Source organism: Eurosta solidaginis, chromosome 4, assembly GCF_040869045.1.
Source record: "Eurosta solidaginis isolate ZX-2024a chromosome 4, ASM4086904v1, whole genome shotgun sequence".
NCBI classification, from domain to species: domain Eukaryota; kingdom Metazoa; phylum Arthropoda; class Insecta; order Diptera; family Tephritidae; genus Eurosta; species Eurosta solidaginis.
The window spans coordinates 70,779,337-70,851,425 of NC_090322.1; the positions used below are offsets into that span (position 1 = coordinate 70,779,337).

Here is a 72,089-nt window from a genome sequence, read left to right on the forward strand (position 1 = left end):
ACATTGTGCAAAAAGCTTCTGGAGGTGTGGTGTCCTTTTTGAATTTGCATAGTGAAAGGCCACATGACGATTTATTGATTTCCCATGCTGGGGCTTGTGATTGGTAGTTATCCGATGTGTTGTATAGTTCCAGGCTATTGCCGACTTCGAGTACTTTATGCATTGAAGATGGATATATTTGTCGACCTCTGGCAATGTTGATATTTTTCATGTCACAATCCACGATCGAGTTGGTTGGAAAGAGAAGTTTAGGAACAAGTCTCGCATGGGCTTGGTATATTCTATCTTCAATGGTTGGTAAGCCTGCCTCTGCTAAAATGTTTATAATGGGTGTTGTATGAAAAGCATAAACGCTTGCACGCGCGGCTTGGTGATAAACTGGTCTAATGATGTTGATTGCAGATTTAGTTGAGTTCCAGAAGAGAAAGAGCCCATAGTCGATTTCACTTAAGATTAACGTTTTAGTTATATACATTGGGGTATTAATATGTACAAGGCATTTCTTACTTGCAAGGTAAGTAACAACATTAATTCTGGCAGCTAATGCTTTTTTTAGATGAGTGAAGTGAAGTGGCATATCCATTTTACATTTTCGATCACTATATTAATTAATGCTAAAGTATGGTTATCGAAATCGCAGAAATGTTTCCTACATATGTGGAAGTTTTTAGTTTTTTCTAAGGAAATGCTGGCTCCGGAGTAGTCACCCCATCCAGGATTTCCTTTATTAAATTTTTAGAGATAAGATTTGTTACTTCGTTTTCGTTTCTTTTGCAAGGAAATCCTGGCTGCGGAGTAGTCACCCAGTCCAGGATTTCCTTTATTAAATTTTTAGAGATAAGATTTGTTACTTCGTTTTCGTTTCTTTTGCATAATATGTAGACATCGTCTTCATAAAGGCAATGATCTACAAAACTGTTAGCTTTTATAATGTTAATTATATCATTAAATTCAATGCTAAACATGATTACGGATAGTGGAGAACACTAAGGAATACCATTTTCTAGCGGATATACATCCGAGAATACATTATTAATTTTTATACGAAACTTGCGATTGGTTAGAAACGATTTAACGAAGTAGAATATTTTGGGGCCTACACCCCACGAGTGAAGGCGGTTTAGAATAACGTGCGGCCCAACTCAGTCAAAAGCTTTTTCGAAGTCTAGCGTGAGAGTCGAGACATGGTTACGTGCTGAGAGAGCTTTCGTGCCATAATGGTCAATGTGAAGGAGAGCGTCGGTGCACCCTCTGTGGGTTCTAAATGCTACTTGGTTGGGGTTAATAAGCTGTTGGGTCTCAGTAAACCATGCAATTCGATTTGCAACTATGCGTTCCATGATTTTAGACAGGCATGAAAGAAGCGATATAGGGCGGTATCCATCTGTGGAAAGAGAGTTCTTATTCGGCTTAGGTATGCGTATAACGGTAGCAATTTCCAGCTTTGAGGGATTATGCCAGTGTCAAATACGGAGTTATAAAGGTGTATCAATCGGGATGTTCCCGTTGCCGGCATTTCGCGGATCATTTTATAGGATATTCGGTTGAAACCGGGTGTTTTGGCTTTTGCTTTGCTGATGGAAGATAGAAGTTCTATCATTGTGATTGGTTTTTCTATGAGAGCTGCTTTTGGATTGGTTTCACTACGGGGGAAAGTCTGGCTCAAGGTATGAATTTTGTCTTCCCTATATCGGTGAGAAAAGTTCGCGTCGGACGAGAGATTGGACCACGCGGAAGCAAAATAGCTATCTGGGAAGCAGCCCTCTATCTTGCTAACCTGCAGGTGACCAATTCTATTTCAATTTTCTCTGACAGCCAAGCTGCCATAAAATCCCTGCAATGCAAGCATAATATGGGTTCCTGGCAACTGTGACATCTCAGGAAACTGCGCCGCGGATGAGCTAGCTAGGGAAGGCACCAACCTGCAAACAATAACCTCCGCGGGTTGGGCCAGCCCTCCTCTAAACACTTGCAAACACTGCCTGCGATCTCTTTTCACGGAGCAGGCAAACGCCAGATGGGCCAAGGAACCTACTTGTAGTATATCCAAGCAAATCTGGCCTAAGCTGGATGAAAAGAGATCGCAATCGGTGATATTATTAAACCGTATCTCTATAAGCCCACTAGTGGGCCTTCTTACAGGTTACTCTCTCATGGGCACTCACGGTGCCTATATGGGCCTGCAGACAAATGACTTCTGCCACAGCTGTAGGGACGAGGAGGAGATAGAAAGCGTATAGCACTATCCCACTGTCCCGCACTGTCTAAAACCAGGTACCAATGCCTCCACAGACACTCCTTTGGGTGCCTTGCGGAGCTTGAATCTATAAACCCAAACGACATTTTGCGTTTCATTAGGCAAACGCGCTGGTTTAGCTTCACTGGGGTCTAAACTTTCTTCTTCTTCGAAAGTAGGGTAACAGGAAATAGGGGCCCCCCACGTGGTAGTACAACCGGCCACAACGGCCTACGGGTCAGAAGTTATGTTGTTATTAATTTTAATTGCAATTACTTGTGTACGCGGGTTTCTATGGCATAGTCTATTGATTGTATTCCAGATATCGGATACAGAAGGATTGGGGAGATAGATTTAGTAAATTTTTCGAAACATGCCTTTTTTGTGTTTTCATTTCTTTCCGAAATCTGGCATTGAGTTTTTTGAAGTTTATAAGATTTAAAGGGGTTGGATTATTTTTATATCTATGCCAAGCTTGCATTTTATCCCTTCGAAGGATCGTCAGATCCTTGTTCCACCATGGTATGTGGGTTCTTCGGGAGGGTGATGCTTGAGGGATGCAGTGGTTTGCGGCCACGTGTATTGCTGTAGCAATGCTAGACGCCTCATGATTTGGAGAGTTGGATTCGGCTATAGCGCTAAGTTCAAGGTCAACAGCCTTTTTGAAGTTCTCCCAGTCAGCGAAATCAAGTAGAAATTTGGGTGGTGGTTTTGCGTGTCGGGTAGTGTTTGGATACAATGAGAGGTTTTGGATTAGCGGCAAGTGGTCGCTGTTGTGGAGGTCGTCTAGTGCTTTCCACTGTATAAGTGGGAACAAAGGAGGGGAGCAGAGGGATATGTCTACGTAGGAAAGGGAAGAGTGAGTGGAAAAGTGGGTCGGACTGCCATCATTCAAAAGACACATGTCGGATAGTCTTATAGCATTTTCTATAATCCGGCCTCGGTGATTGTCGGAGGAAGCGCCCCATAGGCTATTCCAACCGTTATAGTCACCAAGTACTATAAGTGGTGTATTAACTGCTCCGAAAATATCGGTTAGGTCCCTGCTGCTGAATGTTTGACAAGGAGGTATATAGATAGATGCCACGGAGAACTTGATACTCAAATCTACCTCGATCCACTTGAAGTTGGGAGTTGACGTCTATTTTCCTATGTGGGATATAGTTCTTTATTGCTAAACCCGCGCCTTGTTTGGCCGTGGTATTTGACGAAGAATTTACAAAGTAGGTGGAATAGCTGTTTAGAAAGACTGAATTAGAGTTGTGGGGCAATGTATTTCTTGAATTGCGATAAGGCTTAGGTTATACCGTTTGATAAGAATCTGGATTTCAGAGAATTTGTTATAGAAACCTTTCATATTCCACTGGAGAATATTCAGGTCCATGAGAAAGAAAAGGAAGAGTGCTCTGTCTTTTGTAAACGTGAACTTTACAGAAGCGAGGGACTTAAGAGAGATTTGGTTAAAAGTCGTCGATGGAATAATCCATCGAAGAGATTTTGTTATTGCTGTTGTTGTTTTCGACATAGTAGTCAATTTTTTTTTAGTAGATTTTGGGTAAAAACTGATATTGGTGACATTAGTGTTGTAATATTTTATCCAGATGTTGGATTTAGATGGGTGGTTGGTATGTTAGTTTGTAGTAATGAATATTTTTCTAAAGAAGTAGTGGAATTTATTTTATTGAGGATGCTCGAAGTGGGTTTCGATAGAGGTATAGTTTGATTTATTGAGGTTACTTGAAGTTGGATTTTCGGTAGTGGTGTAATTTGTTATATTGAGGTTGCTTGAGTTTGGTTTTTCGGTTAGGTTATTGGAGTCAAGTCCAATAGTATAAGTGTTTTGCGTTGATGCATTAGCATCAGTAGATTTTTCATTTTCGGTATTAGATTTATCAATAGTGTTTCATGATGAATATTTGTAGATGTGCTATTGTTTGTGGCACAGGTGTAGGAGTTTAGGCGTTGTGAGAGGGGTAATCTATTTTTGTATTTTTGCCGTGCATGCCCATACTGCATTTTTCGGCAGTTTTACTCTTAAGAATTTCCTTTTGGACAATTTTTGTCCGAAGATGCGTGCTCTTCTTTACAATTAGCACATTGAGTTCTGACGCATTTTTCAGGGTTATGAAGTGGGATATTGCAAATGTCGCATATTGGCACTTTTTGGCACCTTTTTTGGGTATGTCCTAAAATTTGGCAGCGCCTACAACGCATTGGACTTGGAATGTTGGGTTGAACCTTGGTTTTATACCATGCTACTTCTACGGATTCAGGGAGTCGGTACAGGTCGAATGTTAAAACCATTTGCCCAGTGAAAATAGTTTGCCTTTAACCTTTTTTTTTAAATTTGTATACACCCGTAACTTTTTGAGCTTTCATTTCACGTACTATTTCTTCTTCTTCAACGTGCTTAATGTAGGGAGCACATATTACACCTTTTACCGAATTCAAGGTGTCATGTAATTTTACAACAGTTGGACAAAAGTTGGGGAAATATTTAACTTTTAGAAACCTGTCTGCTACTAGTACGGTGCGCGCCAAGACAAGTATATTACCGTCCCGAAGTTGGGTAACTGAATCTGTTTCGGTTGATATAGCTTCAATTGATTTTTTAATGGCAAAAAGACTTAGCTGGGATAATGGTTTATTATTGTCTGCGAATGAAATTAGAAGGAATTTTGGGTTATAGGTTGGAGGGCATTTTGGGTGGAGTGCTGGGAAAGTCTCTTGTTAGGATTAGCTTTCTGTCTTTTTCTGGTTGGGTTGTCTAGATGATCACTTAACGAAGAAAGGCGATCCGGAGGTCCCGGAGCCATTTTTTTGCTAATATTTATTCAAAATATAAACTTAAATTAACACGTGGGCTTAATCAAAAAAAAAAAAAAAAAAAACGAAGAAAGGTAAGAATGAAGGAAAACGAAATGGAGTGATTAACGGAACGTTAACACAATAACAATTGTAAATCACAAAACTAGTCACTGAGAGAAAAACGACGTGTGAACGCTTTGAATGATAGTCGGCGACTGTATAATATTATAATATCACCAAATAATTTTATCGAAAGGTGGCGCAACGCCATTCGAAGTGCGTTTGGGGCACACGCTAACACTTTTAATTTCATAAATAAAATAAAAAACGAACATGAAATAACAGAAACAAAACTGCAGCAATTTTCAGCTGGAGGCGAGCTATATAGCGAAAACTCAAGATAAAATATAAAGACTCCGTTATTTTAATATTTAAATTCATTTGAAAAAGATAAACGCGATAAGATTTAATTAATTACATGCTTGCTATTGCACACAATTAAGAATTTTAGATTTTACTACTTTTTCTTTATACATAATTCCTTCCAAATAAATGAACGTTTCTGAATTTTGAGAAAAATGTCATGTTTTTTCTATCGTCTGATTACTTTCTGAATTTTGACTTCTGAATTTTGCCTTCTGAAATTTGACTTCTGAATTTTCACATCTGAAATTTGACATCTGAAATTTGACTTCTGCAATTTGACTTCTGAAATTTGACTTCTGAGTTTTGACCTCTGAATTTTGTCTTTCTGAAAAAACGGTTCTGACTAATGTTTTCTGAAAAAATGTGTTTCTGAATTTATGGGGGACACCCCGACATCTAGATGCTTTATCAGCTGATTTAAATTTGATCAGGAACCAATTTTAAACGAATGCAAAATAGTTGCTATTCAATTGAACATCTCGCCAAAGTTTCCAGGCATTCGAAAGAGAAACCCCAAAAGACGTTTTGAAGATAATGGAGATGATTACGGATGATCCAGGGTCTGATTTTAAAAACAATAAATTCTTGGTGATCGTCGATTCGGTAATCACTGGCATTACTGAACGATTTGCAGCTATGAGAAATTTGAACGAGACGTTTTCCTTTTTATGGCAATTTGAAGACATGGATCCACGGTTTGGGCGAGTGCAGCACGATTTGTCGAAAAATACAAGTCGGACGTTTTACGAAGCAAATTTTGATAAAGGCCTGTCACCATTGGAATTTCTAAATTCCATCTATGTTCAAAATCTGTATACAATTTTCCCCAACATTTGTGTTACTTTAGGTATCTTTTGCACTATACCTGTCAGTAGCTAGTGCAGAACGTTCTTTCAGCGTCCTTGCGAAAATCAAAAACTTTCATAGATCGTGTTCATCTCAAGAGCGAATTTCAGAACTTGCCACGCTTTGTGTTGAATTAGCAAGACAGTTAAATTTTGATATTATTATACAAAAATTTGCAGCGAAAAAAGCAAGAAAAGCCACTCTTTGATATCCGAACCTTCTATATTGAATAATTCAAATTTATAATCATCATTATATTTATCAGAAATGTACTAAAATGTTACCAGAAAAGATTATTTTATTTATTTATTTATTTCAATAAGTCATTAAGAGCTAATTATTTGAAAAATAATACATGCTACTTAGAAAGCAGATTTTAAAATATTTAACAGTTTCGCTTTTGGAGCAGAAAAGTCTAGAGTTACAACAGTACTGATATATTTAAAATCACGGAGAGCACGAGCAATAGGAGCATTACTGGAATAGTGGGTTTTAAAATTGTCACAATAAAATGGATAAAAACTACGAAGATACCTCCGAGGAATTAAATCCAATCCTATCGAATAAATATGTACAGTCAACGGACCCATTAATAATATCATACGTAAATGACAAGCAGTGTATTGATCTGCGATTTTCTAAAGACTTAAGGCTTAAAAGCAGAAGTCGCGCAGAGTAGGCGGGTGTAGGATCTGAGAAGGGCATATTTGAGAAAATTTTTTTGTATTTCAATTCTGGTAATGGCAGTTCGACGACTTGGTCTCCAATTAAAAACGCCATATTCCAGAAGAGACCTAACAAAAGACGTGTAAAGTAGCTTAAACGTGTAGGGATCAGAAAATTTGGCAGCATTGCGCCTCACAAAGCCAAGCATAGAATATGATTTAGACGTTATGAAATTTATGTGCTTACTAAAAGAAAACGTATTGTCAAAGACAACACCAAGGTCCTTAAACTCATTAACACGTTGAAGCTCACAATTAGAAATACTATAATTTGTAGTTAGAACATTAATTGACTTCGAGTAGGTCATTTGAAAGCATTTGGAAGGATTCAAAGAGATACGAGAGTTCAGGCACCATTGGTGCAACTTATTAATATCATTCTGCAACATTAAGACATCATCTGGCGTCTTAATGGCAGAAAATAGCTTTAAGTCATCGGCGTATAGCAAAAACTTTGCGAATGAAAAGCAACTACTTACATCATTAATAAATGAGATAAATAAAAGTGGACCTAATATACTCCCTTGGGAAACCCCAGAAGTGGCTACAAACGGACTAGACGAATGTCCATCTATGGCAACAACACACTGTCTGTTACTTAAATAGGACTTTATCCATAAAAGAAATGAAGAGAGGAAACCAAGGCAACCTAATTTTTTAATTAAAGCACTATGATGGATTCTGTCAAAAGCTTTTGAAAAGTCGGTATAAATGCAATCAACCTGAAAACCTGCAGAAAAATATTCAACACAATATTCACTAAAACCAACAAGATTAGAAACTGTTGATCTCCCAGCGACAAAGCCATGCTGGAAGGGAGATTAAGGACTTAACCGCAAAACTCAACTTGGCATTAACAGCATGTTCAGAAATTTTGCAATGGTAGAAAGCTTTGATTTAGGTCTGTAATTACGCACATCATTTTTGTTACCACTTTTAAAGACATTTATTAAAAATTATTCGTAAAGGAAAAACTAGAGTCGGACAGTTTTTTAACAGGACTGAAGAAAACCCATCAACGTCTGTTTGAGACGAAGATTTCAGTTTGAGAATAGCATTACCAATATCATCAGAAGAGAGAGAGAGGACACCAAAGTGTAGAGCAGTGTTAAGATTCGTAGAGGCATCAAACGATCGATAACTATCGTCGGCAGCAAAATTTGAAAAAACTCCGCAAATAAGTTGGCTGTATCACATGGTGTTCGCGCTGAGTGGCCATCAAGGAAGACTCCAGATGGTATACTGGAGCAACCTTTTTTGGTCTTGATATAGCTCCAAAATGTTTTCGGATTCAATTTAATATTAGACTCGATTGTATGAATATAGTTAGTATACAGAAGCTTATCCAAATTTTTAAATTTCTTCAAATATTGCTTGTATTTTGAAAAGAACAAATGGTTCTTCGTATGTTCAAACTTACGCAAATATTCATTTCTCAGATTTTTCAATTTTTTCAACTCTTTCGTATACCACGGAAGTTTGTAAGGCCTCCTTCTTCTCATAGGAATTTTATGCAGACAATGATTTAATATAATAGATTTGAAAGTTAGGAAACTGTTAGAAGTATCAAGTCCCTCAAGTACCGCTTCCCAGTCTATTTCAGATAAAAAACCATTAAAACTGGGAAAATCAAACGAATTAAAATTAAAAGTAAATCTGCTTTCGGAAGTATCCTGTGCATAACTATAAAAACTAAAATTATAGGTGATGCCTGCCCTTGAGAGTGATTGGATTTGTACATTCACTGATTTCACAATTAATATTGTCACTAATAAATATGAGATCGAGTTATCTATTTAAAGAGTTAACACATTTGGACATGATTTGCAATAAATTAAGACTAAGTAAATTATCAATGAAATATAATTCGTGATTTGCAGAGAGATTATTAGGTGTAAGACCAAAATTACAAACATTAGTTGACCAGTCAATATTTCAGAAGTTGAAGTCACCAAGCACGCATAGATGATTATCACTTAGGTTATTAATAACTAGCGAAACTATGTTGTCAGCGTGTGCCTTGTATAGTTCAAATGAACTGCTTGGTGGCACGTATGATGCAAGGAGATATAGAGAGCCTTGTGAATCAGAACCATTAATGCAGACACAAATTTGATCGAGCAGAACGTCGCCATTACTAAGCGGAAAGAAATAGGAGGATAACTGACGCTTGACGGCAATTAAGACCCCACCGCAACGAAGGCAACCTGTAGCGTTAGCATCTCGATCTTTGCGGAATACATTATAAAGATTACAGTCGAAGAACTCAATGTCGAAAAAACTTGCATTGAGCCATGTCTCGATGAAAACAAATCATAATCCAATTGGGAACTAAAGGTGTGAACAAGATCGGATTTGGTCCTCATCCCAGAAAGGTTTTGGAAATATACCTTTATCTCTCTATAATCATTAATTGGAGGCAGAGCACTCACCACATTGTTCAGTGATTGCTAATCGTCGCTTGATACTGGGTCCGAGCTTTTTGAGTTAGCTTTGCGAACGTTTTTGAAAGGTTTAACTTTCACATTTGCTGGCCATAGCAAGGGATCTAGAATTGTGTCCAGGAGCGTAGCTGACACGCCAAGCTTAAAATTTACTCTGGAGAGTTTTGTAAAATCTGTATCTTTTTAACCAGAGGGAAGCAGGCAAGTTCATTGCCATCGACTTTCGTACTTTTAGCCACATAGGGGACTATTTTATCAGCAGTTACATTAGATTTGAACGACGATAGATGGATCCATTTTCTTGAGGAAACTACGTCAAGTTCAGTATTAGTGCTGACTCCGATCACTAGACGACGCAAGTTGGTTTGAACTTGGGGAGTTTTCTTTTGATAGGCTCGGCATTCCGTGTTATTAGAATCGCTGGTTTTATCATTGCATACCACGTCAACGTTTGTACCAGAAAACAGAGATTTAGTGCGTTTTTTGTTCTAACGCGTTTTTCTCTGTACCTGGGTCCACTGTGAGGGAGATTCATTATTATTTGCAGTAGCAGAACAGTGAGAGAGATGTGTTGGGCATGTTTGAGCTAAAGAAGTAACAGTCTGCTTAGTGGCACATAGTTGAGTTTCACTCGCATTGTTATCATTAGAAATTGGGCAAGAATCAGTGATAACAATAACAATTGGACTCTTGTTGTTGACATTAACATCGGCAGAAGTAATAGCAGCAGCAGAGATCGCAGTATCATTGCAGGTGGGGTCGACAATTGCACAGGCAAGAGATACATGAGCTGTACTCGACGATGTTGTCACTGACGTTTTAGCTGCAGTAGCGGCGCAAGCAGAACGAATATCTGTAGAACATGTGCATTTGTTTGTATTTAAATCTGATGCCAGCGAAGCAATAGCCGAGAACACCTCATCGAACCGAAGTTTGTTGTGCAGAGAGCGAATTTCATTTAATATTTCCAGTTGGTCGATAAGAAATTTGTTATAATTTTTGAGAGAATTGATCTCAATTAAATCCAAATCTAAAGCGCTTGTTTGCTGAGATGAGTGGGGATTGCCAACATTAGAAAGCATAGGTTGACCTTGGAAATTATTTGCTTTGTCAGGAATGCATATTGTTGTAGCATAACTGAGATTAATAGACTCATTGAAATCTATGATAGGTCGCGGTGAGCGAAGAGAGTTACGACGCAAGGCAATACACTAAGTACATATGAATTGTTTACCCGTTTCCATCAAGCATTCTAGATCAGCTGGGAGAATTTTGACGCACTCCATATGAAAAAGTTCAACGCACTTTGCGCACTGCACTTTTGGTTGCGTTCGCTTAGCTCTACAGCCACATATGCACGGCATTTTAAAAGTAAAGAAGAAAAGTGATAAAGAACTAAAATATGCAGATTCACTTATGCAAAAGTTTTTATACGAAAGTCAATAAATTTTATAATTTTTAACTATTAAAATATTTATTCAATTATAGTTTTTAAAGTCACTATCACACATTTTGCTGAGACATCGCGAAATAAAGCACAAATATTAAAATTTTTATTTGTTTACATTGATTTCAATAGCCGATGAGATAAATGAAATTTACTGAGTGAGCAGTGTAAACACGTCTGCCATGTTCCGAGAGTATCTGGGTAAAAAAAACAATATGTGGCTGTTAAAAGAGAATTGTATTTCTCGTTACAATAAAACAGTATAAATAGTAAATATTCTGTGTTAATTTTATTTTCAGTTCTTAGTCCAAAATCATTTAGTTGATGTGGCAAAATTTTTTTTTTATGTAATCCATCAATAGTGATTCATGAATGACACATCATTAATTCAAATTAATCAAATGTATTAGCGGATTTTTTATAGGGGGCCCGTAAATTGTTTAGTCCCGGGCTCGGATTTTATCTCTACGGCCCTGGGCTGTTTATCATCCCTCTTAATAGTTTTACCATGAATAAAACACAAAGCATCTCCCTACGGCTCTGTAGTGAAGGCAGCTGTACAAGTTTTAACCGGCTGCAGTAGGGCGGTAGATTCCTTGATGGATCCCAGGGCAAATGATTTAAAGCAAAAAGCAAAAATTGCTTCTGGACCGATTCCAATTTTTCGCTGTGAGTCTGATAACGCGGGTTCCAGATAATGGAAGCATATTCCAATATAGGGTCTTACTGACGATTAAAAAAGAGTTTTAGTGACATAGGGGTCATTGAATGCCTTTGACCACCTTTTTCCGAAAGCCAAAGTCCCTCTAGCCCTATTCACACACGATTCGATATGTAACTTGAAGTCCAGTTTAGGGTCCATTATAACGCCAAGATCAGTAAAGTCTATCAAGTACTGATGTGATTTAAAATATTTCCTCGTAAAACACATAAACTTGCACTTCGGTAAGTTTAGGGACATGACGTTCACATCACACACTCAACTAGGTTATTCAGATTGGAGAAGTGCCCTATCTTCAGGTGGGCTTTGCTTTATTCCTTCCAAGTACGAAGAAACCCAAGAGAGAAGCAGTGATGGAAAACCCAATAGATCGAGTTTTGGCAGGAGTAAGGAATGGGAAACTTTATCAAACGCTTTACTGATATCAGTGTAAATGATATTAATTTCGCAGTTCGTCGTGAAGTTATTGGATACAAGGGTTGTGAACTGCAGCAAGTTAGACCCTTGCAAAAGCCATGTTCTGAAAGGTCCACTGCTGAAGATACTGAACAAGCGAGTTGCTTTGTGACAATTGATTCAAATAGTTTTGGAATAGCACAAAGTTTCCCACTTTTATAAAGTGGTATTATAAATGATTGCTTCCACTTCTTAGGGAATATCCATCCAAAGAGGCATTAAATAAGCAGGTAAGAAGTTGACAAAGAAATTGAGTGCAAGTTCTTAGCACAACAGATGGTATTTCATCAGGTCCACTGGAGTAGGAAATTTTCAGACTTTCTAGATGAATATATGGGATTACTACTGAGGCAACATATATTGATAATCCACCAGAGGGGAGTCAGGGATAGTCGAATAATTAGATTTAAAAAAGTCAGCAAACATATTAGCAATCTCGGAGTCATTACTAGAAATCTGATCGTTATACTTCATTACAGAAGGAAACCCTTTAATTTTTCTTTTGGAGTTGACGACGGAATAAAATGATTTAAGATTGGAAGAGATCCGATGTTTGGTCTTCATCATATAATTCTTATAGCATCTTATCTGTAGATATCTTGAAGAAGGGTGTTTTTTTTGTTTTTTAGATAATTAAGTTCCCTAGAGCTCCAAGCATTAGCTGGAAGTGCTGAAGAGGTTTTGGAAAAAGGCACACATTTGAGAAATCTTGCATGTAAAACATTGGTGAAATGGATGGAGCTCGCTTCAATATCACCGTCGTACTCAGGCCAAGTTATATTAGAGACTTCATCGATTAGTAAAGACCAATTGGCCTTCCTAAATAGAAACCGGCAAGAATCGCATTCGGATAAGAAGTATTCCGCACCAGTAAACTGAGGCAATCAAGGTATATTGAAAGTGCTGGATGATAAACATCCTCAGGCAATACCACTGGATGACATCGAGTTACAGAACAGTTCGATGTGTCGTCTGAAAATATCAAATCAAGATATTTGCCAAATTTATTATGAATTCTATTAAGTTGATAAAGACCAACGTCTGCAAAGTCATTTAAAAACTCGTAGAATAAACCATTAGTAGAAGTGGGAACTAGCATTCCGTCAATAAAATTCCACGACACACAAAGCAGTCGCCAGCCACTAAGACAGAATCAACAGACCTTGACATAGCAAATATAAACTTTAATAGGGAAGAGTGTTTTAGATATATAGAAATATCTGGCTGAGGCGGAATATAAGACGCTACAAATGATTTATAAGTAGATAAGAGTTTTACTCGCACGCAGAGGATTTCAACATCAGCAGAATCTTCGAAATACACTTCCTCAGCAGAGAACCTGGTATGTACGGCGATTATTACGCCTCCACCAACTCTGCTTTGTCGGTCCTTTTTAAATGTCTCATATGAGTCTGCTAATATCTCAGAGTTAAACACAGTTGGTTTCAACTATGTCTCAGTAAAAACCAAAACGTCATAACAGAAGTCATGACTTCGGAGAAAAAGATCCACTAGTTTAGTATTTAGACCCCTAACATTTTGATAATAGACTTTGAGGTCATTATGAAAGGTATCAGACAAATCTACGACTCCGCGGAAATTTCTACGTCTTTTGGAAAAAAACGGAAGGGTTTAATGTATACATTAGTGGGCCAAAGAGAAGCATTGAAAAGTTTGCAGTATTCATTTTCAATCACTCGAACTTTAAAAGAGACTCTCACTAAATAGTTGATGTCGGCATCTCTCTTTACTAATTTAAAACAAGCGATATTAGAATCAGCAATGCCAAAGTTATCAGAGATGTATTTAACAATACTCTCCTCAGTAACAGACGGCTTAAGCGAGGACAAATGAATCCATTTATACCGCACAAATACATCTAATTCGGCATTTTCATTGCTACCACTAAAAACAACACGCGATTTTTGTGTTATTTCTTTTGCTGCACTCTTTCGTTGTCTGCCAGAAACATCAACAGAGGGCTCATCTGCATTATTAACTGCGCTAGCTGCAGCATCATGCTATATGGTGCAGAAGCATGGACCATGACAACAGTAGATGAAGCGGCTCTGGGAGTGTTCGAGAGAAAAGTTCTTCGAAAGATTTATGGACCTATACGCGTCGATGGCGAGTATCGAAGAGGATTTAACGATGAGCTGTGCGAGCTATACGCAGACATCAGCATAGTCCAGCGAATTAAAACGCAGCGGCTGCGCTGACTAGGCCATGTTATGCGAATGAGAGATGACGCTCCGGCCAAAAAAGTGTTTCTATCGGAACCCGCCTATGGAAGCAGAAGAAGAGGGCGGCTCCCACTCCGTTGGAAGGACCAGGTGGAAAACGATTTAAAATCATTTGGTGTGACCAACTGGCGCCGGTTGGCAGAGAGAAGGAGCGGCTGGCGCTTTGTTGGACGGCCATAACCGTTTAAACGGTTAAGCGCCATTTAAGTAAGGAAATAAGCTGCAGCATCAGCATACAATATATTGCCAGCAGAGCGCGACCCTGCATTAGTATTTGCCACATCGTTGACAACTTTTTGAGCATTAGACTTGTTAGCATTATCAGTGGGCATATTTGAATTTGTTTTATGATTGTTAGCATCTGCTTTTGTGGATTTAGATGAGGGTGAAGTAGATTTAGTTTTAGATGTAGAAGTAGTTCCAGATGTAGATGTAGTTGTAGACGAATGTGAAACTTTAGAAGATGAGGTGTTTTTAGATGTAGACACAGGCGAAGAAGTTTTCTTTGTAGTAGAACTAGTAGAGAGATTTTTTGATGTGTGCGTCTGAGTAATAGCAACAGGTTAAATGTAAGAGTAGTAGTAGGTACAGTTGACGAAGCATTAACTGTCAAATTAGCGAGAGGGGAATTTGAGAACTCCATGCCAAGCGGGGTAGCGGGAAATTTCATAAGATTCCTTTGCATTAAGTCGTTGTTGTTGGATGCAGTGGGGAGAAATAGCGCACTATTTCTGGCACTCAGACAACCATATGTCTCAGCAACACCTAAGTTGTTTTTGGATGGCTTCATATCATCGAATTTTTTGTCACAGCATTTGCAATTAGGTCAAAACCTTGTTATTGAGCTACGAGAACAGCGTTCAAAATATTAGCTAGCTTGTCCGGCATATTAACACAATTTTCACACAAGTAAAGCAAATGCGCGTTAGACTTGGTTAGCTTTACTTCGTAGTCAGAGATGCCCTCACTAAAAGCTCTGTGGAAAATCCTCTTACAGAACCCATTACACGGCACTAGACTATTGTCACCAGTTTTGGAAAATTGTTTGTTACACTTTCTACAAAATTCATCCATTTTGGCAATTTAAAACGAAAGAAAAGAAAATATAAGAATATGTGAAAATATGAGAGCGGTTAACAACACGTCCGTACGGGGCGAGAGACAAATGCAAGAATACCTGAAATCATACCGCATTTCCCGGCGGAAGCCGCAAACTCAGCAAGAGAACGTGACCTGGCGGACATCTCGGCCCTAGGGATCCCAATATTAGGCGTCTCAACTTGGGCATTATGCGGCTGGTAAATGAACACAAACATGCAAATGGGAGGACCATTTAAAGAACTGCAACATCTCTGCGAGTGTTGGTAAATTGTGGTGAACCTTCAAATCCCTGTCCAATCCAATTAAATATAAAGTATTCATAGTGTTCGACGACAAAACTTTATCTGAATCGAAGAAATGCGCAAGCCCCTTTTGCCGACAATTTATAATGCATTCTTCTGTAGACAAAGCTAGACGTCGTGCAAACAGATGGGCACATAAGCACAAACACGACTTGCCCCCCCATTACCATCACCCCCACAGAGGCTGAAGTAGCCATTCACAAGGCCAAGCCCTCCAAGTCAATAGGACCAGACGGAATAGCCATGCCTATGCTAAAACACCTTGGCGATGAGGGTATAAAATACATAACGCACGTTTTCAACCTGTCGCTGAAGTCCTTGGTCATTCCTGAACAATGGAAAATGGCAAGGATAATTCCACTCCTAAAGCCTGGCAAACCAGCTAATGAAGGCGAGTTATATCGACCGATATCACTCCTTTCGCTAGTAGCGAAAACATTGGAACCCGTTTTGTTCCTTATTTCACGGCAAAACTTCGCTTAGCCACGCACCAATATGGCTTCCGCAAAATACAAAGCACCACCACCGCGCTAAATGCCATAAACACTCAGATTAATCACGGACTAAATCAGGAAAACCCCCATCATTGAACGGTGCTCGTGGCACTTGTCCTGTCAAACGCTTTTTACATAGTCAACTACGGTACGCTACTCCACGACTCAGACCCTCCTCCTTGTCTAAAAAGTGGGACCGCAAATTATCTGAGTGGTCGGCAAGCGTCGGTTCAATTTATGAACGATATCTCAAAACCTAGAAAAATCAAACAGGGGTACCACAGGGTGGTGTCCTATCCCCGCTTCTGTTTAATTTCTACATATCAAAACTACCTTCCCCACCAGAATGAGTTTCAGTCATTTCCTATGCCGACGACTGCACGATTATGGCAACAGGAGCTGGCCCTTCAAATGATGAATTAGTTTCTAAAATAAAGTTAACTCCCCGATCTTTTTAGTTTCTTCACCTCGCTCAACCTGGCATTATCACCGAAAAAATCCATGGCCACTCTGTTACGACGTGGAAGGAACAGATGTCGCAAATGTTGGACATTCACGTCGATTGTGTCACCCTGCCGACTGTCAGTCACCCAAATATATTGGGGGCAACGTTCGATAATACTCTGACCTTCAAAGCACATGCCACCGAAATTGTATATAAAGTACAAAGCCGCAACAAAATCCTTGAGTCGCTTGCCGGAGCACCTGGGGAAAAGATAAAGAAACGTTGCTAACCACGTACAAAGGAATTGGCCGGCCGCTCGTGAGCTACGCGCCACCAGTTTGGTCGCCTGGTCTTAAACAACATACTAGAAAATTCTACAGGCCTGTCAAAATGCTGTTATCAGAAATGCGACCGGATGTCTCCTTATGACCCCGAACACTACCTACATAGTGCGGCGAAAGAGCTCAACATTAAAGAGCACAACGAAATGCTGAACAGGCAATTTTAAATTGTCACAAACCAAGACATCCTAGCAAACAACTGCTTGATCTAACGCCGCCTACACGGGGGTAAAGAGAGCATCTCCATAAGCACTATGGCGAGATCCGGCACCTACCCACATAGCCGTTTGATCCAGACAAGCATAAGCAGGCCCTAAACCAAATCCACACAGAAAAGGTAAACGCTTTTGCCAGGACGCGCCCAGTAAATCCTGTTATGGATATGCAATATCCTACCCTTAAAGGAAAAGAAAGCACAATACCAAGGGAAACACGAGTCATCCTGGCCCAACTTCGTTCTGGATACTGTAAAAGGTTAAACTCTTACTTGTTCAAAATCAACCCCGACATACATAATGTATGTCCTGCATGCGATGTGTCCAGACATGACACCAACCATATTTTCAATTGTAATGTGGAACATACGCCTCTAACACCAGGGGCGGACGCCCTGTTGAAATAGCCAGTTTCCCTGGACTCCTGTTAGAAGACTTTGATGACAATTTGTGTGTTAACACAACAATAACGACAAGAAGGAAGAGAGACCCCTATTTCTATTTACAATGAAGAAACGAGGCAGAACGGCATGGATGTGAGGAGCTTCACATACTGGCTGAAAGGAATAATGCCAGAAATAAGTTGTGGAGTGAACACTTCTCCTCATTGCTAGCTAGCGGGGGAGAAGACGAACCAGATACCCCAATCGCGGATGATGGAAACCGCGTTTCGGCGCCCGAATATAACGGAGTGAGAGTGCCAATATCCCGGCTAAAAGATAACAAGACACCAGATAATGACGGATTACTCACCGAGCTGTTCAAACACGGAGGCGGAGTGTTGGTAAAGATCAGCATCAACTCCTATGCAAAACATGGTCGGATGAGCGCATGCCTCCAAATTGGAACTGAAGTGTACTCTGCCCAATCCACAAGAAACGCGATACGGCAAATGGCGCCAATCACCGCGGAGTCATTCTACTTAATATCGCGTATAAGGACGATATCGCGTGCAAGGACGTCATCGTCACTGCGTTAACTCTATAATAAATTCGTCAACCGAGACTTTTTCAAGGTTAATTTCCAGTTAGTAATTACTTTAGAAATGACCTCTGGTGATAGGATTTGTCCATCTCTGCTACCACTATGATTATGGTTAACGTTTGGTAAATTGGGGTTCCTAATATCGCCCAAATTGGGTGCTTGCTGATCACTCGCGCGTCTTATACCGTTTGGTTTTGAAAAATCTGGTATATTCGGTGCAAGTTTCTATTTGCTCTACTACTACGTTCGTTCTGTTGACCAGCTATGGTAAGATCTCATGTGATTGAGATACAATTTGGCTTACTATGTCTGTAATTTCAGGCATCATATTTACTCGCTGTTGCTGCGTTGTAACTTCAACCATTTGTTGAATTCTTAGTATATCAAAATTTAACGAGAGAAAACAACAAACGGTGACGGTCGCATAAATTTTTGCTCCACGTTTGTAATAAAAAATATAATAGTAAAAACCGCTTGCAAGACGGAGAAGAGTTGGTGCAACCCTAACAGAAAGAGCTGGGGGCTGTGTACAACAAGGCAGATCAAAAGAAGGTAGGAGTGCGGAGGAATTCAATAGCTGGTGATTTGCACAAGCACAGGCCTAGCTGCTGCTCTCACAGCAACCACTGCGCAGCTAGTATCGGCATATACCTACATACACTGACGCCTACAGACAAGCTGAGCACGGGTGAGAACACCAAAAATTGTCAAATCACCTTCTTCTTGCTACGCTTTCGCTGATAATTTCCCTCTCTATTTTGTGTTTTTTGCTTTTTCTCTATAATTAACACAGCGCAAAATATTAGCGCCGGTAAATATTTATTTATTGATATTAGCGAATGATAGAAGAAGCAAAGGGAAAGGCACACAAAGAAAGGGCGGAAGACAATAGATAAAGTAATTACGTAGCTGTGCTGCCACCACGGTAGAATATGTTTTTATATTTATTAACGCACAAAACTGCTATGTAAAGTTATAAGTATCAGTTTTACTATTCTAGTTAGTTTAGTAATATAACATTGTTGCATATCTTTGCCATATATTGAGAAGATATTGTAACGAATTTACTGCAAATCCTCTTATTTGCAACCTTATGCTAAGTTCGAATCACTAAACTGTTGAATAAATGACTCCAATATTTAATAATGCAAAATGGCCTTTATTCAAGTACTTTCAAAATAACACTTCTATTGGTCGACAGATAGCGTGCTTAATCGAAACTCTCGCGCCTCTACTGTTGGTGCGTTTATACTCTATTATTTCCTCGTTGCATCTTCTAGGCGCTTCCAGAATTTACTTAGTTACTGCCATATAATTATAACTACAGATGCACGTGTATAGCTTCTCATATGCGCGTGTATTTGTGAGCGAAACTTCCACAATTACAATTGCATACTTTTGGGAGCATCTCAGATAAGATATCTGCATGTGTTTGTGCATCTCTTCTCCGCTGCGTGTACGTACATATGTGTAGACATAATGATTGATTCGTTTATGTAGATACATAATGATTGATTTATGGATGTACATACAAGTAACTCTTAGCATCGGCTTAGAGATGACAGTACCCCTTGGTGTTGCTAATATTCGTAACACTGCCCTCCACCTAAGTCTGATCGTCCCGATCAGACAAATCTCTCGATCTAAACGCGGCCAGCCTTTCCAAATGAACCACTTTCATTTTGGTTCGTGGTTTGCCAATGGTTTGTATGCGGTACACTACATCGTTGATCTGTTTTACAACTTTGTATGGGCCTTCCCGATTTCTTTACATTTCTCTCTGCATCGGCATCTATCCCAAACTTCAAATCAGCTGGCAGTCGAAGGTCATTGCCAAAAATTACCTTTGCGGGAGTTTGGCCCGTTGTCTCATGTACTGCCGATCGGTAAGCCAACAAGAATAATGATATATCCAATGTTCTATTGAATCGTTCTACCATGCCATCGGACTGAGGATGCAATGCAGTTGTCCGTGTTTTTCGAATTCCCAATGATTACACATTTCCCGGAACACAGCTGATTCGAAATTCCTGCCTTGGTCAGAATGTAACTCCATTGGTACACAATACCTTGCAACCCAATTGTTTATAAACACTTCTGCTACTGTTTCCGCTTCTTAATTTTGCCTCTGGCCGTTTGCTGAAATAATCCATAACCACCAATACATATTTGTTTCCGCAGTTACTAGTAGGAAATGGACCTGCGACATCCATAGCGATCCTTTCAAATGGCGCACCTGAGTTTTATTGCTTCATCTGGCCATGACTTCGTGTTTTGGGCCCTTTCGCTCTGCTGAAAACCTCGCAGTTCGCAATCCACTCAGTGACCGACTGACGGAAACCAACCCAATAGAATCTCTGTTTAATCTTCTCGAGCGTCTTCGTGATTCCAAGATGACCTCCGCTTGGACCATTATGCAGCTCGATGAGCACGTCAGGAATTCTCTTTCTGGAAACAACTATCAGTTTCTTCTTGCATCGACCATCCTCACTCTCCCATACTCGATGCAAGCAACCGGATATCAATTATAAACTGTTCCACTGTGCCCAATATGACTTCGCAATGGGACTCTCTGCTGGCATCTCTTCTCTGTTTGGTCTTTCGTTTCGTTCGAGCCCTTGCATAACATGTGACAGATCTGTATCTTCTAGCTGACACTTTATTAACTGTTTCTTGTCCCATTCATCTGTACATTTTATAGTTATTAGACGGACATCTATAATGTCTTCTTTAGCTTTGGCCTTTAAACAGTGCTTGCATTCCAAACAACATGGTCGTCGTGACATTGCATCAGCATTTCCATGGGTACTACCTTTTCGATGCTCAAATGCTGGAAAAGTCATAGCTTTGTAGTCGCTCGATCCACCGTGCCAATTGTCCTTCCGGATTACGGAACTGCAGAAGCCATTTCAACGCTGCGTGATCTGTCCTGACGCGGAATCGCTGCCCGTAGAGGTATTTGTGGAAATGTTTAATGCACTCTACCAATGCCAACAGCTCTCTCCGTTTAACGCAATAGTTCCTCTCTGGTTTTAATTGAACGGCTGTTATATGCAACTACCTTCCCCTGTCCATCGACCAGTTGTGATAAAACGCCTCCAATAGCATATCCGCTCGCATCTGTATCTAGAACAAACGTTGCTCCTGGAATCGGATATGCCAACATTGGGGCAGTGCACAAACGCTCTTTCAATGTTTGGAAAGCTACTTCTTGCTCCTTCTTCCATCCAAAAGCTTTATTTTTTCTTGTTAGCTCGTGGAGACTATGGGATACGCTGGAAAAATTTGGTACAAATCGCCGGTAATATGTGCACAGCCCAAGGAAACTTCTCAATTCATGCAGATTCTGTGGTCTTGGCCAATCCTTCACTGCTTCTATCTTTTCGTTCGCCCTCTGTCGTTACTTTATTACCCAAGTAACTAACTTGCTTCTTGAACAGAGAACACTATTTGGGACTAAGTTTCAGACCAGCACCAGCTATTCTTTGGAAAACCTCCTCCAAGTTCTTCAGATGTTCTTCGAAGTTCTTTCCCAATACGATGATGTCGTCTAGGTACACTTTGCATGTTTTCCAATGTAGTCCTGTCAGTACCTCATCCATGAGTCTTTCAAAAGTAGCTGGTGCATTACATAGTCCAAAAGGCATCACTGTAAATTGCCAAAGACCATCACCGACACTGAAGGCTGTTTTTTCTTTGTCTTTCGCCTTCACCTCCACTTGCCAGTATCCACTTTTCAAGTCCAGTGTTGAAAACCATTTCGTACCAGAGAGCGAGTCCAGAATCTCGTCACTTCTTGGCAATGCGTAACTGTACTTTTTCGTAACGTCGTTCAACTTGCAGTAGTCCACACAAAACCTCATTTTCCCATCCTTCTTCTGCACAAGTACCACAGGTGAGCTCCATGGACTAGCTGATGGTTCGATGACGCCGCTCCGCTCATTTCTTGTACGATTTGACTCACAATATCCCGTTTTGCTAGTGGAACACTACGTGGAGCTTAACGGATCGGCCTCGCATCCCCAGTGTCAATTTAATGTTTCACAACGTTGGTGCGGCCGGGTTTGGAGCCATCCTGGTCAAATATGTTCGCGTACTTTAGGAGCAGTTTTTTTGCCTTACTCTGATAGGCTTCCTCTAGCCCCTGCATCCATGCCGTGATGTCATTTGAAAGATCAGTATTACTAGATGAAACATGTTCCTGGAGCTGTTCACAGTTAATAACTACTTCAGCCACTTGGCATCTTCCCAAAATAGCTCCTTTGGTCAGTTTGAGTGGTGACTTGAACTCATTGAGTACCCTTACCGGAATACGTCCATCTTGTTTTGTCATAGCCAGGGATTTTCCTACAAGTATATTCAGTGCTGATGTGTTTGCTGCTTCTACAACCCACAATTTGTTTGTCCCACAATCTCCATCAACCTTTGCCCAGATGACTGCTTTGGATTTTGGTGGTATTTGCTGACTCTCTTCCACCAGTACTCGATTACTGCTGTAGCCTCTTTCGTAGCCGAAATTAAATGGCACATCCATGTTCTTATATCGCATCGTCTTGCTTTGCATATCGATCTTGATGCCTTGGTCGATTAAGAAGTCCACTCCTATTATGATTTCATCAACAATCTCTGCCACTATAAAATTGTGTAGTACCGTGACGTTCCCAATTGCTACTTCACATGCTACTTCTCCAATTACCTGGGTTTCCTCTCCCGTGGCTGTACGTAATCTTGCTCCAAGCAATGGTCTTATCTCCTTGTTGACTAAAACTGATCGAATGATGGAATGGGATGCACCCGTATCTACAGCCAGTAAACGTTCCTTTCCATCCATATGCCCTCCGACAGTAAGATTGCTTGACCTTCTTCCAATTTGCGAGATAGAGATTATGGGACATTCAACTGAGGGAGCCAGCTGTTGCCCCTTGCGGCTGAATCTCTTTAGTTTAACGATTGAGTGGACCTGGAGATTTGCTCATCTCCTTCAGCTCTGGGTTTACGACCACACACATTGTTGGAACTGTTAGGGTTGGTGTTGCAATACCGCGCAATGTGCCCTGGCTTTCCACACTTAAAACATTTGACTGTATCATTATCCTTCTTCTGCGTACCCTTCAATGCTTCCAAAATTGTGTCTACCCACTCTGGACTTTCTACTTCTACACGATGAGCCTTGTATGCTGGTTTACTCAATAGGGAGGCAGTTTCCTGAGTCAATGCATGTGATACCGTTTCAGCAAATGTTGGCTTAGGGTTTGCGTATGTGGCTCGTTTCGTTTCGACGTCCCGTATGCCATTTATAAAACTCTGGATTTTTACCCTCTCGGCATTTCGTATGCGTCCGCATTTGCCAAATGAGCCAACCTTTCAACATCCGAAGCAAATTCTTGCAAAGTCTCATTAGCTTTTTGGTAACGGTTTTGCAACTCTATTTGGTGTATCTGCTTCCTTTGTTTGCTTCCGTATCGCCTCTCTAGAGTACTCATCAATGTTTCGTAGTTGTTCCGCTCCCCCTCGGGAATAGTCTGTCAATGCCATGAATAGTGCAGCAACTTTATCTGCAGCACTCCAGTTGTTCACTGTTGCGGTCTTCTCAAATTGGAGCTTAAAAACCTGGAAAGGAACAGAACCGTCAAAGGATAGTGTTTTTACCTTTTGATTACTCGTGAAACTGCTGGGCGATTTAGTTGCAACTCCTGTATACGATCATTCAAAGCATCCATCTCGGCATCCATTTTATCTTGTCGTTCACTAAAAGCCTCCAGCTGCGGTGAGACTTTTGTTTCCTGTGCCTCCAGCTTTGTTGAGATACGCTCTTCCTACGATCATTCAAAGCATCCATCTCGGCATCCATTTTATCTTGTCGTTCACTAAAAGCCTCCAGCTGCGGTGAGACTTTTGTTTCCTGTGCCCCCAGCTTTGTTGAGATACGCTCTTCCTGTGGTTCGAGTTGTAATATTATCCGTGCCTCTTGCTCTTTTAATTGTTCTGCAATTTTTGACGCCATGTATGTTTTCTGTTCACCCAATTGTGCTGCCATATATGCCTTCTGTTCTACCAGTTGAGATGACACTGTCGATGTTTGAGCAGATATTGCAGCCAAAATCGTGTTCAAGTCTGTGCTCGTAAATGTCTGCGATGTTTCATTTGTCTCTTAAATTTTTGTTGTTATCTCGTCGACATCGTGATGAAAGACATACTCTTTCACGTTAACACCCTATGCTTCCATTGCCTCTCGTAGCCATGCCTGAAGTTCCAGTTTAACGCCGCTTGTATTCAATCCACGGCTCTCCAACACCTTCTTCAGTTTCTGGATCTTCAATTCACTTAACTTTGCCATGTCCTTGTTGTATTAGAAATCTTTCGGAATTATTGATGAATAAAAAGTTATTTTTTATTCAAGCATTTCTTGAATAATGAATAACATTTTCTCGTTATTCAAAATATTCTAATTGATGATAAACGCCCATTCTTATTTTTGCAAATTTTGAATAAAGAGTTATTATTCATTATTTACAAAATATGGAATAACAATAAAATTTTAGTTAGCGGGCTTTGCTCATATTGCTTTATACAATGGTTTTTGTAATTGATATTAGAGAAAAATTGTAATACTAGGTACAAACACACGCCATATTGGCAATTTATACCATTTGGGCAATTTATTACGCAATTTATCATATAATAAATTGTAATAACAAATTGCCAATTTAAAAAAAATTGCGTAATAAATTGTTTCAAACTGTAAATACAACCTTGTAAGGTGTGTTTATTGAGTAGATTTAAACGTCAGCTGCGCATGGCTCAACTATATGGTTGGCTCATCTCATCAGCTGATATTATTTTTGTCATTTCACTGGAGTAGGAACTGGAGTAGGAATTGTCAAAAGAGGATGGCAAACTCAAAATGAAACCAAAACATTGAACACATTATCTTACAACACACAAAAATGTTTAAGTTTTATGTTTTCATTCCATTCCATTCACCTAATTACAACACGCACATTTTGACATTCTGAACACAGGTATGTTGTTGCTGTAGAGATGAGCCAACTGGCCATCAAATTACTATTGTGTAAGCTAAATTGAGTTGTATGAACACCACTCAATTTGAATTGATATTGCCTCAATTTATTTTTCTGTTTGAACATAGCATAAGTTTACAAACGGCGATGGTTACTAGGACATGTTTCTTCTGAATTTCACTTCTTCATCAGCTAGCTTTTCGGGAGCTGAGCGTTGAACTCGAATCTCCAACATTCATATCAGTGCAAAGGCTGATGCCTTTAGTTGCTAAGTCATATGAATGTCCCGTTGTTCGCTGTACAATTGGTCTCTAAGAGATTTTAGTTTTTTTTTCAGTTATTCAAAAATAAAAAAATAAACCATCGAGATGCCCCGAAAATATACCCATATGCGTAACCAGTTCGCGTATAGTTCTGAAGCTTCTTAGGGTAATATTGAGATGATTTTGGGAGTATTCGCGGGGTTTTTTGGGGGCCGTTTGGGGGTAATTTCGGGGACACCCTGGGGATCCTCCCGGGGTCTATTGGGGTCCATTCCAGGGGCTCCCTCGCGATCCTCCAAGGCTTTTGGTGTCATTTCGGGATGGCATTCTCTCGGGGTCTTTTGGAGGTCATTTTGGCATGGGTTCGGGGAGTACCTCGGGGTCCTCCCGGAGTCATTTGGGGGTCATTCCGGGATCTTTTTGTAGACTTCCCCGGGGTCATTTGGGGGTCATTTCGGTATCTTTTTGGGGACTCCCTCGGGGTCATTTGGGGTTCATTCCGGGATCTTTTTGGGAACTCCCTCGGGGTCATATGGGGGTCATTCAGGGAATTTTTTGGGGACTCCCTCGGGGTCCTCCCGGGGTCATTCCGGATCTTTTTGGGGACTCCCTCGGGGTAATTTGGGGGTCATTTCGGGATCTTTCGGAGGACTCCCTCGGGGTCATTTGGGGAAAATTTCGGGATCTTTTTGGGGACTCCCTCGGGGTCATTTGGGGCTCATTTCGGGATCTTTTTGGGAACTCCATCGGGGTCATTTCGGTATGGCTTTGGGGACTCCCTCGGGGTCCTCCCGGAGTCATTCCGGGAACTTTTTCGGGACTACTTCGAGGTCATTTGGAGGTCATTTCGGGATCTTTTTGAGGACTCCCTCGGGGTCATTTGGGGGTCATTTCGGCATCTTTTTGGGGACTCCCTCGGGGTCATTTGGGGGTCATTTCGAGATGGTTTTGGGGACTCCCTCTGGTTCCTCCCGGGGTCATTCCGGGATCTTTTTGGGGACTCCCTCGGGGTCATTTCGGGATCTTTTTAGGGACTCCCTCGGGGTCATTTCGGGATGGTTTTGGGGCGCCCTCGGGGTCCTCCCGGGGTCATTCCGGGATCTTTTTGTGGACTCCCTCGGGGTCATTTGGGGGTCATTTCGGGATCTTTCTGAGGACTCCCTCGGGGTCATTTGGGGAAAATTTCGGGATCTTTTTGGGGACTCTCTCGTGGTGATTTGGGGGTCATTTCGGGATGGCTTTTGCGACCCTTAAATGAACCCGAGGGAGTCCCCAAAAAGATCCCGAAATGACCCCCAAATGACCCCGAGGTAGTCCTCAAAAATATCCGGAAATGACCCCCAAATGACCCCGATTGAGTCCCCAAAAAGATCACGGAATGACCCCGGGAGGACCCCGAGGGAGTCCCCAAAACCATCCCGAAATGACCCCCAAATTACCCCGAGGGAGTTCGTTAAAAAGATCCCGGAATGACCCCCAAATGACCCCGAGGGAGTCCCCAAGACCATCCCGAAATAACCCCGAGGGAGTCCTCAAAAGATCCCGGAATGACCCCCAAATGATCCCAAAGGAGTCCCCAAAAAGATCCCGAAATGACCCCGAAATGACCCCGAAATGACCCCGAGGAAGTCCCCAAAAAGATCCCGGAATGACCCCAAATGACTTCGGGAGGACCCCGAGGGAGTCCCCAAAACCATCTCGAAATGACTCCGAGGGAGTCCCCAAAAAGATCCAGAAATGACCCCGAGGGAGTCCACAAAAAGATCCCGGAATGACCCCGGGAGGACCCCGAGGGCGCCCCAAAACCATCCCGAATTGACCCCCAAATGACCCCGAAGGTCCCCAAAAAGATCCCGGAATGGCCCATTAATGACTCCGGGAGGACCCCGAGGGAGTCCCCAAAACCATCCCGAAATGACCCCGAGGGAGTCGCCAAAAACATCCCGAAATGACCCCGAGGGAGTCCCCAAAAAGATAGCGAAATGAAACACGAATGACCCTGGGAGGACGCCGAGAGAGTCCCCAAAATCATACCGGAATGACCCCCAAATGACCCCGAGGGTGTCCCAAAAATGCATGGAATGACCCCGGGAGGACCCCGAGGTTCTCCCCTAAACCATGCCAAAATGACCTCCAAAATACCCCGAGAGAGTCGCAAATGCCATCCCCAAACCCCAAAACCCTAGGAGGATCGCGAGGGAGCCTCTGGAATGGACCCCAATAGACCCCGAAAGGATCCCCAGGGTGTCCCAGAAATCACCCCAAACGGCCCCCAAAAAACCCCGCGAATACTCCCAAAATCATCTCAATATTACCCTAAGAAGCTTCAAAACTACACGCGAACTGGTTACGCATATGGGTATATTTTCAGGGCATCTCGATGGTTTATTTTTTTATTTTTGAATAACTGAATAAAAACTAATCTTTTATTGTTATCCCATATTTTGTAAATAATGAATAATAACTCTATTCAAAATTTGCAAAAATAAGAATGGGCGGTTATCATCAATTAGAATTGGTTTAGGTTTTGAATAACGAGAAAATGTTATTCATTATTCAAGAAATGCTTGAATAAAAATAATGTTTTATTCATCAATAAGAAAATTTAAAATGATGAATAATTTTTTATTTTTTATTTTGAATTGTTTCATTTAAAAATGACTGAGCCCTGACACGCGCATATGAGAAGCTATACACGTGCATCTGTAGTTATAATTATATAGCAGTAAAAAAGTAAATTCTGGAAGCGCCTAGAAGATGCAACGAGGAAATCACAGAGTATAAAAGCACCAACAGTAAGTTTCGATTAAGCACGCTATCTGTCGAGCAATAGATCTGTTATTTTGAAAGTACTTGAATAAAGGCCATTTTGCATTATTAAATATTGGAGTCATTTATTCAACAGTTTAGTGATTCGAACTTAGCAGAAGGTTGCAAATAAGAGGATTTGCAGTAAATTCGTGACAATTGGTGTCAGAAGAGGAATTGTTGAATAAATTCCGAAGATTTCGAATACAACAAGGACATGGCAAAGTTAAGTGAATTGAAGATCCAGAAACTAAAGAAGGAGTTGGAGAGCCGTGGATTGAATACAAGCGGCGTTAAACTCGAACTTCAGGCACGGCTACGAGAGGCAATGGAAGCAGAGGGTATTAACGTGGAAGATATGTCTTTCATCTCGATGTCGACGAGATAACAACAAAAATTGAAGAGAAAAACGAAACATCGCAGACAGTTACGAGCATAGACCTGAACACGATTTTGGCTGCAATATCTGCTCAAACATCGACAGTGTCATCTTAACTGGCAGAACAGAAGGCATATATGGCAGCACAATTGGATGAACAGGCGTCACAAATTGCAGAACAATTAAAAGAGCAAGAGGTACGCATAAGATTACAACTCGAAGCACAGGAAGAGCGTATCTCAACAAAGCTGGAGGCACAGGAAACAAAATCTCACCGCAGCTGGAGGCTTATAGTGAACGACAAGATAAAATGGAGGCCGAGATGGATGCTTTGAAAGTTAGTATACAGGAGTTGCAACTAAATCGCCCAGCAGTTTCAGCAAGTAATCCAAAGGTAAAAACACCATCCTTTGACGGTTCTGTTCCTTTCCAGGTCTTTAAGCTACAATTTGAGAAGACCGCAACAGTGAACAACTGGAGTGCTGAAGATAAAGTTGCTGCACTATTCGTGGCATTGAAAGGATCTGCTGCTGAAATCCTACAGACTATTCCCGAGGGGGAGCGGAACAACTACGAACCATTGATGAGTGCTCTAGAGAGGCGATACGGAAGCGAACACGGGAAGCAGATACACCAAATAGAGTTGCAAAACCGTTACCAAAAAGCTAATGAGACTTTGCAAGAGTTTGCTTCGGATGTTCAAAGGTTGGCTCATTTGGCAAATGCGGACGCACACGTGGAATACACCGAGAGGCTAAAAATCCAGAGTTTTATAAATGGCATACGGGACGTCGAAACGAAGCGAGCCACATACGCAAACCCAAAGCCTACATTTGCTGAAACGGTATCACATGCATTGACTCAGGAAACTGCCTCCCTATTGAGTAAACCAGCATATAAGGCTCATCGTGTGGAAGTAGAAAGACCAGAGTGGGTAGACACAATTTTGGAAGCATTGAAGGGTACGCAGCAGAAGAATAATGATGCAGTCAAATGTTTTAAGTGTGGAAAGCCAGGGCACATTACGCGGTATTGCAACACCAACCTTAACATTTCCAACAATGTGTGTGGTCGTAAACCCAGAGCTGAAGAAGATGAGCAAATCTCCAAGTCCACTCAATTGTTAAACTAAAGAGAGTCAGCCGCAAGGGGCGACAGCTGGCTCCCTCAATTGAATGCCCCATAATCTCTATCTCGCAAATTGGAAGAAGGTCAAGCAATCTTACTGTCGGGAGGGCATATGTATGGAAAGGAACGTTTACTGACTGTAGATACGGGTGCATCCCATTCCATCATTCGATCAGATTTAGTCAACGAGGAGATAAGACCATTGCTTGGAGCAAGATTACGTACAGCCACGGGAGAGGAGACCCAGGTAATTGGAGAAGTAGCATGTGAAGTAGCAATTGGGAACGTCACGGTACTACACAATTTTATAGTGGCAGAGATTGTTGATGAAATCATAATTGGAGTGGACTTCGCAGGTGCATCTCCAAATGACCCCGATGGAATCCCCAAAACCATCCCGAAATGACCCCGAGGGAGTCCCCAAAAAGATCCCGAAATGGCCCCCAAATGACCCGAGGAAGTCCCCAAAAAGATCCCGGAATGACCCCCAAATGACTACGGGAGGACCCCGAGAGAGTCCCCAAAAAGATCCCGAAATGACCCCCAAATGGCCCCGATGGAGTCCCCAACACCATCCCGAAATGGCCCCCAAATGACCCCGACGGAGTACCCAAAAAGATCCCGGAATGGCCCACGAATGACCCCGGGAGGACCCCGAGGGAGTCCCCAAAACCTTCCCGAAATGACCCCGAGGGAGTCCCAAAAATATCCCGAAATGACCCACGAATGACCCCGAGAGAGTCCCCAAAATAATCCCGGAAATTACCCTGAGGGAGTCCCCAAAATCATCCCGGAATGACCCCCAAATGACCCCGAGGGTATCCCAAAAAGGCACGGAATGACCCCGGGAGGACCCCGAGGTACTCCCCTAAACCATGCCAAAATGACCTCCAAAAGACCCCGAGAGAGTCGCAAAAGCCATCCCGAAATGGCCCCAAAACCCTAGGAGGATCGCGAGGGAGCCCTGGAATGGACCCCAATAGACGCGGGAGGATCTCCAGGGTGCCCCAGAAATTACCCGCAAATGGCCCCCAAAAAACCCCGCGAATAGTCCCCATAATCGTCTCAATATTACTCTAAGAGGCTTCAGAACTACACGCGACCTGGTTACGCAAAAGGATATATTTTCAGGGCATCTCAATGGTTTATTTTTTTATTTTTGAATAACTGAATGTTTAACGCATTGACGCAAATGCGTATTTAAATATTAATTCATTTATTGAATTTAAACTCTTAAAGCTAACAATTGGAACTTAAACGCTGATACTTCACACAGCAAATATGAGGATGTAAAGATAACTAATTCTACAATGGAACGGAAATTTTATGAAATGAATTTGAAGGATATAATTCGGGATTTTGATCCGTCTTGCGGCCGCGCAAGGGCTAGGTGGGGTTCGAGAACCAATCTCACGGAAAGGTGGTGATGACCGCGCAAGGGTTAGATTAAGTTAGAGGAGTACCGCAGCGCAAGTGCTACTTCGGTTGCTTTTATATTGAAAGATATAACTTACGATTTTGGGATAATACTTCCTTTGATTTTCTCCTGGAGTTGGATGTGGCGTAGGTGATGATGTTTGTACTCGCTCCGGAGTTGATGATCCGACGCAAAGGTAGATGATGTTGGTTGCTGGTAGATGTTCAGTGTTCCACGAAACAGGAGAGCGAGTTAAAGCCGGAGTCATTGGTGCCGTATGTCGTATCGCTGTATCCGTATCCCTAACGTAATCAGCTGTTTATCGTTACGACGGTAAACCAAAACCCAATTGTTTGGCTACGATACGGTTACGACCTTAGCGGCACCAATAATCGATTGCATTGATTCTCATAAGGTTGGTCGAATCAGCTGTTAAAAGGTTACCGATACGGTTACCGATAAAGCACCAATGTCTCCAGCTTAATGCATTGCACTTGTATTTATAGCATAGATTAGTGATGGAAAGCAATTCCAACACTGTTGACTGGAAGCACTGGATGGCAACTCCAGTCTACTCTACCGCCAGGGTTGTATAAACGCAAGTCATAACTACCCTACAAGACGGAGGTAACCAGTTCACTCACACATTCAAAGCTTTTTTCGCTCTCCACTAACACATCGACGTTTCATGCTGTCATCGAAATGACAGTTCATTAATTATTCCGGAAAACATTGAAACGCAAAAAAAATATATTTGTTTACAACGAAAAATATCTTGTGCTTTTAGTTGTGACATGTGACGGAAACTAAAAATTTTGTTGCAGAGAACACCTTTTTGCGTTGGCGGCCTTCGCCCAAAATAACATTAAGTTAATTTTAGTTGTGACATGTGACGGAAATTAAAAATTTTGCTGCATTTTTGCGTTGGCGGTCTTCGCCCAAAATAATATTAAGGGTAACGTTTTACAAGACGGTACACCACCTAATTTAAAAATATCAAATAATAATAAAAACGTAAATCGAGGCGCGCCTTTTGATTCCACGTTTGATAATTTTTGATAAAAATTAGGTGGTGCACCGTCTTTTAATTTGTTACCATATTAAGTTGTATAGAATCGACGGGATGGCCTACAAGGTTTCATGTCAACTAAATCGCTCCCGATATGGTCGGGCTAGTACCTTAATGGTTCCCGAAACGTACCCGATCTGCATCCGGCAAAGGACCAACAAAGTCGATAACGGGGAGTGTCCTTATCGCTACAACAACAACAAAATTATTTACCTTCTGATTTTCATTCATACGTATGTGCATTTTTAAATAATAAAGAAAATTGTATATTATTCTAATAGATAGCATCTCCGCCGGCTTGCGATTCAGCTCAGAATATGCCAAAATCAGAGGAAATCTACAACTAAATGCAGATTCACGTGTCATTTGCCAAGGATACAAGGTACTTTACAAGCAACATGCTTTGGAATACGGTACCAAACTGGTTGGATGTATTTCCCTAAAAAAGGGTGGAACTACGCATCTTGGTTTGCCAGTATTTGCTTCGGTAATTTATATTGATTTGTAGTGATTAAAAATTGCATTAGTAGATAATGTAATGTGAATTAAAATTGAATAGGTAGCCGGAGCAAAAAAGGCAACTGATCGGCATGTAACTGTTATTTATGTGGCGCCACCGGGAGCTGCTGCTGCTATCCCAGAAGCATTAGAAGCAGAAATGGCTTTGATTTTTTGCATCACCAAAGGTGTGCCATAACATGATATGGTTCGCGTTAAGCACGCTCTCTTAAGGCAAAAAAAATCGGGTCTAGTCAGGCCCGATTGTCCAGGAATCATCGCACCAGAAAGGGTAAGTAAATTGGCTACCATATTAAATAATTTGTCATGCTTTTGTTGATAATCAACTGAAGAATGCAAATACAACAGAGTTCGAAGTTCATGAGAAAACCAATTAATTTTTTTAATTAGCGTTTGGAGAGAAAAATACATATGTATGTATGCATAGAACTGCATAGAAGGGGAGGCATTAATTAATTATTATCAGTAGATTTGCAAGATTTTTGTCATTTTCCCTGCATCGCAGTTGTCATTACATTGCGTTAAGAGAGGACATCAACACCTTACTACCCACAGCCAGTTAAAATTTTTTTAAATTTGCTCTTTTCATCACTGTTTCTAAACGTGGAAAGTTATATATCGAGCATTCCATGGTACATTTTAGCAGACTTTCGCATTGCCGGCATTATTAATATTCAATCCCTAGAAGGTTTAATGTAGTCATATCAATAGTTCCCGCGATGGTGGGGCTAGTACCACAATGGTGCTTGTTACTGGAACGTAGATAGATAGATAATTTATTGAGGATTGCACAGTGACTTGCACATCTCCTTCACAGCACCTCATCCTAGCCGACTTCCTTGATGAACCCCAGCAGTGTTCTTTGCTTGAGTGATTAAATGTGGGAATGCTCTGGCCATGCTGAGCCCATAAACTTAGCCCTACGTCTTGAAAATGCGCCGCAATATATAAGGATATGGTCCACCGTCTGCTGATCCATCACAAAATCGGTATGTGTTGTTCGATATTATACCCAGCTTTTGCATGTGACTGTTCAATCTACAGTGTCTTGTAAGAATAGCCGTTAGGGTTCTTAGGTTATCTTTTTGAGAGGCCTATTAATGCCCTAATTTGAGTTGTGCTGTAACCCCCTAACAGTAACTTAGATTGACTCAGGCCTGGCATATTGCGCCAGTGTTCTTTCTTTTCCCTCCCTTCTGCTAATAAATGCCCCTGTGGGCCAACTGGCAGGAACGGCTCGGGATCGATGGGTCATGCAGTTGCTGCCTCTCTTTCCGTGTTGTCCGCCTGCTGTTGTTGTAGAAGCAGTGCTTCGCCCCATCCAATAGGTGCGACCGATCACAAATTGTCATCAATGTCCTCTAACGGGAGTCCAAAGAAACGTTCTGTTTCAACAGGGGTGGACCATAATGAGAGGAGTGTTAGAGGCGTTGGTTCCACAATACAGTTAAAGAGATGGTTGATGACATGTGGGGACACATTACAAGCAGGACAATGTTTTGTATGTCGGGGTTGATTCTGGATAGGTAAGAGTTTAACCTGTTACGTTATCCAGCTCGAAGTTGAGCTAGAGTGACTACTCTCGTTTCCCTAGGAAGCGTGCGTTCCTCCTCTGCTAGTTTTGTTCTTTGAGTACAGGAATCACCGGCATAGAGGTCCAACGCCTGTTTGTGGAGTTCACTGAAGAAATGCTTGTGTTTTTTAGCTTCATACGGCTGTGTTCTCAGGTGCCGTATTTCCTCATAATGTAATGAGGCCGTGAACAACAAGAGCCACAAAAGATTTATAAAAGTTACGAGGACGCTGGATTTTGGAATCTACCCCAGAGCCACCTGTCCGATGCAACCATCCCTTGCACGTGAAACACTGACAAGAGTATTTATTTTTTTAATTTAATTTATTTATTATTACGGCTGTTTAGGCCTAAAACTTAAACTACTAAGTACAATTCATTGTTATAATCACTTATTTCTATTGAATATGCTGTTGGAATGCCATGTGATTCCGATCAGCATATTTACTAGCGTGACAAAGGGACGAGTCTGGGAGCCACTCATTACGACGTTTCCAATTCTCCAGTGCTCCCAGCTTAAGGCAACAAAATTTGGAACTTATATTTTTCAATTATATGTGTATTTTAAGCTGTCGGAATGTATTAGTCTCCGATCAATGGTGCCTGGTGCTGTTGGGTGAGCGGCCAGACAGCAGGGTGCAACAAATGCACCTTTCAGGGGGAAATAAGATGTAGCAAACGAGTATATTCTGTATCATATGATCAAATTGGAGACAACCAAACGTTTATTTTCCTGTCCAAAACAGAACTGGTGCACGGCACTGCTGCTAAAGAAGGATAGGCGTATCCATATCAATTCGTTCCCGGGTTAGTCGGGGAAAGCAATTTTAGCATTAATTTGTCCATTTCAATTTGAACATCCATTCAAGAACTTCGCATAATAGATTAAACTGTCATCTGTATTTATTTGTTATTATAGCACGTCTAATTAATTTACTTCGTAACATAAATCAATTGTCCCTTGTTATAATTTTATGTCCTCTATGAATGCAACAGCAAAGTATCTTTGGGTACCCCTGCCAACGGAAGATGCATAGGCATGGTGGAGGTTCATTTGAAGTTACTTTACCAGGTCCTGATTCTAGTTATCTGAAAATTCTCTTGTGCCTTTTGCCTCTCAGAAAAGAGCTATGTGTGAATCCCTATTTATGGAACACTTTTCGGCTTATATTAAAAACTTTTATTCTATTCTTACTGATATGAGTTTCTTTTTCATTCTAGGTAATTTGATTTTGACGATGTGAGGATAGAAATATCCCAAATATTCCAGCTTTGGCTGTAAGAACATACATTTGCTCAAATTAGAAGAAAACTGCACGGTTGAGCACACCCAGTACCTACGTTTATACAAGGAGGAACACCACACTACTTTCACGGGGATGTAGCCACCGATCACGTTGTTGTAAGAGCTTATTTTAAATATGTTATTCATAAACACTGATTCTAATATTTTGTTTTGGTTTTTACTATAGAGTCAACCTGTTATATAAGCGATGTCAGCTATGCCTGTAACTTAAGCGCCTACAGATGTAATAGTTACCGCGGACGCGGTCACAGGAGTAGTTCACTACGTGGGGATTACACTAATCAAGGACTATCAATATCGGAAGGTTTTCCAGCACCATAACAACACCAACAATATGTGCAATCACCCGAATAAATTGTACAACAAACGTTAACACCACATCATCAGCCAGCAACAACAACAACAATCGCAACAAGTTGAAACTTCTAAACAATTAATGACTAGTGAACCACCAATATATCCGCAATATGCGCAAACATCAACACCAACATATTTTGCCTACTTTGCAACACGGTGAAGATGGCCAAGGCCATTCTGATTCTAATACTGCTAAAGGCGAACCATTGGCAAATTTAAAAACTCAAACAGACCACGAAAAATGTAGATGATGGTATTAATTCTAGTACGGATAGTAAAGAATTTAAACCTAGGAAAAAAGCTAAACTTGATAAAAACTTAACCGAAGATGACAATGTTTCTAATTCTAATACTAAGGAAGATGAACCTTTGATAAATATGAAGCTTAAAACAGAGTTATCAAAAAATGACGATGATGATAATGATGTTGATGCAAAGTCCAATGTTCAAAATGATGAAAATTATGAAACAGAATATGAAAATAATATGTGTGTGGATTATAACCTGAAGCAAAACTGTCATATCCGGTACGACCAGAATTAGATGTTAAGAAAAGAGCCTAGAGGCTCAGTATATTTATGGAAAATTTTTCATGAGACAATGCCCAATGTATGTATTTCAATTAAATTCACCACATTGTTGAAAAAAGCATCTAAACTTTATGCATAGTGTAGAGAAACCAGAACATTTACAATTTAAATATAACGAACGTGGTGCAAAATGTAAATTTTGTGATATTCAAGCAGCTACACCAAGCTTCAAAAAATTATTGGACCATGAGATTTCTCATATGCCTAACAGTTATTATTTAAAATGTAAATTATGCGATTGGAAGACGAAAATACATTCAAGTATGAATTTTCATTTACGTGTACAACACGCTGAAACAATTGATGTAACAACGAAAAGTTTAGAATTAACTGTTTGTCCATATTGTAATCACAATGGTATTTACGCAAACACTTAATACAGGAACATGAGAAATCAGTGGATGAAAGAACATCTTTTCTATGTTTAGAATGTGGTGAACAATTTAGAACAAATACAAGTTTACGTGTACATGTTTATGAAAAGTTTGCTCATTGTACACCACAAGATTTTAACGGAAAGATCTTGAGGGTATGGTTACACCTATGTGGCATCTACAAGTTATTTATAATGACTAGTATGGAATGAATCCGGACATGGAAGAAAATGGAGGTGACGAAATGAATCACCATGCTGCTTTGGATTCTGGTAATACTCCTGACATGCTTCCTAATTTCGTTACGTCTGATGTTACTATACCTACCAAACTAATATGACTCTGCAAACTGATGAGCAACACTACCAGCGCAGGAAAAATAAGAAATTCAAAACAAGGTTTCGGAAAGGGAACGACTATTAATAGACGTTAATGTATTTATATAGTTTATAAATATAAAAATTTTGTTACGGTCTGCTGCTACGGTCTACGGCTACGACCCACTTGGGAGCGTGTTCACGGGAACACACCTAGCGATGTGGAAAGGGTTGCGATGAAAAATATCGAAAAAGAAGGGAACAGACAGACCGGCCATCACTAGAAGACGGGAAAAAAAAAAAAAAAAGAAAAAAAGAAGAAAAAAAACCACCACGAGTTCCGGACAAAAAGTTTTTCGCGCGGCTCTTTCTCTTTCCTTTTTGGATTTGCCACGCTGATGAACGGAGCTAGACCATAACGTGTTTGCTTTTGCCAAGTCTTATCGTATCAACGATTTATATACTTTTTTTTAAATCCGTACAAATCAAATATTAAAACGCGATTCGAAACCGAGAAAAATAAAAAGAATTGATTGAGTTTCCGGCACTGACCGAGAAAAACGTGGGGAAAAATTTTGGAAAACAAGGAAGAAGGTCATTTAAAAGGCAAAAGAACAATCAGCAAAATGCCGAGGAACTAGTGGTAATAACCCTTACAAGAATATCCAAATATCCAGCTGAAGTAGTAAGTCAGCGCTTCCAAGTCAAACCTAGTGAGGAAAGTTCTAGGGATTCCGACTCGGATTCGGACGGCACTAGCTAATTGTGAGGAGAAGCCTTGATACTCGAAGATAGACCTCTTTCTCTACGTTTGCGAAGTACACCACCACCTTTGGAAAGCGTCCAACACCCCATCCGCCTCCAGGGCCAGCAGTACGCTGCAGCGTAATACAGCGAACGCCCAATTTAGCACAAAGTCATCCAGAAGGTAAAGGTCCACACGAAGTTGCCCTGCCACCAGGTCCGCTCGATCACCTCAGACCAGAGTGAAACAACCATCAACGCCGGCCTACTGGGTGAGTCAGTTCCTTTTTTTTGTGCTTAAAAGCGCGGACACATATTTGGGCGCTAATATGCTTGCCTTTTGGTTATGGGTCGTGCGTTTATGTACCCTATGAATGTGTAGGAAGTCCGGTCAGAATTCAAACCATTAGCGCAATTGTTAAAATAAAATAATGTTGGTTTAAAAAAGAAAAAACCCAAACATTTAGAGCAACAACTATTTAAAACGCGGTTCATACATCTGTATGTATAATTAACTTAAGCATATGCATTTACATGCATATAGAAGAAAGAAAGCGAACACCAAATTTAGTATACCCAACAAAAAAAAAAAAGAGAATGTCCGGTTTTAAAAAAACTTCCAGCATATTGGCGTAGACGTTTTCGAGTGGAACGCAAGAATATCTAGAAATGAATATATAAAATGTAAATGTTAAGAAGTCTGCAAATTCTGTAATGCGGTCCACGATCTACTATAGGAATTTTGAGCCAAATAACTACATCTATTTTTAAGGTATTTTTTTTTACTCCAGTGTGCGTCGCTTGGTTTCCACGTTATTTGCTATGTACAAGCATACCTATGAAATTAAAATCTATTCAGCAGTATGGAAATAAATTCGAAAGAGCATTGAGATGAATTACACATTTTTTTCAGCAAATGACCTGTAAACCAGAGCAACAGCAGCAACATTGTTATCAAATTTAGTTATAATAAGAAGGAATACAATTTCCTGTATAATTGTTTCTTAAAAAGAAAAAAAAAATGTTATATGTACATACAGCTGCGAACAAAAGAATAGCAGTTAAAGATATTAAACACCTTTTATTAGTAAAAGAAGGATCATTTATTTGAAAAGCTGCAATAAACTTGCAACCAAACTTGTTTTAGAACCATTTAAAAACGTCTAAAGCCCCAAAAAGGAATTATTACCTTGGCTTTACAAAGTTAATATTTACTATTCATGTTTCTTAATACCTGGATCGAAATGAACTCCATCAAATAGATACTTATGTACAAATTTCTTGTTCGAAATTATTTCTTGTACCTCTTAAACAAGCATTTTATCACATTTTTCTCTATAACTTAATGCGTATACCTTATTTTGAAGAAAACAAATTTAGATAAAACTCAGGATCGAGTAGTATATATATACATCTTCATATAAATTTTTTTTTATAAATGATGAATTATAAATAAATTTGTAATTGAAATGGGAATGCTGGCGTCGCCAATTATTTAGAAGGCATAAGGTAAGGCAGGTAAGGGGCCACCGAAATTTTAGGTGCGTCGGTGGCCATGGTTATTTGAGGGTGGGATAAAGCACCGGGCGTCGCAACACCACCCGCGGCGCCCCCTATGTATATTCGGCCCTTTTCTTTTTTTTATTTTTAAATTTTTCAGCTTTTTTGTTATTGTTTGGTTTTTCAGCGGTTTTTTTTTTGAATTTGATTTTCAGCGTTAGTAACCGGCCATGTCCGGTTCGGTAGTATTTTTTGCGTCAGTTTTTTTTTGAATTTGAATTTAAATTTTTGGAATGTTAACGGTCTGTCCGTGACATCCGGTTCAGCCGGATGTTGTTTTAGTTTGTATTGATAAGCGTTTTGAGTCGGTCTCTGCGCTTCTGCCAGGTTTTTTGAATTTGACAGCTGCTCGTTTTGATAGGCATGATAGGAACATTTTTCTGCTTATGGCGCAGGAACAGTAAGGTTGGCAAGGACCCGCCCCAGCCGACAATGACTAGCCACTGTGCACCAACACATCATGCCGACCGCCTTCCTTACTGCTCCGTTGTAGATGCGTTACCATAACAATTTATATATGTAAAGTTCACTAGAGTAATAAGGGAATAATTTAAATTGTAAAAAAATATTGTATATATGAATAATTTATAATTAAATATTATCTGAACATAAAGGACGCGTTTCATTCATAGAAAAAGCGATTTGACAAAAGGTAATCGATACGGGTAACCGATAGGCCAGTTACCCGTGTTGTTGTTGTTGCATATGTTTTGGTTAGCGATAACGAAAACATACCTAATGAAGTAACTTAAAAATGTAAATAACATCGAGCGAGAAGGAATGTCGAAAACACAATAGGTAAGAGCGAGAAAGCGAGTCACACGTACACTATTTTGAAAGAGCGCATGCGTTACCTTTTCCCGATAGCAATGTAAAAGTCATTAAGACGATAATTGGTGACCAAGTTATTGGTAACGATTAAGTAATCGATTAGGTAACGGGTACCTGTCTTGTAGGGTAGTGAAGTGAACGCGAGTCACTTGGGGAAGTGATCGCAAGTCACAGGTGGGGTTAGGTGACAAAAGTTCAATTAAGGACAGGAATATCATTTGCTATTTAAGTGAGCACAACTCCCTTAAACATGGCGGCCCCCTTGCACTTGTGCAAGGCTAAACCGTTGAATAATATCTTCAGGTTGAAAGTTAAAGATGATCTGATAGGTACGTATAATTCGATAGTGTGATTCTTGTAGTTTGTACAACTTTAAAGAAATCGATGGTTGAATGATGAATTTCTGATGGGTGAATTTCCATCCCAGCCGATATGATTTTGTGGATGATGATAATTGATTCCCGAAAATAGTTTCTGTAATTAAAGTCACTTTTAGTAATCTTTAAAGACATATTGTTAGGATGATTTATGATGCAGAAATAGAAATGACAAAAGAACCGAGAAAGAACTGGTATGCTGGCATCCTGTTGCGATGCCGCTTCTGATAGATTTTAATACGATGTTGTTGAACTCAACAACGAGTTTCGTTAGCTTCGTTATATCCCGATTATTTATTTCCGGGTCTGCGCCACAGCTCGATGATGGATGGTTTTCGAAAGTGGACTGTATATGATAAGATTTTATTTAGAGATCAAACGGAATTTTTATCGTACTTCTCGCAAGAGGTTTGACAAAACCAAAATGAAAAAAATGTTGAAAAGATATTTTTCGTTCAAATTGAGACATGCTGGACTCCGAAGGAACTGGAGTGTTGATTCATGTGAGGCCCGTGGTCTGTAGTTGGGAGATTTGGGGATTCCAATATTTTGTATGTTTGTAGAAATAACGTTAGATAAATGCGTTCTCCATATGTTTGGAGGATTTTTCACTCGGGAGAGTAAATTTGTTTTTGAGATGGGAAGATTATATAAATGTTTGATGCTGTGAGCCATTTGAAAAACTCCACACAGTTCCAATATATATATGCACAGTTCCAGCATGTATATGCTGACTATATGCGATATTTCAAAATTAGTTTTTGAGAAGCCATGATGTGAAATGGATGAAAACCCATTATGGGAAAGGGAAATGAAATATATTAACAATATAAATATTCTAATATAACTTTTTAATGGCGATAGCAATCCTGCGGGGCCAAGGAAATTCGAATACGTGATGAATTGTTTTTTCCTTTCTGTATTTCCTCCCGAAGATGTAATAGAAGTGTTGCCCTTGGGTGGTGAACGTTTGGCGATGGATTGCAACTTTTCGCCAATAAATGTTTTTTCTCAAGGGGTATATAGTATAAATTTCTTGTTTTTTGTTGGAAAATTTGCCTGAATTTCAGACTTTTTGGAAGACGATGACTCTTTGCGATTGCTTTGGGTTAGATAGAGGATGGGATGTCTGGTATGCAGAGAGGATTCGGTTCGCAAATAGTTTGGTGGTATTGTAGAAAATGTGATGTAGCCTTTGATCCGTGCTTTCTCGTCACTGGAGGATGTAACATGGTATGAGTATGAAAGGTAAAACATTGGTTGGAGGTTAGTGGTCCGCTCAGATACCAACCAAAAACGGTATTTTGCGCAAGCAAACTTCCAAAAACTCCATATCTTATTCCCTGTAGGAGGACCTGGGGTATAAGGTCACTGCCTATGACAAGATTAATGGGACCGGGTGTGTAGAAGTATGAATCCGCAAGATCTAAATCCTGAATTTCCGAAAGATTTGGTTTTGATAGTTTAAAGGAGGGAAGAAAACTGGTCAGCCGTTTTAAGACGATGGCGTTTGTATGGATACGAGTGTGATTGAGTTTCGATACTAACGTGAGTTGACAGACACGATTAGTATTTTCTACTACTTTTCCGCCCATCCCAGCGACTGAAAAATTTTCTTTATATGTAGGTAGTTTTAAACGGTGTTGTATTTTTTCGGAAACGAGGCTTTTTTGTGAACCTTGATCGATTAGTGCTCTTAGCGTGAAGATAGAACCCCTGTGTTCGATGCTCACTAGGGCTGTGGGGAGGAGGGCTTTCTCGTTGTTAGTGGAGAAATTAGCCTGAACTTCGGAGTCAGGTTTTTTGGGAGAAGGAGACCCTTCCCAAATGCACTCGGTTAGGTTAAAGATTGGATGCCTGGACTCTTGGGAAGATTCGGTGTGTAATAGATTGATTGCCTTTTTTGCGGATGTGCTAGGCGTAGCCTTTGATTCGGGCTGGTTGGTTAAGGGAGGGTGTAACATGGTGTGATGGTTTTTCTTACAGTGCAGACATCGGAAAGCACTGGGACAGTTGATAGATGAATGGTTGTAAGCGAAGCAATTCATGCAAAACCGGATATCCTTCACAAATTTGGTACGCTCTGGTACGCTTAGGCCCTTATTATGTATGTCACCGTGAATGTTTGCGTCGCATTCACTCACATTCACATTCACCCAGAATTCGTATTATATAACTTCTTACGTTTTCGCGTTCGTTCTCTTACGTGTCACTACGTATTCACTGCGTATTCACTGAGACTGTCAAGCCCAATACGTAGCCAGTATAACCACTTATTAATTTTGTTATTTCGGAAAAGTTTGCAGTGCAATTTTTTCGGAATAACATCGTTTTAACGAGCTGGCAATATTACAGGGAAACACCTGACAAATGTTACAAACAATTGTAAACAATGGAGAAAACTTCATCTATGGAGAAAACAGTGTAAAGCAATAAATCAATAGATTATTAATATTGTTTGGTAATATTTTTATGTGAAGTGTTTATTATTGTTATTATTAACTTTTTGTGAACATGTAAAAATAAATTTATAAAAGAAAACAAACATATGCCTGAGTGTATCACTTTAGCCTCCTTCAACCAAATTTTGTTTCAAGATTTCTTGTTCGAATTTCATCATAACATTGCTTCAATGTTCCTTCAAATTGTATGTCGGGGTTGATTCTGGATAAGTAAGAATTTAACATGTAACAGGTATCCAGATTGAAGTTGAGCTAGAGTGACTCGCGTCTCCCTTCTGCTTTCCTTCTCTGCGAGTTTGGGTTATTTAACTTTAAGAACGGGGTTCGCAGGGCAATTTCTGGCATAGAGGTCCAGGAGCCGACATTGAATGTCATCAAAGGCATGTGCATCATGGACAATTGTGGCAATCGCATTTTCGCCAAGTACTATGACAAAAACGTCCTTCTAACTGTATGTAGAAAAACGTTTGGTATTGGAAAATATTATGTTGGCCTTTGATGAGATCTGTGATGGCGGGTAAGTGGAAGATGTGTTTTGTAAGTTGTGAAATAGCTCAAAAGCTGACGTGGTTACATCATTTTTAATCAGACTAGATATTAGGCTAACTGAAAGTGTAACAGCTCTTTATAAAGGTTCTTTGTTATATTAAACTAATACCGTAACGTTTTTTTTTTTGAGACTTTTAAGGTGATAGTAACGCAAAATACTCTTGAAAGCACAGGGGTAAGGTTGCAGTATATCTGATCTTTAAATTAAAAACTGCAACGAAATGCTTAGCATGTAGTTCCTGTTGGGTTTTAACCATGTGGACACTTCAGGCAAATAGGGCGTCACCACCGCGTAACTTGTAATTCTTCGATAATACCGTCTTGACAAATAGCTGCTAAAACCACAACATTGTTTTAGCAATCAAAGATGTTCTTCTTTGCGCTATCGAAAAAAATGAATACTTTGCATAGGCAAACGGGGCTGTGAACTGATGCCGTTGTTGTCGTGACAGTGCTTCGCCCCATCCAATAGGTGCGACCGATCACAAATTTTCATCAATATCCTCTAACGTAAGTCCAAGGAAACTTGCTGTTTCAACACGGGTGTATCATAATTGAGGAGTGTTAGAGGACTTGGTTCCACAATACAGTTGAAGAGATGGTTGGTGTCACGTGGGGACACGTTACAAGATGGACATATGTTTTGTATATCGGGGTTGATTCTGAATAGGTAATAGTTTAACCTGTTACAGTATCCAGATCGAAGTTGAGCCCTGGGTAGTGTGCGTTCCTCTTCTGAAAGTTTTGGGTATTGTTCTTTGAGTACGGATTCACCGGGCAATTCCTGGCATAAAAGTCCGACGCATGTTTGTGGAGTTCACTGAGGACCTACTTGTGTTTTTTGGGTTTATACGGCTGTGTTTTCAGGTGCCGTATTTCCTCATAATGCTTACGGAGATTACTCCTTAAGCCCCTGGGCGGTGTTGGTTCATCAATCAGATGTCTGTTGGGATTCCCATGTTTCTGGGTATTCAACCGGAACTGTTTGGTTAGCATCTAATTTCTCTCCCTGATGGGGAGTATTCTCGCCTCATTGTGTAAATGGTGTTCTGGGGACATAAGAAGACAACCCGAGGCGCTTCTAAGGGCAGTAGTTTGGCAGGCCTGTAGCTTTTTACACTGAGTAGTCTTTAGGCTTGACGATCACATCGGGGAGGCGTAGCGTGCTATCGGCTAGCCAATTGCTTTGTAAGTGGTAATGAGCGTTTCTTTATCTTTAACCCAAGTGACGCCGGCAAGAGATTTGAGGATTTTATTACGACTATGGATTTTAGGAATCGAACGTCACACATAGGAGTTTTGGGTGTAAGCCAGACGGTAGCGTGACGCCATCGACGTGGATGTTCAATATGGTCGACATTTGGCGCATCCATGTTATAAATAAAGTCGCCGATGATTTGGTCGGTAACAATATCAGGGTTCGCGAAGCGAAAGAATTGGAGAGATCAGGAGATAGTTGTCTATTTTATTACCTATCTCATCAATGGGTGGCCCGGGACCTGTAGCCATTATCGTGCAGTGAGGGGCTTCGATATATAGAAGTTAAACAGAAGCGAGGATAGGACACCACCCTGTGGTACCCCTTACCTAATTCCTCTGGGCTTAGATGTTGCGTACCTGAATTGTACCGATGCTTGTCGATTATTTGCGATACACTTTTGGGACTCGAAATAATTCACTACGTTGTTCGAGAATCAGCAGAATCACCGATTTATAAGAACATTTTAAAAAAGTAGCACGGAGGTATAATTATTATAGTTATTAAAAAATCCACAATAAAATTATTATTTTTATTTTCCTATTACTCAGAATTAATTTTTGACATAAAACTAAGAAAGACGAAAGATAGTGACAAAACTATACTATAACGATTAGTTATAATCAGTGACTCATTTTAATAGGCTTTTTTTCTTTACTTGAAAAAGTCCGGTTAAAAACTATTCCTTGGTGAAGTTGTATGGGATTCCGGGGATACTCATAGCATTTTCATGACGAATCATGCATCCTTTTTCAAAAAAATCTACACAAAGAAATAAAATCCGGATATTTATTTTATAAGTCCGAAAATAAAAGGGTAATTCTCTACTTTAGCTCACAACTGCTAAAACTCGTCCAAAAATATCGCGAGAGGTGTCAAAAGACGCGTTTTCATCCCAGGACCACGAATCCGAAAGCGGAAATTCCAAATTTTATTTCTGTCAAAAGATATTTCCAAAAAACGCAAAATGGCCCCGGATCGCTCCGAAACGGGGGGTGGGATCCATAGTATTTTTGCGCAGAATACCTTTCTGCATTGGTAGTCTTCGGCCGCGCTTACAAAAAATACATTGGGTGGGTCCAACACCGGTTTGGAGACCAAATCTATATCCGCGCAAAACACTTTTACCCAGTTTTTCTTGTGGGTACAACAAAATCATCAAAATTACAACAATCACGTGAAAATTTTCAATTTTGTTTGCAAATATCTCCTAAAAAAAAAAAAAAACTTTCCAACTTCCGCTTTCGAGTTCGTGATCCTGGGTCCAAAGCCCGTCTTTTGACACCTCTTTAGCAGTTGTGAGCTAAAATAAAGAATTACCAATAAAAGTTAAATCCAAACTTATATTTTTTATTAACAGAATAAAAGTACGACCCTATAACTAAGATACGGTTCATCCAAATGAAACGAATTTTTCACCAATCCATTCTCATAAATATCTGGATTTGAAACCTGTAGGGACACTTTAAAATTTTTGCTTTTAGCACTAGAAACTTGTTATCGAAAAATCATAACCAGCTGTTGTTGTTGTTGTAGCGATAAAGAAACTCCCCGAAGGTTTCAGGGAGTGGTATTGATGGTCCTTTACCGGATAAATATCCGGTATATTCCGGTAACAAGCACCATTAAGGTACAAGCTCGACCATATCGGGAACGATTTAATATGACCACATTGAACCTTCTAGGCCATACCAACATTTTTTCTGAGGGACTTTTATTACAAAAGGAGTAACTGTTCTGGTCCCTGGCTATAATTTGTATAACCTTCGCTTATATTTTTTTTATTCCTGTAAAATTTTTTGATGAAATATACATTGAACGAAGCTCTAAATATAACCTTTATGTCTATGGAAAATTTCAATCTTTTTTTCCCGAAATGCTAAGATTTCTACTCAAAAATTATAAAAAAACGACAATGAAAAAACCAAATGAATGAAGCAAACGCGACCCAGAAGCAAGTGAATATTTTGACAGTAAAAATGAGTGTTCGTGACACTTTGCGTCGCTATATAATACGAAAAAACGTAAGACAATCACCTACAGTCACCGATAGTCACTGAGAGTCACCGAAGTGAATGAATGCTCTTATATGATACGAATTTGGTTTCACTTGGGTGAAAGTGACTCTTCGCGTCGCTTTGCGTTATACATAATAATGCCATTAGTTTTCGGAATTCTGGGCAAGATTTGAAGGGATGACTGTCGTTGCACAATCTACAAGTAAACGCAAGTTTTTCTTCAGAGTGATAAGATTGGATTTTAGGCGAGGGTTTCGATGGGAACGAAGTGCGTGATTTAGTGCGTTTATATTCATGTAGGCGTTCAACCACTTCGTAACGCTTGGTAAGGAACTGGTTCATCTGGGACCAGTTAGGAAGCTCCTTCCTAGATTCGAGGGACTGCTCCCACAGAGACAGCGTTTCCTCTGGTAGCTTTGAGGAACATAAATAAATTAGAATGGGTTCCCACTCGGAAACGGAAATTCCTTTCGTCTTTAGGATAACAAGACAATTATTGATGGTGTTCTGTATCTTTTGAATTCCTTCGCTACTCTCCGAGGTAGCTTGAGGAATTTTGAAAAGCAATTTCAATTGTTTGTCTATTAAGATTCGTTTGTTTTCGAATCGGGCTTTTAGCGCTTCCCATGCTAATGAAAAGTTGTCATCGGACAAAGGGTACTGCTTTACGATCGCGCCTGCCTTTCCTCGAGTCTTATTTCGCAAGTGATAGAGTTTCTGTACGGGAGTCAGTTTGGGATGGTTGAGGTAAACGGCCGCGAACATATCACGAAAGGATGGCCACTCCTCATAGCTACCGTAAAAGATTTCTGTATCACACGGTGCCACCTTGAGACACGATCCCGGGCTTGGATCGAAAGGCAGAGACTGACGGGAGGTATTGCCTGGCCCTGTTGGATTCCCATGGGAGGTATTGCCGGACTCTGATGAATTCCCACGGAGGATTTTTAATTGATCCAATATATGTGATTTACAGATGTAGAAAGAGTCAGCACAAAGCTGAAATTTGTTGTGGGCTTCCTCTTTAAACTCTCCAGAAACTGCGCTGTCCTCAGCTATGCAGACGTTTTCATAGGCGTTTTTTAACGAAGCCCAGCGACCGTTGATGTCCTCTAACTTGACCTCCAATAAAGAGTCCGTTTGGTCATCAGGATCTTCCTTTTGAAAATTGGTGCAAAATTTCACCACATTGTTGGAGTCGAAGATACATTTTGACATGATTTCTGTTGAAGAGGGCATGATTGGAGACGGTATCAAGGGTCTGATTTGATAAAAAATGACCAGGAAGACAAGCAGGGTGGAGATTATTTTAGTTCACAATTGGTATTGTGCGCGAAGATTCGGGTTTGGAAACTTCAACACTACAGACGCAAGCCGAGAAACACTTATTTGGAGAGTGGACTTTCCGTCTGTCGCTCAGAGGGATAACGATTTTTCGAAAACGAACGGGCACTTAATCGGTTTTGCACTGCTCACGAAGAGCTTCACCGAAAGAAACTAAGCAATGTAAATTATGGAATGCCCCACTGATATCGAAGGGATTTCACGAAAGGAAACTTAGCACGGTTTACTAGGGAATTTCCCCCGAATTCACTGAAATATACGTATGATGTTGAATGTTTTGTGATACAAATGTTTGTGTGATGTATAAATAAACGTGGTATTGTAGAATTGATGGATAATGATGGAGATATGTAGATAAGAGTGGTAGTAAACACTTTATATGCAAAATAACGTGGGATTTTCAATATCTGAGAAACCCAAGATAAGCGGGTTTCTGAAAAGATGTTATGGTTGGACGCAAGCAACGTAATTCCGCATTTATTTACGTGCTGGAGTGCGCAGTTTTTTTAAAATTGTTGGTACTTGGAATATGTAAAGCACATTCATACAAACCGGCGTTTATATGTATGTGCACATCCGCGACTAGTGGTGTTGTATATATGTATATACGCCAGTACGTTTTTTGGGAAAAAATCAACTATGAACTTGGTAAAGTTTAGAAAGATTCTGTATATATACATAAATGTATATATATATATATATATTGAATTTAACTAATCTTCTTCGGCGCAAGCTAATCAAAAAGGGGACGTTGTTTTTTGGTGGGTAACTACCGGTAGTGGCTAGTGAAAATAGGGAAAATTATTTTGCACCTTACAAATAATAAAATATTCATATGTGCGTTCGTATATGTTGGTGAGAAGCCAAAAGGGGAGATAGGCTGCCGTCGCTGCTAGCGCAAGCGCAAGCGACGATCGAAAAATAATTGAGAATACGTGTATCACGCTATTCGCAAAATAGGGGACTGGAATTCCGTATGTATATTTATGTATATATAACCGTATATGAAAATAACGGTTAAATATACGGGCTTGTTTGCCGCTATGAATGCACTTTCTAGAAATAGAAAAAAATGAATTTCCACTTACGTGCGTATGCGGACAGTCCTCATCGCTGTTGTTTACAGCTCCTTTTCCTGATTTTTGGGTAGGTTTTAGATGTACGTCAACAATGGTTTGCGCGCAAGGCGGCTTGTGAGGCAAAATGGTAATTCGCGTTGCAATTTTCGCCACTTCACTTCACAAGTTTTTTTGTAAACTGTTTCCAAAATATTTTAACAATTTTACGATAATTGCTTTTGTTTTTATCGTCCTATTGATAAATCATTCAAGGTTCGAATCGAGCTCAAGGCCAGAACAATAATTTTTTTTCTAATGATAATTATTGTTCTTTTTTAATTTTTCTAAATTTGAAAAATTGTATTTTGTTTTTGGAATAGTAAGTAGAAAATTTTTCAGACAACCTGCCATAGCTGCGCAGATAGATCCATTTCGAAGGGTGCTAAGCCTTCATCATCAGTACGCTTTAGGCATGCTGCGCTAACCATTTAGCTATACAGCGCATTTAGCTATACAGCGCAGCATGCCTAAAGCGTACTGATGATGAAGGCTTAGTACCCTTCGAAATGGATCTATCTGCGCAGCTATGGCAGGTTGTCTGAAAAATTTTCTACTTACTATTCCAAAAACAAAATACAATTTTTCAAATTTAGAAAAATTAAAAAATAACAATAATTATCATTAGAAAAAAATTATTGTTCTGGCCTTGAGCTCGATTCGAACCTTGAATGATTTTACGACAATTTTACAAATTATTTTAACTGTTTCCAAATATTTTATGGTACTTATAATATTTTGGTTGTCACACGCGCAGAGTTAAAAATTCGAGTGAAAAAGTTAGCAATGGGGCGATAGCGATATATCCAGTGTTGTACTTGTTGCGTTGCCACTGATTCAAATTTGGCTCGCAAGGACCAAATGTTTAACGCATTGGCGCAAATGCGTATTTCAATATTAATTCATTTATTGAATTTAAACTCTTAAAGCTAACAATTGGAACTTAAACGCTGATACTTCACACAGCAAATATGAGGATGCAAAGATAACTAATTCCACAATGGAACGAAAATTTTATGAAATGAATTTGAATAGTGAATTTGAAGGATATAATTCGGGATTTTGATCCGTCTTGCGGCCGCGCAAGGGCTAGGTGGGGTTCGAGAACCAATTTCACGGAAAGGTGGTGATGACCGCGCAAGGGTTAGATTAAGTTAGAGGAGTACCGCAGCGCAAGTGCTACTTCGGTTGCTTTTATATTGAAAGATATAACTTACGATTTTGGGATAATACTTCCTTTGATTTTCTCCTGGAGTTGGATGTGGCGTAGGTGATGATGTTTGTACTCGCTCCGAAGTTGATGATCCGATGCAAATTTTCTCAAAAGGTAATTATGTTGGTTGCTGGTAGATGTTCAGTGTTCCACGAAACAAGAGAGCGAGTTAATGCATTGCACTTGTATTTATAGCATAGATTAGTGATGGAAAGCAACTCCAACACTGTCGACTGGAAGCACTGGATGGCAACTCCAGTCTACTCTACCGCCAGGGTTGTATAAACGCAAGTCATAACTAGTGAAGTGAACGCAAGTCACTTGGAGAAGTGATCGCAAGGTAATTGCAATTGCATACTTTTGGGAGCATCTCAGATAAGATATCTGCATCTGTTTGTGCATCTCTTCTCCGCTGCGTGCACGTACATATGTGTAAACATAATGATTGATTCGTTTATGTAGATAAATAATGAATTATTTATGGATGTGCATACAAGTCACTCTTAGCATCGGCTTAGAGATGACAGTACCCTTAGTGTTGCTAATATTCGTAAAAATATACATTAATAATGCCAGCAGAGTGCGGAGAATGTACTGCAAAGCTGCTTCAAGTTGATGAGACGATAGCTTGCTCTGGTGGGTGTGGATATATCTTCTGCTTAAAGTGAATTAACATCAAAAGAAACGAAATCAGAATAATTACCGATAATATTAATTTGAAATGGTTATGTAACCAGTGTGCGTCATCAGATACAAATACAAAATTTGTGGAAATTAAACATTTGATTAGCAGATGTTAAAAAACAAAAATGAAATCTAGTGATATTAAGCAAATAGTTGAGCAGATATTTAGCAATAAATGCTCTCAAATAAAAAGTAGCATTATCACGGACTTCAACTCCCTCTTGGAACACAATATTGAAGTAAAAATGAATGCAATGAAAAATGAAATCGTAAGGGAGTTGTCGAATGAACTTAAGAAGAACTATGAGTTGTTAGACAACTTACGTGTAACAAATGAGCAGCCAGTTTCCAAACAATCTTATGCTCAGGTCGCCGTCGCAAATGAGAATAAAATTGTTATCAATCCGAAAAAGAAAGGTAAAAAAGCTAAGGAAACTAAGGAAGCTCTTAAAATGTTGTTGAGCCTACTGATGGCCTGATAAGAAATGCTAAAGAAATAAATAGTGGAACCATAATAGTAGAATTTAGAAATAAAGATGCTTGTTAGAAAGTTCAATTAAAAGTAAGGGAAGCGATTGAAAATGATTATGACACAGAGAAAATTAAAAATAAGAATGAAATAAAAAAAATTATTAAAATAGTTGGGATCACAGACAAAATTAGCAATGAACGTTTGGTAGAATGTTTAGTTAAGCAGAACGATTCATGCGCAGGGAAAGATTTTAAAGTTTTAAATATATATATATTTTTAAAATTTTATTTATTATTTATTAAAATTTTTATATTATTGATATTTAAAATTTATAAATTCACTGACACTGAAATTTTCTTTTTTGAAATCATATTCAAAAATAAAGTAATTCAAAAATAAAATACAAAAATAAAGTATATTTAAATAAAGTAGATAACTCTATATTTACTCCCCCTCCAGTGAAACGAAAAATTTAATTTTTTAATGTTAATTTACAGTGTATATTAAGTACTGTAAGAATTTTGTGTTATAGTTTGAAAAAAAAAATAATAATTATGTGTTAATTGCGTTAAAAGTTTATGTTAGTATTGATGTAAGTACCCAATCTTTTGATGATTCGATGTACTTGATAGATATTTTTAGGTGTCGTTATTGTTATGTTGTTGAGGTTAAAAATAACTTAATAGTTGTTTGTTGAATATTGTCAATTATAACGATGTATTTGAAGAACCTAGAATGAGGTTGAATGATAGTAGATGGCAACTTTGTGTGCACAATTACTCAAAAATTAAAAACTTGTATTACGCAGAATATATGTTCAATATATAATTGTAATCTGCATAATGTATGTCCAAGTTGTTGATAAGAAATGAAGAGTTGATTCCTTAATTCGTTTGAGGATGATATGAAATTGTCGATGATTCGTGTAATGTTAATGAGTTTAATATTGAGTTTTTATATGATTTCAATTTCAATATGAAAGAATTGATATTTGGAAAATATGTCAATAAAAATTATTTTAAGAAATCTTTAGAGATTTTTAAAAATTGTAAAAATTTGTTTGATTTTATTTTAAAAATCAAAGTTATTGCTTTGTTTTGTAGTGTTTTGTGTTATTTTCGAATTGAAAATGAGGTTATTATTTAAATATGAATATGAATTGTGGAATTTTTATGACGTTGTTGTAAAATGATAATGATTGTGTTTAAATACATATTTTTGAAAATAAACTGGAGGAGTGCAACTAATTAAAAAGCACTTAATGAAACTATACTTTAGAAAAATTAATTACATTTAGACATTTAGAAATTGAAAGATCGAGTATTGATCACTGGTTTCAACAAGTTCACCATTGTACGTATCTTTTACGTCTTCAGGATAAAATGCGCTGCCAACATGTTTTAATTTTAAATATTGGACAGTAGAAAATCTGTTGCTAAAAGTTTTATATCTCCATTTTGTTTATCATCATCATCATGATGATCTTCAAAAATTTCTTAACATTTAGGGTGAGTTGAATATATAATTAGAATCTTCCAGATTCTTCCGGATCGCCATTATAGTTTAAATTAAACTATATATTTTTAAAATTTTATTTATTATTTATTTAAATTTATTCATTGATATTTAAAATTTATAAATTCACTGACACTGAAATTTTCTTTCTTGAAATCATATTCAAAAATAAAGTAATTCACAAAATAAATACAAAAAGAAAGTATATTTAAATAAAGTAGATACCTCTACAGTATAAAAACGCAAATCGTAGGGAAAAAAGTTATATTGCATTGGTAGAAACAGATGCAGTGCCATCTGAACATGTTTTGCAAGAAAAAAAATTGTATATAAAGTGGGACACTTGTGTCGCTACATGTTCGTAAGCGTTTTGAGATGTTTTAAATGCTCGGAATATAAGCACAAAGTCAATGATTGTACAAAAAAAAAGCGTTCAGCAAATGTTCTGGAGCCCATGATAGCAAGCAATGCACCTCAAACATAACCAAATGTGTTAATTATAGCGAATTGGTAAAAAAAAGTTATTGACGTCGATGTAAATCATCACGCTTTTAGTAAAGATTGTCCTGCGTATAAAAAACATACGCAGTCGAAAAATAAGGCACGGGTCTAGAAACGAATAGTTAAGGAACTGAGTTGTATAAATTTGAATATTAGTAGTATTGTCGCTAACAAAGCTGAACTAGAGCGTCTGATAGAATCACAAAATCTTTATTTTATCTTTTGATCGGAGACTTGTTCCACTGATGAAACCACAAATCAAGAGTGCGATTCACACAGTAGGCACACGGGTGTTCTAATATATGCAAACGACTCATTTGAATACACAATAGGCTACAACAAAGCACTGAACAAAAATATCTGGTGTATTATTCTAAAAGTAAAAGATATTTTTCGCCAATATAAAATAGCTGTGATCAAGCTCGAATGATGAGGACTTTATTACGTATTTGCGGGATATTTTAAGTAATAATTCCTTAACACAGGAAAATATTATCTTTGTCGGCGATTTCGACATAAACCTCTTTAACCTATACTAAACAGTTAGTTGACTTATTTCGCTCCTTTGCTATGGAACAAAACAGGGATGGGCGTTAGCAACAAATTTGAATAACGATTGACGAAAAAATAAGAAATAAAAAAATATTCATTTTAAATTTTTTGATTGATGTATTTTTTTTTTACGAATTTTTGATTAATGAATAACATTTTATCGTTATTCAAAATATCCTGAGTGATGATAATCGGCCATTCTTATTTTTGTAAATTTTGAGTAAAGAGTTGAGTTATTATTCCATATTTAAAAAATATGGAATAACAATAAAATTTCAATTTTTATTCAGTTATTCAAAAATAAAAAATAACCCCTCCAGGAGCTCTGAAAATATACCCATATGCCCAACCAGTGCGCGTATAGTTCTGAAGCTTTTGAGTGTAATATTTAGATGATTTTGGTGAGTATTCGCCGGGGTTTATGGGGGTCATTTGGACGTAATTTCTGAGACACCCTGGGGATTCTCCAGGGGTTTTTTTGGGTCCATTCCAAGGGCACCCTCGCGATCCTCCTGGAGTTTTTGTAGGGCCCCGGAGTCATTTGGGGTCGTTCCGGTCCTTTTTGTGGACGCCCTCTGGAACATTTGGGGGTCATTCCGGGATGGTTTTGGGTACTCCCTCGTGGTCATTTGGGGGTCGTTCCGGGATCTTTTTGGGGACTCCATCGGGGTCGTTTGGGGGTTGTTCCGTGATCTTTTTGGTGACTCCCTCGGGGTCCTCCCGTGGTCGTTCCGGGATGGTTTTGGGGACTCCTTCGGTGTCATTTTGGGGTCATTCCGGAAGGGTTTTGGGGACTCCCTCGGGGTCCTCCCGGGTTCTTTTGGGGGTCGTTCCGGGATGGTTTTGAGGACTCCTTCGGGGTCATTTGGGGGTCATTCCGATATGGTTTTGGGGACTCCCTCGGCGTCATTTGGGGGTCATTCCTGGATCACTTTGGGGACTCCATCGGGGTCATTTGTAGGTCATTCCGCGATGGTTTTGGGGATTCCCTCGGGGTCATTTGGGGTCATTCCTGGATCTCTTTGGGGAGTCCATCGGAAGTCATTTCGGGATGCCTTTGGGGACTTCCTCGGAGTTCTCCCGGGTCATTTGGGGTCGTTCCGGGATGGTTTTGAGGAATCTTTCAGGGTTATTTGGGGTCATTTTGGGATGGTTTTGGGACTCCATCGGGGTCATTTGGGGGTTGTTCCGGGATCGTTTTGGGGATTCCCTCGTGATCCTCCCGTGGTCGTTTCGGTATGGTTTTTGGGACTCATTCGTGGACATTTGGGGGTTTTTCCGGGATCTTTTTGGGGACTCGCTCGGGCTCCTCCCGTGGTCGTTCCGGAATGGTTTTAGGGACTCCTTGAGGGTCATTTCGGGGTATTTCCGGGATGCTTTTAGCGCCTCCCTCGGGGTCCTCCCGTGCTGGTTCCGAAATGGCTTTGGGGACTCCTTGAGGGTCATTTGGGGGTCTTTCCGGGATGCTTTTAGCGCCTACCTCGGGGTCATTTGGGTGTCTTTCCTGGATGGTTTTGGGGACTTCCTCGGGGTCATTTGGGGGTTCTTCCGGGATATTTTTCGGGACTCTTTCAGGGTCTCTTGGAGATCATATCAAAATAATTATAAGTATTGTAACGACCTTCGTTGCCCTACTTCTTCTCTTCACAAGCAAGGCTTCTACCGAAAGTGGACGTAAGTGGTTGAGAACGACGCCCACTTTTTATAGCTCAGATATTGGATGATGGCTAGAAAAAAAGAAAGACTCCCAAATGACCCTGAAGGAGTCCCCAAAACCATTCCGGAACGACCACGGGAGGAATCCGATGGAGTCGCCAAAAAGATCCCGGAAGGACCTCCAAATGACCGCGGGAGGACCCAGAGTGAGTCCCCAAAAAAATCCCCCCGATGGAGTCCCGACAACCATCCCGGAATAACCCTCAAATGACCCCGATGGAGTCCTCAAAAAGATCCCGGAATGACCCCCAAATGACCCCATTGGAGTCTCCAAATCCATCCCGGAATGACCCCAAAATGGTCCCGAGGGAGTACCCAAAAACATCCCGGAACGCCACCAAATGACCCCGGGAGGACCCCGAGGGAGTCCCCAAAACCATCCCTGAGCGACCCCCAAAAGATCCGGGAGAACCCCGAGGGTAGGTAGGTAGGTTGAACTGGCCGGTCCATGAGGACCACACATAGACTGATTGAGTCCGTAGTGTTACCAGAAGTGTGTTTTAACGACCAAACTGAAAAACCCTATCAAAAACTAGGACCTATGTTATAAAATAACTCCGTCCTCTTGGCAAATACTAGAAGCTTCCTAGGACTTAAGCCACTTGCTGCTTCTAAATCTGACAGCTGTATCAGTCCTAATAGCTGGAGTCTTAGCCTGGCAAGTGCAGAGCACGAGCACAGAACGTGCTCGATCGTTTCCTCCTCCAACCCGCACTTCCTACATCTGCTATCACTGACCAAGCCTAGTTTAAAGGCATGTGACGCCAGAAGGCACTGTCCAGTCAGAATACCCGTCATGAGTCTACAGTCTTCTCTTTTTAATGATAGGAGCAACTGTGTTAGTCTAAGGTTGTAAGACCTACACATAATCTTCGACACTTTACAGCCCCGCGCTTGAACCCACGCCTTTCCCGCTTGGTCGATCATGTGCACCTCTCGCCTTCGCTTAATCTCGCCCAATCTAATTGGGACATTTACGGAGCAAGCTTCAAGGAATGCGCCCTTTTTAGCAAGTTCGTCCGCTTTTTCATTCCCATCTATTCCCATATGCCCTGGGACCCAATATAGATGTATGCTTCTCCCTGTCCCGATTCTCTCCAGAGCCTGCTTACACTCTAACACGCATTTAGATGCTGTGCTATGCGAGATTATTGCCTTAATTGCTGCTTGACTGTCAATATAAAAGTTAACACAGTTGCAGCTTAAGCTATTCTCTTCCAGGGTTTCTACTGCTTTGGTTACGGCTAATATTTCCGCTTGGAAAACGCTACAGTAATCCGGCAGCCTGTAGGATCTGCTTATTTCCGGATCAGCGCAGTATACCGCAGACCCTACTCCTTCCACTACTTTGGAACTATCGGTGTACACATGTATCGCCTCATCCGCCATTTGCGCACCCTTGCGCCAACCGTCCACCTCTATTGTGGCCTTAAGATCTCCCTCGAAGCGCAGATAGGGAATCATGTAGTCTGTTCGTCTTGTGATTGATGACGCTATACTACTATGGCCATATGGTCGGCGCTCAAGCTGCCCCGAAGCACCGAGCCTGGTTGCGGTCGTTAACGCTTTGTTCTTTGCTACCAGGTCTACAGGTGGGATGTGCAAAATGGCATACAGTGCAGCCGTCGGGTTTGTTTTCAGGGCTCCCGTATTGCTAAGCATCGATAGTCTGCATACCCCCTCTAATTTTTTGAGGTATGTTGTTTTTTGTGTGGCTTTCCACCAAACAAGAACTCCATAGTATAGAATAGGGCTTACAATCGCTGTAAAAACCCAATGAGAGAGAGAGGGCGATAGGCCCCATGTACACCCCAGCATTCTTTTACATGCATAGAGTGCCGTTGAGGCCTTCTTGACCCTCTTCTCCACGTTGAGCTTCCATGACAGCTTACTGTCTAGGATGATTCCTAAATATTTTGTGCAAGGTTTTTCCTGTAAGGTCACCCCTCCTAACTTAGGCCTGGTCCAATTTGGGACCTTGTACCTCTTTGTAAATAAGACCATATCCGTCTTCTCCGCATTGACTTTCAACCCGACATTAGATGCCCAGGTATGAATATCGCGAAGCGCACGATCCATCAAAGAACTAATCGTTGGAAGGCACTTTCCACTTATGACAATTGCAACGTCATCTGCGTAAGCCTTAAGTTTTACGGGTCCCTCATCGAATTGCCTGAACAATTGGTTGATGACCAGCGTCCACAGCAGAGGTGATAGCACCCCTCCCTGCGGCGTGCCCCTGTCCACTGATTTCGTGGCCTCGTACAATCCCCATTGTGATGTAATCTTTCTGCAATTTAACATGCAGCCGATCCATCTGATTAAGGCAGGATGTACTTTAGTGTAATTAATGTAATTAAGACCATCCATAATCGCCCGTTTTGCAACATTTTTGAAAGCCCCGGCAATGTCCAAGAAGACTCCTAGAGCATACTCCTTGTATTCCAGGGATTTCTCTATGCTTATTACCACCCTATGCAATGCGGTGTCTACCGACTTGCCTTTGGTGTACGCATGCTGTGTTGTGGAGAGCAGCTTTTCATCCACGTTGGACTTTATGTACACATCTATCAGCCTCTCAAAGGTTTTGAGCAGAAATGATGTTAAGCTAATGGGTCTATAGTCTTTGGAATACATGTGACCGATCTTCCCCGCCTTTGGTAGAAAAGCTACACGGGCAGTTCTCCAAGAGTGCGGTACATGATTCAATCGTATGCACCCATCGAATATTATTTTAAGCCATTCCACGACCGCCCTACTTGAGACTTGTAGCATGGCCGGGAATATACCATCTGGGCCCGGCGATTTAAACTTAGAAAACGTCTTCACTGCCCACTCGATCTTGGTATCGGTCACCAAGCCCGGCACTACTAGCTCCGTGATCGAAGTGTGAGTGATGTCTGCTGGCTCCTCTAAACCGTCTCTCGATGGGAAATGTGTATCGAGAAGCACCTCAAGGGATTCCTCACTATTACGTGACCATTCCCCGTTCTCTTTCCTTATTAGTCCCTGGACTATGTTTCCCTTTGCTAGGACTTTTTTCTACCGTGCTGTTTCGCTGGAGCACTCTATGTCCGTACAGAAACTTTTCCATGAGTTTCTCTTCGCCCTGGTAATTTCGCGCTTGTAGATCCTCAGTAGATCCCTGTACTCGTCCCGACACGCTTCGCTTTCCGCGGTCTTTGCGAGCTTAAACATTTCTTTTACCTGTCTTCTTAGAAGACTCAGCTCATTGCTCCACCATGGCGGCTTTGCTTTTCCTCTGAATCTTCTTAGAGGGCAAGCTTTGTTATACGCAGTCATAAGCGTCCTTGTTAGGAATTCATTCGACTCCTCCAGTTCCTCTACATTAGCAACCTCTTTGGGTTGTCCCAGTTTTGTTTCTACATGTTTCTGGAATTAACCAGTTCGTTGACCTAGGGTTTCTAAAGGTTCCTCCCTTCTCTACCCTCTTTAGGGGGATGTGAAGCTGATATACGCATGGTCGGGGAAGGATGGTCTATCAAGAACCATCCAATCATACCTTGATATATCACGCTCGGAGCTCAATGTAATATCCAGAACATTTCTGGATGTTGGACCAATGTATATAGGGACATTTCCCCTGTTGGCTATCTGCAAATTGGTTTGCAGGATGTAACAAAACAGAGATTCGCCTCTCTCGTTCGTATCTGCTCTTCCCCACGCATTGTGGTGCGCATTTGAATCTGCGCCTATGACCAACCGCCCTTTGCGCCCTTCCTCCTGTACTAGCCTTTTTCACTCCATCGGTGGGACCTCCGCAGCATGGGCCATGTAGCAGGACGCCAGGATAAATGCCTGCTTATTCTTTTGCTCAAGGGCCACCGCTACGAGATCCTCAGTGGTGTAATTAGGCAGCATATATGAATGCAGCTGTTTCCTTACCATTACTACAGCTCGCACCCGTCCTTCCGTTTGCGCGTAGTAAACGCCAAACCCGCGCGCGCTAAGTCCAGAAACCTTTCCTCCCGATGAGAGCCACGGCTCCTGCATCAGCGCCACGTCAAACGAACCCTTCTCAAGGGTTAGGAGGAGTTCGCTCGACGCCACTTTACTGTGTTGGAGGTTTATCTGTTGGACTCGCAGCACCATTGGGCTGTTTGTCCCCATCGAGCACCTTCGTCTTGACGTCGTCGTCCTCCCTTGCCCTTTTGGTTTAGAGTATTCGAGGCCCCCTTCAGCCTCTCGTGACTGTTGTGCAGGGTGGTCCTCTGTGCGAGTCACAGCACCATTTAGCGGTTGGTCCTCTTCTAGCACGTTCGTGGTGACGTCGGGGACCTCCACCTGTCTTTTTTCCCTTAGGCTTTTCAGGTCCTTTTCGACTTCGCCCACCTCTAGCGTGTTAGGGTTTTTATCCTCGGGGCTTCTTTTCCTGCGTCGCATGTAAATTTTGCCAGTGCCAAAGGACATTTTACCAAGCTGCGTGTACAAAATATCCTCCGCCTGCTTGTTTATTTGAAAGATATAGAACTGACCATCCTCGGTAGGCCGAGATACAGTAAGTACCTTCCAATCCTGTGTCGGTATGTTCGGATTCTGATTCTGCAGAAGTCGCAGTGTATCCTCCGACTTCATCACGCATGGTATCCATACCTTAACTTTTGGTACCGTGGGTATTTGCGCTTTATCTACCACCTCAAACCGCGCGTTCGTGCCTTGCCTTTGGAGGTTTGGAACCACTTCCTCCAGCCACCGCAAGCTCGCGATGTTGTCGCACGCTGTCATCTTCACACCATTATACCATCCCCCCGAATCAAAGGTTGGAAGGGGCTTACTTGGTTGTTCCCGCATCATCTTAAGCATTAAGCTAATAAGCTCCCTTTCCACAGATCTCCACCTTTCAGTAGTCATTTGTCCGAAAGGACTGCTACGATCAACCAGCGCCACAGTCAGTGACTGCTTTGCCACATCACTCATCTTCTCAGGAAAAGCAGGAGTCTTAGTGTTATCTCCCTTTGGCACCTCCGAGAAAGCCGGAGTCTTAGCGTTAACTCCCTATAGCGCCTCCGAGAAAGCCGGAGTCTTAGCGTTATCTCCCTTTGGCTTATCTCCTACTTCCTTAATTGGAACTTCCCTCTGACTCGCAGCTTTCGAGGTAGTTGCTACCTCGCTATTGGAGCCCATCTGTCTTACAGCTTTGGGCCTACTTGTCTTGTCTATGCGACTTCCCTGCCTCGCGGCTCTAGGACTGGGTCCTTTCTGCCTCTTGAAAGCAGGCTTGTCGGCTTCCGCCGAACGTTGCCTCTTCATTCTGCCATTCGACGCTTCTTCCTCCTCGTACCGGTTGCAGAACCGAGGGTTTCTCGCAGCAAACCTTTTGAACTGCCTTCGACTTACTTCTACCGCTTCATGGGCCCATTCCAAGCGTTCGATCTCCACTTCTGTTGGGTCGACCACTACTCCCAAGCGTTGTACAATTCTTAATGCTGCACAGTACTGCGAGAGAGCTCTTTTACTTCCTCTGCTCCGTACCCTTCTCCACTCTTCTACTCCGTTTTCATTTGTGTGCTTCTCCAACACGGAGTTCATTGAATCAGCACTACTCTCGCTCCCCGAGTCCGACGCATCGCTTAATTCGTATTTATCGTCCTTGGATTGCGACTCAGTCCTCCTCTTTACATCGTCCTTATTACAGTCAGGTAATGAGTCGTTCATCTTGGTCGTACGCCCACCTGCCCGACAAGGCGGGCTCAGCGGTCCAGTATTATATACGGGGAAAGAACTGTACGCCACAGCAGCTCCCCTTACTGTGGTAACGCCATTAATACTTCCCGAGGTGGCCCGGTATCGGGAAGGCTCCGTTCGAATACAGCCGAATTTATCCCCTGGCTGCAAATCGTCCAATAGGCACGGTCCGCATAACACCCTGGATTAGGGGGTTGGCAGTTCTTGGTCACCGACATCCCGCCGCCCTCGTATGAGGCGAAACGGCGTAGATGTCAGTCCTAAACAGCTCCGCCTCATAGTCGGGCGCTATGGAGTTCGGCTAAGCCCTCACACCAACGACAAGGTGCCTACCGTAGTGAGGGAACCCCGAGGCATTCCCCAAAACCATCCCGAAATGACCCCGAAAAGACCTACAAAAGACCACGGGAAAACCCCGAGGGAGTCCTGAAATGATCTCAAAATGAACCCCGAAAGACCCCGGGAATATTCCCCAAAATCATCTAAATATTATCCTAAGTAGCATCAGAACTACAAGCGAACTTTTTACGCATATGGGTATATTTTAAGAGCTCCTGGACGGGTTATTTTTTTATTTTTGAATAACTGAATAAAAATTGAAATTTTATTGTTATTCCATATTTTTTAAATAAGGAATAATAACTTTTTTTTTTTTTTTATTTTAATAATAACTCAACTCTTTACTCAAAAATTACAAAAATAAGAATTACCGATTATCATCACTCAGGATATTTTGAATAACGATAAAATGTTATTCATTATTCAAAAATGCTTGAATAAAAAATAACTTTTTATTCGTCAATCAAAAAATTTAAAATGATGAATAATTTTTTATTTTTATTTTGATTTGTTTTATTTCAAAATGACTCAACCCTGGAACAAAAATAAAATTTTTACACGCGAAAGGACGATAACACCGAAACATTGATGGACTTATTATTTACAGATAATAGCTCAATATCATGTGCAAACCTAGAAGAATATCAGATTTCAGATCAAAAAACTATTCAATTTAAAATCAAGTTAGATAAATTACTTCAAATGAGAACTAGGAAAACCATAATTTCTTGGAAAAATTATACATGTGACAGTCTTATTAACCAATTACGACAGTTAAACTTCACTGACTTTGAAAACTTGAGTATCGAAAATAAAGCTACCTTGCTACCTACATAATAGTTACTTTCCATTGAAGCGTGAGCCAGATACGGACAGAAATTTAAAATGCAAATGCAACAACAACTTTGTGATCCTGATATTTATCTGGTTCAATTTCTGATCCGTATGGCGGTTCTGTTCGTTTCGTTTTCTGTGGCAGATTTTTTGACAGCTAACCACTTTTGAGTTGGTAGCACTGAAATAATTATATGTACGTGTATTCATAAAAGAGTTCGCCATATTTAAAAGCAAAAACACGAAAAACTAAATAACTTAAAGAAAATGTAAGAAAATTGTTTGTTTACGTACGAAACTATTTAAGTGTTACTAAAATAAATTTCTCTTTTAGAGAAAAGAGAATGTGGACCATGGAAGAGACTAGAGCGTTCCTAAGTGCATATATAGGAGAAAAAATGAATTTCTCCATGCACGCAAGAGGAAATTTGGAATGCAGAATGTGCTGCTAGATTTGGAGAGTCAAGGTGTTTTGGTAAGATTAAAATATGGTTCAATTTGATCAAAACATTTTATTTTGTACTATTTTTACAGAGCCAATCCAACAACTGTCGACGTGCTCGTATCCAAATTTTAAAATCTGGTGAGGACGTATAAGCAGAGCATCGACAACAAAAGAAGAACCGGCGATACACCTTGCAATGCGCCATATTCGGATCTTCTGGACGAGATATTTGGAGATAGTCCTGTAATTTCCAACAAGCACTCAATTAATTTGTTTGGAAAACCTTTGAGCCCTAAAGAAACACACGCCGACGAGCACCAAAAACTTAGCTTTTCACAAAGCTCAAGTTCTGATTCCAGCAGTTCGCAGCCAACACCAAACAATTCGCAGACTACGCCAAGCACTACAAGCGTAGCTTCTTCGAGTTTGCAGCAAACAAATGGTAGTAGACATCGACCCAATTTTAAGCAAAAAATGTCGGCCATGAAGTTGCAGCATAGACAGGAAGTTGCTGATAAAAAACTGAAACTTCTAGAAGCTGGAGAAAATGGAACAGGCGCTGCAGCTTAAGCAGAAACGCCATGAAATAAAATGGCCATGTTGAAAGCGTTCATGGATTCGAGAAAGATGTGACCGTGTTTATGGTGAATGTATTTTGTTTTTATAGAGAAATTAATTTCTTAGTTAACATGCAAATATGTGATATTTTATCTATATATGGTGAAAGTATTTATAAGAATAATTGAAGTGTCTTTTTTTTTAACTAGTTAGAATGTAAATATGTGATATTTTATCTGTATATAGTAGAGGTACTTATAAGAATAATTGAAGTCTCGTTTTTGTTGTCTTGTGTAAATAGAATGGTTTTAAGAAATTTTTAATCAGAGTTATTTTATGTGTATAATAGTTTTAAGAAAAGTGAAGTCTGCGATATTTTAATTTTGAACATTGTAAATATGTAATATTTTTATTGCAAACTTTGCGCCACTGTCAAAAGCTTTTGTTGCCTTGAATTATTTAAATAAAAGCAAACGATTTATTTATTAAACCATACACATCTCTATTCCCATTATTTTCTTATATATGGTTTATATTTGAAGCAAGAGAAATGCTATGGTAAATGGATAACATTTGAATTTATAAGCCTTGAAAAATTAGGTCACGACGATTTCCAAATGAATTATCATAGTCTTGAGAACGCCCAATATTCACAACCTCTTCTTCTATCCACGATTCATCTTCAATACTGTCGTGCTCTAAACAGCAAATGTTGTGAAGAATATATCCGCATATAATTATTTTGACTACTGAACTTGAGTCTACAATTTCGTTGAAGTGAAGTAATCGTCGGAATCTTGTTTTGAGCAGTCCGTATGCATTTTCAACAACAATTCTTGTTGAAGAATGTATAAAATTAAAGTGCCTCTGAGCCGGTGTCAAAAATCAATTATCACGAAAGGGACTTATTAACCATTGGGAATTTCCATACGCTGAGTACCCAAGCAAAAACGAGTTAAAATGAAAGGCCGATTCCATATTACCCGTCGCTCTTTCATATAAATTGGAGCGTCTCAAAATTCGACTGTCGTGTAACGAGCCTGGTTCCCCGGCGAATACATCTATAAACATTACAAGACATTCCATCATATTTTGGCCAAATAGATTTTGATATTGCCACTTGAGGGCAGTGCGCTGCCACAACGTCCGAGAAAAAAATATAAAAAAATAAAAAATAAATATTGCACAGGTGGGTATGTTATTCCACTTTGTTTGTGCTTTCTTCAAGTAGAAGCTTTGGATATTCCCCTTGGCTACAGCTAAGGGTATACCTATTTCGACACTGATTATTTCCTCGTTCATCCCCGATGAGCCCCTGCGTGCTAGCTCGTCGGCCTTCTCGTTACCCTCAATCTCCCTATGACCCGGGACCCAGATAACGCGTAGTTCTAGATTGGAGGATAACTGGGATATGAGTCGCTTACAAGCCCACACTAATTTTGAGTTAATGTGTGGCGAGGAAAGCGCTTCTATCGCTGCTTGGCTATCCGACAGGACGCAAACTTTACCAGATACATTCAAGCTCTCCAGTGATTTACAGACTTGCCAAATCACGAGGATTTCTGCTTGAAACACGCTGCAGTGCGATGGGAGTCTGAATGATGCAGACAAATCTAGGGACTCAGAGAAGACTCCGGCCCCCACTCCCGATTCCATCTTGGAGCCGTCAGTTTAGATTTGGACGTCGTCCCTTATGCCCGGGTTTCTCTTCCACTCGTCCCTGCTTGGAATGGCGGTATTACAGCCGTACACAAACTTCAGTTTACGAGGGTAATAATCTGTCTCGGTACTACATGTACCATCCGGATGTTTTTTTACGATACAACTATGCCCTTGCTGGGTATCCTCCCAAGACCCAGACTCCCTGAGTCTCAGTGCGGTTTGTGACGATGTACAAAGTATATGCAAGTCGATCGGAAGCAGGTGCAAAATGGGGTCTAAAGCAGCTGTGGGGCAAGTGCGTCCGGCCCCTATGGCACCAACGCACGCAGTACGCTGGACTTTTTGCAGGCTGGTGAGATTGTAGCTCTTACTTAGAGCTTCCCACCAGACTATGGAACCATAGGCAAGGACCGGTCGCACCAACGCCTCGTACATCCAAAGTACCATGCTTGGCTTGAGTCCCCATTTTTTACCAAACATTGATTTGCAGGCATAGAAGGCGATGCAGGCCTTCCGTACCAGCTTTTCGATGCATACTTTCCAATTCAACTTGCAGTCAATTGTTAGTCCCAGATACTTGGTACTCGATGACAGGGTTAATTGCTGGCCGTTTAAGAATGGTAGTCTGAAAGCAGGTGGCTTGTACTTCCTCGTGAAGAGAAGCAGGTCCGTCTTGTCGGGAATTAACCTAAGGCCCCATCCCTGTGCCCACCTGCTGAGTTTAGCCAAGGCCCTTTCCATGATTTCGCTCATTACGGAGGGGAAAGGACCAGATCGCCACGTCGTCGGCATACGCCACGATCTTAACCCCCTTGCGTTAAGTTTTCCCAGGATTTCATTTATGGTGATCAACCAAAGCAGAGGTGAAAGCACCCCACCCTGTGGTGTGCCTCTGCATAGTTACCAAGATATTGTATAAATAATTAAAGAACTTTTTTGTGTAAATTTTACCAATTAACAGACGTGCCGTTGAGCGATTCAGTCTAAAATGCCGTCTGAACTCTTGGTCAGTATAACTTTCTATAACTTTTAGAAAATTTGTTATTTTTTCTCACTCCTCTTCATTTTCAGAGGAGTCTACTGTATTCAGAGAAGAATTTAGCAGTTCCTCTGTCCTGCCGCTGATGTTTGCCGACGGACGATGACGTTTCACACATCATCTATAAATTTATAATGAAAAATTATAGTAATCCCTTTAAAATATTTGGTATAACTTACTTCAAAGAATTGTTTTTCCATTTTCTCTTTATTTGATTTTGCGTTTTTCTATCATTCATTTTTGTGTACCTTTCTTGTTCTTATTTTCAACAAAACAGATGTTTTATATTGGTGCTACCAACTCTCATAACGTTGATCCAGATCGTTCCAATGAGATTTGAGCCAGAGCCAGAGCTCGATAAACCAATGGAACGGCCCTAATACCCTGTCAAATGCAATGGCCACACTGACATACTCCAAAGAAGTCAGTGTTAAGCTTATGAACAATTGGTATGATTTTGAACTTTCAAATTTGAACAAGCATAAACTATATCTTTACAAAGTCGCTATAACAACTGGGGAATGGAATGAATATATCGCTATAAAACGTAAATATAAACAGCTAATTAAGATTAAAAAACCGAAGTATATGGAACACAAAATCGATTGTAACAGAAAGGTAACAGCAAGGCCATGTGGAAAGGCATAAAGAATTGCATTAGCATGGCTAAAGAAAATAAAGGCATTCAAAGAATAATAATAAACGACAAACTTTATAATCAGGAAATTGAAATAGCGCAGTCTTTATATGATTTCTTTATTCACAGTATATTGGAAATCAGCCTGCATATCCCGGTTATTTCCATTAATTATGATAGTACTCTAGGTGTGCAAAATGGCACAAATGTTTTTATGTTTCAAAAAGTTTCTACAGCTGACGTACTTGAAATAGTAAGCAGGCTCAAAGACAAAATTGGAGGGAAAAAGCTTATTTCGGAAGGAGTTGTCAGGGTGTGGGTGTTCCCCGCGTTGGGCTTTGTGAGCACCTTGTCCCGCTCGATTGTGGCAGCAGGGAGTAAAGGGCCCTAAGCCGTATCTTCCTAAGGCCCAAACTGAAAAAGAAAAAAAATTATATTGGACATAAAAACGTAAATCTGAGCAAAACTCTTATATAAGTGTCCAATTTTTTTGTGTTGGGTAACAAAACCCTACAAACTACAACAACCATATGAAATTTCTTTTTAATTTCTTCCGGAAATATCTCTTGGCAGATATAGAATTTTTGGTTTCCGCGTTCGGATCCGTGATCCTGGGTCCAAAGCGCGTATTGGACACCTGTCGATATATTTCTTGGGCGAGTCATAACAGCGGTGAGCGAATGTAAATAACCACCGTTGCTGTTACCACAGGCAGTCCAGACGCATATTATCTGTTACGAAGGGGCGGCATAGAACATGGGGGGTTTGTTTTCTCAACAAAATTCACTTCACCACTGGCTGTAAAGAGAAATAATTACACAAAAAAAAAAAAAAGAAAAGGCAACACATCGAGATTTATCACGCACGTATAAAAATATAAACAAATGAGAAACGTCAAACACGAGGCAGGTTCACGATAGAGCAAGTGGCAAAAGCTCTTTTCCAAGGGTTGCCAGATGGATTAGAGTTGTGAATAGAGGAAAGAGATGAATATAGAGTGGAAATGGTTGCGGTTGAGTACTGGGAATGACAATAAAGAACGGCACAGTAAAACGGTGTCTCTCATTAGTTGCTCCCTATAAAAAGGAGGTAACTGTTGAAGAGAATTTAGTCATAAAGTACATTGCGCCTATCCGCCTGCGCTGCGCGGTCCGTTGTTCTACGAAATACATATATAAAGTTTTAGTTTGATATGAAGTAGTTCCCTGTGCGCGGAAAGTAAAATTAAATCGAAGGATTTGGATTTAAAAATTGTGTAGAGAAAGATATATAAAGCTTTTGGCCCCAAAACACATTTTGGTTTCGTCGGTGAACTAATTAAATCCAGAAAGGATGTGGAATAATTTTTTTGGGTAAGTTCAAATTTCTTTTTCTTTGCGCCATTTTGGGGTTCACGCAACCCTCTTGTCGACTTCGGTCATTGATTTTGCCGGGTTCTAATCCCTCCCGTCAAAGTTTAATTATTTTCTTTTTTGAAATAATTCTCCTTTTTTTTTGTCGCAGAAATTTTCTGTCTAAGTTCTAATTTTGTAGGGGAAACTTAACCGTTTTTTTTGTCTTTCTGAATTCAAATCCCCATTTAACATCTAAACTTTTACCGAAGGTAATTCTCTTAGTATTGAGTACATGTTATTTTTGTAAATTTTAGTTTTGTGCAATAAATTTTGCTATTTTTGTGGTGTTAGAAACACCGTAATAACAACGCGTGAACGCCAAAATTGGCGTGAAATACCGCACCAGCTCAATTAAGCCGCGCTGAATGCTATTTTCTTTATACCTCTAGTTTAATGTCATCTGGTCACCACGGATGACCAAAAAGCTTACCAGCGCCAGGGGATTCTTATACCGGATTATTGTACCGAGCACTTGTACCAGTTTCTTTTACCGAACCGGCCGCATTATAGCAACCTCCTATAATTATAATTTCCTACAGCAGTGGAGACGCGACTTCAAAATTACAGCAGTGCACTAAAATAACTACGAGGAGCGGAAATAAGAGGAACATAGCTTTCATGCCAAATAGGCCATATTATGTTATTTTTTATGTATATATGTTGCATGCGTTTATAAATTTAATTTTATGCAAAATTCAGCTGAGTAAATTTACATGGCACCTATAGGACAAAAAAAATCTACCAAACGGGTCTTTCGAGTAAAATTACGTTTTTTGTATGGTGCAGTGGCCTATGAAGCCTGTAAGTAACCCCTGGACCCCTTCTATAAGAGCGCTCTTCTAGGTAGGCACTAAGGTGTGTTAGTAGTTATATAGTTGTCTCGATTAGAGCACTTAAGCGTTTGGACGAGTTTTTTTTTACCAAAAAGGCCGTCAACGAACTATTAATTGATTTGCAAACATATTGCTTGTAATACAGGGATATATATTTCTTAGTACACATGATTTCCTGCCAAGATTTTAATTTGTACGTGATAAGATTTTGTTTTATTAATTATGTCTATTTTTTTGTTTACATTGTAACAATACACATTCTTCCAGAATTCCAAGGTGATCCTTATGAAACTCACAAATATATATATATATATATATGTCTTCAGTCTGGACAAGATTCAAGTTTTTTTCTTAGTTTGTGTATAATTTGATTCTCATTAAATCTGTTTATGAAATTACATGCTCAATCTGCATGGTGCCGATTGGCATATTCATATATATATGTATATCGTGATTTTAGTGTGATAAATTTAAAGATAATGGGATTTTAACTAAAACATTATTTTGTCAAATAAATAATAGAATTCTTGTCCTAATACATATACCTTTAGATGTTAGTATTGTGGAAATACGTTGTTGAAAATATACGAATACACATGTTCATACAGTCATTTTCAGTTTCCAAAAGTTTTAAAAGCAAATTATAAGTGATATCAAAAGTTTTTATTTCGAGTTTGCATAGGTTAAGATACTTAAATAAATAATATATTAGATTGAAAAAAAGGATATAGTGGCGTGCTAAAATTAATCGGTTGGGTGGGGAAGGATGACGCAAGGGTGAGTAGTTAGGGTCTTTTGGAGCATCGGAAAGGGGACCTGCTGAGGGCAGAAAATCGAGCGGTCCAAGGCTTGGTGGGCCTCCTGCGAGGGGCGTGCATTGAAGTGAATATAATGGTGATTGTGACATCCGCTCCGCATCAAGGTGGACAAGGGTTAAGGGCCCCGACCTCTCGCCCTGAGCTAGCTGGGGGAAATTCCACCTTGATTGCGCAAAGGGGCGGATTCACCTCCAACAGGTGTACGTGACAATTATTATTAATATAACGCCCAAACAAAAGAAAAAAGAGGGGTCGCTATATTCAGTATAGCGCCCACAAAATGGAAATTTAGAGTACAATATTTATATTGTACTAAAGCGAAATCGTGAGGATTTGACAGCAGCGCCTAAGATTGAAATTGGCGCCCACCAATGAGTAAATCGTGAATTCGAATATAACTTCTAGATCGACATTAATAACCAAATACTCATTTTAAATTACAAATATATTTCAGTCTTCAAAATATATATATACATTTTGGCGTATACAATCATCGAGTTAAACGGGTCTAGCCAGATGCAACCATCACCCTGTCTAGGTGGCTTATTCAAGGTGTTTGATCCAAAAAAATTTAATTGCACCGAGACAGGAATTGGAAGCAGATGGCATTAGGGTGGCCGGCTATTCGCTTCTTTTCTAAGTTCCCAAAAATCTCTTTCTTTTTGATTCATTACAATACAATCAATTTTTTTTAGCTTCAGGAAAAAGGGAAGTCCTTATTAAGTTTTTTTTGTTAATAAGTTGCTCCTTAATTATGGAAATTATACATTATGACCTCAAGCGGTTTGCTACAGAAAGCTGGTGTTGCACAATGTATACAAATTTTAAAACATATCCACATATTGATTTTTTTTATGAAATACTGAAGTGCATACGCCCTCGTAGGAACGCAAGAGTTTGCTCCAATGAATCCTTACGTCAACATTTTTTTTTTGAAAGGCCTGAATGTCATCTGAACCACCCCAAACCTATAGATATGAAATTTGAAATTTGAGATTTTTTTGTAACATAATTGAAAATTAAATATTTTGAAATTGATTTTGGAAATCGAATGATGGCTATTTTACAATGGTGATCAAAACATTTTGAAATCGAATTACCTTGTTTTTTGTGCGAAACAAATTTGTAATAATAAAGGAATAAAACGTTAATTGGATGACACGCAGCGAACCCTATAACACCCGATCCAGAAAGAAACAAACAAAAAAGTTAAAATTTTCAAAAATGGAAAACCCCAAGCGAAACAGCATCCAGGACTTTACCTTTATAGATCTCTCTGAACGAATAAGAAGTGGTAGCACTGCTGTAGCCGCAGGCGGAAAGAATAGCCAAGTGAATACTAATAACGTTTCATCAGAGCCAAACAAGAGCACCGGTACTATTTCGAAAGCGCCGAAAGAGCAATCGCAACCATTACAAGCTCCACCATCGAACCTGAATTTCCCGCAACCTACAGCTACCAATAGTATTGAACCAAACCGTGCTGCTATAATCAACCCTCGTGGGCTTAGGGATGAGTTAGCACTAATTTTAAAAGAATTAATGGTTGAGGCGAAG

At 40.2% G+C, this 72,089-nt stretch overlaps 1 protein-coding gene and 2 long non-coding RNA genes across 3 annotated transcripts in view; 2 read left to right on the forward strand and 1 right to left on the reverse strand.

Moving 5' to 3' along the window:
- The first annotated feature begins 32,606 nt into the window (after nucleotides 1-32,606).
- On the forward strand, nucleotides 32,607-40,134 carry LOC137247988 (uncharacterized). Its single transcript, XR_010951979.1, has 4 exons — nucleotides 32,607-32,807; nucleotides 32,880-33,110; nucleotides 35,634-35,814; nucleotides 35,885-40,134. It is a non-coding gene; the product is annotated as an uncharacterized lncRNA (long non-coding RNA).
- Nucleotides 40,135-63,343: 23,209 nt separating this feature from the next.
- Nucleotides 63,344-64,599, forward strand: LOC137247989 (uncharacterized). Its single transcript, XR_010951980.1, has 3 exons — nucleotides 63,344-63,415; nucleotides 63,481-63,621; nucleotides 63,681-64,599. It is a non-coding gene; the product is annotated as an uncharacterized lncRNA (long non-coding RNA).
- Nucleotides 64,600-69,952: 5,353 nt separating this feature from the next.
- LOC137249946 (T-complex protein 1 subunit eta-like) overlaps nucleotides 69,953-72,089 on the reverse strand; it is a 21,781-nt gene continuing 19,644 nt past the window's right edge. Inside the window, exon 6 of the transcript XR_010952632.1 lies at nucleotides 69,953-72,089. This exon is cut by the window's right edge and continues 4,648 nt beyond it. The gene's annotated coding sequence lies outside the window, so the exon portion shown is untranslated.